This window comes from Sphaerodactylus townsendi, linkage group LG12, assembly GCF_021028975.2.
Source record: "Sphaerodactylus townsendi isolate TG3544 linkage group LG12, MPM_Stown_v2.3, whole genome shotgun sequence".
Classification (NCBI taxonomy): Eukaryota; Metazoa; Chordata; class Lepidosauria; order Squamata; family Sphaerodactylidae; genus Sphaerodactylus; species Sphaerodactylus townsendi.
The window spans coordinates 28408535-28465889 of NC_059436.1; the positions used below are offsets into that span (position 1 = coordinate 28408535).

General features: G+C 43.9%; 1 protein-coding gene across 1 annotated transcript; it reads left to right on the top strand.

The window, feature by feature from the left end:
* Nucleotides 1-48556: 48556 nt before the first annotated feature.
* On the top strand, nucleotides 48557-53960 carry DUSP2 (dual specificity phosphatase 2). The gene is made up of 4 exons (XM_048513530.1): nucleotides 48557-49064; nucleotides 50349-50476; nucleotides 51357-51576; nucleotides 52358-53960. The coding sequence occupies exons 1-4, from the start codon at nucleotides 48677-48679 to the stop codon at nucleotides 52570-52572; spliced, it is 951 nt and encodes a 316-aa protein (XP_048369487.1). The 5' UTR covers nucleotides 48557-48676; the 3' UTR covers nucleotides 52573-53960.
* Nucleotides 53961-57355: the final 3395 nt, after the last annotated feature.

Here is a 57355-nt window from a genome sequence, read left to right on the forward strand (position 1 = left end):
GTGTGTGAGTTAGGGGCTCAATGAAATTAATGGCTGTTCTTTCAAATGGGGTCTGAATTATTGGCAGAGGGATCAAGGGTGCCCTTAGGAGTCCCTGGACCTGAGCTCTCTGACAGATGGCGTAGGTTTTTCAAAACTCTCTTGTGACCATCAGCCAGGAGAACCAGTCCAGAGCTCATTTGAGGATGGTGTTTGGTCTTTAGCCTCATGGACCTTACTAAACACCTCTGGTTGGACCTTACTAAACACATCTTACTAAACACCTAAGGCAACAAGAATGGCTGTACTTCCTTGTCTGGGTCCTAAATATACCAAAAGGGTCTTACCCAGCACTCACTTCCACCACATCCTGGAGAACTTCGAAGGATTCATCTTCAGCTTGAGCTTTCTGAAATGGAGGGCTGCCTTTCCATTCTGCATGGCCTAAGAGTGAGTAGGTTTTGTATGGAAGAGGTTGGGCAGCCTGGGCTCTCTGACATGATCCAGAGCTGGCAGAGGAGGTCTGTGCCAGGATGGGAGAGACTGCAACAGGGCCACTGGACCTTTCAGTGCTGAGGCTGAGGTCTTTTGGTGCTGCCTGTTCCTGCAGCCCTGAGAAGGGGAAGCCAGCCGACAGGATGGCAGAAGGCCTGTCCCAGCTCCAGAGTCCAGAGCTCCTGCCTCTTTGGCTGCCAAGCCAAAGAATGACATTTGCTGTGTGGGTTATATTCTCTAAGTCTGAAGCTGGTGGGAAGCGGGGCCTTCTCCTGTTTCTCCACAGGATTCACTCGCCTCCTGGTTTTTCTCTGATCTTTCAGAAACCTACTTTGCTGCAGTTTTGGGAAAGATTGCTGCAAAACCTGGATCATTACAACACGTGTGTGTGTGCGCGCATGCGCTCGCATGCGCGTGTGTGTGTCAGCAGGAGAGTTCTGATTTCCCCAGCCCTGTTTTTATAGTAATCATTTTTCCTCCCCATCTCCCTACAACAACCATGTTCTCCTCAATGCTGGCTTCCTTAAAACTGACAGCTGAAAAATTGTTATATTCTTATGATGTTGTAACAACTGATGTATCACATTCTGTGAATTCCTAGCTTTCCCCTTTTTCCCCTTAAAGTAAGTTTCTAGCCCCTTTTGTTACAGAGATGCAAGGGAAAAGGCATATTTTTGCAACATAAGGGGCTAGAGACTTCTTTTTTTTAAATGAAAGATAAATTAAAGTTTTAAATGAAAGAATTCAGAGAACCTCATAGCTTGTTATGAAGAAGACTTTATTGGCATAAACATATTACTAAAATACAATCCATAAAATACAAAAGGGCTAAAAACACACGTTGCTTCAGCTGTAAAAAACTCTAATAACACATGAAACATCAAATAAATAGTGTTATAATATTACAAGCCAATTAATGAATTAATGTCTATCTAGAGATAAGTCTAATATTTAATAGGAAATTAGCTACGTTTGCGCAAATGCTGGGGTCAGCGTTATCTGAAATTAGAGGAACCTCGAGACCGCATTACCCCATATATCCCTGCACTGCCTCTCCGTTCGGTGGAGGCCAATTTACTGGTGGCCCCTGGCCCCTCAATGATGCGGCTGGCCTCCACGCGGGACAGGGCCTTTATGGCTCTGGCCCCGGCCTGGTGGAACACTCTTCCTCCAGCTGTCCGGGCCCTGCGGGATCTTGGCAAGTTCTGCAGGGCCTGTAAGACGGAGTTGTTCTGCCGGGCCTTTGGAGGGACCAGCCACTGAATGAGTGCCCCTTTTTGCTCCTTACACCTGGGTCCCCTCTGTTTCAATGGGACCCACTGCCCTTCCCTCCTGGGGAGGATTTTAAATCTGGGTTTTGTTGGATGCCTCTTACTGTTTAATCGCTGTTTTTAAAAGGTGTGATCAAGTGTCTCAATTTGGCCTGAGTTATATGGGCATAGTCTTCTTTGCTTGTCTACTTGTTGGAATCTGCCATTGAGAAGCATAGAGGGCATTATGTTAAATCGGGCAAGAGACATAGCTCTTCTTTGTTTTGGATTTAAAAGACAAAAAAGATAGTTAGCTATGTGCCCTTATTCTAAGGGGATGAGCAAAGTTAAGGGGGGACATGTTTTCCTCACGTCAACTATCATATCACGATACTCTTGCTCTAGAAGCTTGGTTTTCAAACAACTATATGCCTCAGATGAAGTGAGAGGATATAGCGATTCTAATGATAAGCCAATTTTTTTCCTCCACTAGCTTCATCCCTCTAGATACCACAGAGTCAGAGAACATTAAAAAACATAGCTTGTTATAAAGTTTAATATTCAATTGCCAATTTTAAACAAAAAGCGTTAAAATCCCTGTCGATAAGGAGCACAGTGGCCGAGGAGTCTGGGTCAGGAAAACTGCAGGGAAATATGTCTAAGGCCCCTTCCACACATGCAGAATAATGCACTTTCAATCTACTTTCACAATTGTTTGCAAGTGGATTTCGCTATTCCGCACAGTAAAATCCAGCTGCAAAGTGGATTGAAAATGCATTATTCTGCGTGTGCGGAAAGGGCCTAAGTCCTGTTTTCTTTGCCCTGTATTGGCAACTGCCGCGGCAATGCGGAAATGCACAAATCTGTCCGCATATGGAAAACACCTTTGCTGCAGAAAGGCTTCCTCTGAGGGAGAAAAATCTTTCTGGTTGAAAGAAGTATCTGTTTTGGAAGGAGTGTTGGTGGAAAGGAATCGTAGGATCCAGTTCTTAGAACTCACAAGTCAAGAAGTCTCGTTTGAGTGGGGGCAGCGTGCATAGCACATACCATACTTTGGCCACTTCAGGCATATGGGACTAATTGATGGGATTATGAATGGCAGCTTGTGGGCATGTCCTGCAGAGCATACCTCTGAATCCCAATAGCTGATAGCCTATTAAACAGTTGAATGTGTTATTTCAATAGAAGATATGCAAGAAAAACAATAAGAGCAGAGGAGGTAATTGTAGAAGAAGACAACACAGGATATAAAGGATAGTGTGTACGGAGGTGTGTGAATCAGGCCGTGATCCCTGGATTGTGAATATGGGTATTACACAAGAGTGTTCCTATTTTGATCTGTGGGATGCTGGAGGGTGTGGGGCTGCCGCCTTCTGTTTGGATCTGCTCCTGTACAACAGTATGATCAATCAGTCAGTCTTCCCTTTATCGTTTTATCTCCAAGCCAGGAAAAGCTTCACTTGCTCATTTCGGGATCTCAGCTGGTTGCAAGAAACAATGGAACTGGGACACTTAAAAAAAAGACTGGAAACTTGAGCACTTTGGCCCACTTTGCCTGCTCCCATGCAGGTGTTTTGCCATGCCTTGCCTCCCAAACGGAGCCTTTTGTCCCTTGGAGATCTGCATACTGTCCATCTTCAGGTTTCCCCCTGCTTCACTATGATCTTTCCCAGTCATGCTTTGGTACGATCTTTCCAGAAAGACCATATTCAAAGTGGGTTTGCCTACCAGATGGATGGGAGGGTGTCGATTTTCAGACTCCCCTCTCCCCGACCATGACAGTGCCATTTTCCCCATGAGCAGAATTTTGGCTAGCTTTTTAAAACAACATATGAAAGCTCTGCTGTATCAGACCAGTGGTTCATCTAGTCCAGCATCCTGTTTTACACTGGCCAACGTGTGACCCCAAAAGGCTAGTAAACATGGCATAGAGGCCAAGGCTTTCCTTTGATAATCCCTCCGGGGTTTCAAAACTTTACTACCTCTGAATAAGGAGATTCCCTTTATTCTTCTTGGTTAATAACTGTTGAGAGGTCTACACTCCATGAATCTGTCTAAATGTCTTTTAAAGCCATGTATGCTTGGGGTATCACTACATGCTTTGGCAGTAAATTCTACAATTTCATTACTCAGACCAACCTGATCTTGCCAGATCTCAAAAGTTAAGCAAGGTTGGTTCTGGCTATGACTTGGGAGACCATCAAAGAATACTAGGGTTGCTAGGCAGAAGAAGGCAATGGCAAACCACCTTTGTTAGTCTCTTGCCTTCAAAACTCTACTGGGTTGACATGTCACCTGTGACTTGACAGCACTTTACACCCAAAGAAGTATTTCCTTTTGCCTGTACTGTACATATAACTATTGCCCATCAACTTCATTTTTTGGCTCTGGTCTAAGGTTATGGAAGAGGTGTAAAGAATCTCTTTTCTCCACCTACTGCATATAAACCTCTATCATGTTTCACTTTAGTTATCTTTATCCAAAGGAAAAGGTCCCATAGGAAAGATGCTTCAGCTCCTTAATCATCTTGGTTGCCCATCTTTGTATTTTTTTTCCAGCTCCACAAGAGCCTTTTTGAGAACTGTGCATAATATTCCAAATACAGGCACACCATTGCCTTATATAAGGATCAATATTTTCATTGAACTTTCCCTTGCAGCCCTGAGATCTCTTTTAGTCTTTAGTCTCGGCCAATTCAGACCGCATGTTTATATTTAAGCTGAATTTTTTTTGCTTCAATATGGATCACCTTACAATTACCTGCCCTGCCTGGGATAGTCCCAGGCTAGTCTGATCTTGTCAGATCTCAGAAGCTAAGCAAGTTCAGCCCTGGTTAGTGTTTGGATGGGCAACATCCAAGAAATACCAGAGTTATGATGCAGAGGCAGGCAAACTACTTCTGAAAGACTCCTGCCTTGAAAATCCCTCAGGGTCTCCATAAGTCTGCTGTGATGTGACAGCACCCACCCACCCACCCCCAACTTACTGATGTTGAACTTTAATTGCCATATTGTTGGCAATTTAGAGAGATTCTCTTATATCTCTGCACAATTTGCTGTGGTTTTCACTAATAATTTGGTGTCATCTGCAAACTTCTACATTGCTTTTATACTGCACACTCCCAGTTTCAAATAATTTATGAACACATAACTCTGAATGCTGATCCTTATGAAACCTTAATGCTCACTTTCCTCCTTTGGAAGAACTGTCCATTTATTCCTACTCTCTGCCACTAATCTTTCTGCCACTAAACCAGCTTTTAATCCATAAGAGAAAACATCTTCTTATGCCATGACTGCTAAACTTACTAAGGAGCCTTTGGTAAGAGACCATTTCGAAAACTTTTTAAAAATCCAGGTATAAAATGTTCTACCGGATCACCCTTTGCTACATGCTTGTTAACCTGATCAAAGACTGCCAAAAAAACCTGGTGAAGCAGGACTTCCCTTTAGAACCGATGCTGATTCTCCCTGAACAGGCTTTGTTGTATGGTGTGCTTAGTAAGTCAATCTTTAATGGCCGTTTCTACTGATATACTCGGAACAGATGCTAAGCTAACTGGCCAGTAATTCCCTGGATCTCATTTTCTAAAAATTGGAGTGAATTTTCCACTTTCCAGTCCTTCAGGACAGGGGCTGATTTTGGTGGCAAGTTATATATACAGGATGATAGATCAACAATGTAATGTTAGCGTTCCTTAACATCCCTCAGGTATGTACCATCTGGACTTTGATTTATTAGTTTTCATTTTGCCTAATAGTCCTAGAATTTCATCTCCTGTTACCCCCATTTGATTCAGTTCTTCAAACACCCTTCGGTTGTGGTATGGGTGTGGGTACATATAGTGTCATAGCAGTACAGTGACAAAAAACTCTCTGGCAGTGGGTATGAGAGGATACCCAAAAAAGCACAAATACTTTTATAAAATTTTGTAAAAGGGGCCACTGACAAAGGCACTAATGTCAAAATACATATGGTCTTTTAGGGTTTATAATAGGAATATACTGCATGTTAATGAGTATTTTGCTCATTTATTAAAGGTTCTTTAATTTGTTCAGATTTTATTTGTTCCAAAGGGGAGATTTAATTTTTATTCATATCTTTGCTCCTCAGGCTTTTTGGGTTCAGTTTGAGCTGGGTTGCAGGTTAACTTTCCCTTTTTCCTGTACTTTTTTCTGCAGTATGATCTCTGCCAAAATTATAAAGTTCTGTGGCTGGAATAAAACAGGGAGTTTTACGCAGGATGTCTGCAGACTTGTTCTGCTTATTCTGTGTAGAGATTGCAGAATTTAGAGGGGGTCTCCATCTATGGTAGTGCTGCAGTTTATTTGGATGTACCACAGCTGCATTATCCCTTATAAATCACTTTCTATTATGGATGGTACAGGAAGATGTTAATTGGAGATGATGACGATCGCAGCAATGCCCTTGAGGCATGATCAGCCAATGAGAGTTTGACTGTACCTCTTTCCTACCACAGAGGGCGGAGGTCCAGAGAGCAACATCTGCTCCAAGTCATCTTTCAGCAGCCTTGCCATGCAGTCAAATTAATCATCTCCTGCTCACGGATAACCTAATAATTCTCTAGTTATTGGTTTAGCTGAACACTCTCCCTCTCGCTCTCCTGTCCCCTGGAAACTGGGTCAAACCTTTAATCAATTAATGCTTCAGAAGACTCCAAGGGGGGCATATTTAAATGTATGCCAATTTAAAATTACCCATTGGTTAGTGTTGCGGCAAGCAAAATAAAACCACATAAGGAAGAATTAAAGGAGAACACACACCCCTTGTGTTTCAGACTTAATGCAATAATTCTGCAAGAGTGCCCATATTTCTGGCCAGACCCTGAATTCTATGCTCTAATTCATAGATGTCAAACTCGTGGCCTTCCAGATGTTATGGACTTCAGTTCCCACCATCCCCTGCCAGCATCATGCTGGCAGGGGATGATGGGAACTGTAGTCCATAACATCTGGAGGGCCACGAGTTTGACACCTGTATTACAAACATCTGGTTGGATCCAAACAGCTTTTCTCCTGGTTCCACCAAAAAGACTATGCTGGAGATCATAGGAACAGGGGGCGGGGAGCTGTAATGAGGAGGGGGACTGAGGTTAATTCAAAGAAGTTGGCAGGATCCAACCCATGAAATGGGTCTATGTGTGAGATTTATATGCCAAAAGCAAAAATCAATTTGATTTTTTAAAAAATAAATGTGAATCCTGAATACATTCAAGAACAGGCATTTCATTGCTACATGTCTTCTCCACATACAAGCCCAGCTAGAATCGTTTTGTTCCTTTGCTTGTTGAAACTAAGCAGCCATTCACATTGGGTTCAGATTAAGTTGCTTCAGATTCAGAGGGCCCTCAAGGGTTGCTAATTCCATATTGGAAGATTCCTGGAGAGTTGGGAGGGGACGGTTTGAGGACGGGAGGGACCTCAGCGGGTCATGTTGCCATTTTCTCCTGGCTCACTGGTCTCTGGAAATTGAACCTTAAGAACATAAGAACATAAGAACAAGTCAGCTGGATCAGACCAGAGTCCATCTAGTCCAGCTCTCTGCTACTCGCAGTGGCCCACCAGGTGCCTTTGGGAGATCACATGCAGGATGTGAAAGCAATGGCCTTCTGCGGCTGTTGCTCCGGAGCACCTGGACTGTTAAGGCATTTGCAATATCAGATCAAGGAGGATCAAGATTGGTAGCCATAAATCGACTTCTCCTCCATAAATCTATCCAAGCCCCTTTTAAAGCTAACCAGGTTAGTGGCCATCACCACCTCCTGTGGCAGCATATTCCAAACACCAATCACACGTTGCGTGAAGAAGTGTTTTCTTTTATTAGTCCTAATTCTTCCCCCCAGCATTTTCAATGTATGCCCCCTTAGCAAGACCGCATTAGGTTTACTCCAGAGTCACCCTTTACAAAAGGGCTGTTTGTGCAACTTGTATAGCATTACAAATGGTGATTTCAGGAAAATCTGCATCCACATTGGAACTTGTGCTTACCCCTGGGTTTATGGGCACTGGGCAGGCAACCAGTTTGGGAACACAGACTGGATCTCCACACTGCATTGCGATTTCCCATTTTCACATGTCTGAGAACTCTCTCAGCTCCACCTGCCTCACAAGGTATCTGTTGTGGGGAGAGGAAGGGAAGGAGTTTGTAAGCCACTTTGAGTCTCCTTACAATTGAGAAAAGAGGGAATAAATCCAAACTCTTCTTCTTCCCAAATGTGCAGCAATTGATCTACTGATTTGCTCTGACGTTAGCAGGGAATATCCCATATCCAGCCAACAAACATTTTTGTATCTGATTATACAGTCTAAATAACACTACCCCTCTTATCAACAATCATGGGGAAAACCTCACTTAGAAAAATCTCTTGCATAAGCCTTATAGTAATGAACCAGGACTTGAGCAACATGCTACCATTTTTGTCGGTGTGTGGTCAACCATTTTAAGGGCTTTTCCTCATGCTCGACTTACTTCTTGGCAGTTTATCCACAAGCATTGGCTCTTCTGCACATCTGCCTTCCCTTCTCGTGGAGTCAGTTGTTCTTTGTCTGCATGTGTCTTAAATAATGACGATTTTCAAAGGAGGGGGCTGTCATCAATGGCATTGTCACAGCAATCTCTCCTTTATACTTTTTGCATATGCTTGCAGCAATCTTGAGCTGGCAACCCTAGTAACAGCAGGCCCCAAAGAGGACTGTTTTGGCTTTTGAGGCCCTCCCCCCACTTTTTCTTATAGAAACCCAGCCTGGAACAGCCACTCCCTCGTTTAAAGCTACAGGTGCTCCTTCTATCATTTTTAGGCTTTAAAACCCAAAATGTAATTTTTTTTAAAGATTTCACATTTTTCTGTAAACTTTGGGTTCTTTTCAGGTTTGTAGAGAGATTTGCCCTGCCCATTCACAGCTCTAGCTCGAGCATCCTCAGTTTTGACAAAAGAAATATCTTCAGTTTTCATCCTATATTCCTGTATTTCCATTTATAGATGTATATTTTATAACTGGGTGCTTCTAACTCAAGAGGGGTGGAGTCTGAATTGGCCTTTCAGATTTACTAATTTTGGCAGTCCTAAAAGAATTTGGGACTCTGGTCTAGAAGATGTAGGTCAGTAGGAGAAGGGAATGACTCTTAAAAAAATTAATTTATTAAAGTTTTCCTCAGTGAAAAGTGACTACTTTTCCCACCAGAGCTAAGAAGTGAAAATCATAGGCCAGACCTATAATTAGCCCAACCCTACCATTTACTTGCAAGAGCCAACTGCCAAGTAGAGCTACAATCACTGGCTCAAAATCTTTAGTTTCCTCTTCTGGTTGCCTTCAGGCTTTGAGCACGTTGGCAGCTGATGATTAACTTTGGGGTCTCAGGAGTATAGTCTGTCAGTCCTCGGATGGGATTCCAACTTCTAGGTGTGGCCTGGAGTTCTCCTGGAATTACAACTGATCTCCAGATTATAGAGATCAGCTCTCCAGAAGAAAGTGGCAGCTTCAGAGGGCAAAGTTTGTGGTATGTCATTGATTTTAGGGAAATTCACACAGAAACTTGGGAAATGAGGAATCTGGCCAGAATGGAATGGTGGTTCCTTTGCTCCTCTTTCTCATAGACCATCTTGCTCTCCTCCAGGTGCCTTGGCAACCGCTCTCCTCCCCTCTCTCTTGCCGGAACTGCTGTGCCTCACCATCCCCTCACTCCAGATACACAAGGGCTGAGGTTCAACTGTGGTGGGCAGAGACCATCCTGCATCTGCAGAAGTCCTTTAGCAATTTTAAATGGCTATAATGATATATTTAATAGCAATAGGCCATTTCTGCATGGTCCAAATATCCTGGGTTGAGCAAGGGAAATATCACAGTCTGGCCAAGAAGTTAGCATGGTTCCCAGTCCTAAAGCGGGTTTGTCCCATGATATTTCCCTCATCCCGGATTTTCAAAAATCCCGCTCCGAACCTGCTACCGTGCAAACACCACAAGACCAGAATCAGTTTATTTTTCCCACCCAGCTGCCTGATCTCCCAGCCCTGCTGCCTACCCCCTGATCTCTGCACCTGATGTCATGTCAGTTTGAGCTACCAACCGTTGCAGCCCACCCTTCCCAAAACATTCCCCCAAGCACATTTTCTGCTCATGATATTGACTGGGTGCCATTTTGCTCATGTGAAACAAACTTGAGTGTTTCCTCCTGGTCTTCACTTGATTCCTTCACAGAAATGGGCAGACATGCGAAGGGAGAAACCTGGGCCCCTTCCTCACATGCAGAATAATGCACTTTCAATCCACTTTCAATGCATTTTGCAGCTGGATTTTACTGTGCGGAATAGCAAAATCCACTTGCAAACATTATTCTGCATGTGGGGAAGGGCCCTGAATAAAATAGACCCTGATTGTAAGATACCTATTGTAACCCGGTATAATTGTGCCATGTGGAAATGGCCATAGTCTTGTCTTCTATTACCCTGTTTCCCTAAAAATAAGCCCTACCCTGAAAATAAGCCCTAGCATGATTTTTCAGGATTTTTGGAAGATGCTTGAAATATAAGCCCTACTCCAAAAATAAGCCCTAGTTATAGATTCCCCGGCTCAGCTAATCTGGTCACGGCCGGAGGGGGGGGGGGGGGAATCATGGGAAAAAAGAACATAAGAACATAAGAACATAAGAACAAGCCAGCTGGATCAGACCAAAGTCCATCTAGTCCAGCTCTCTGCTACTCGCAGTGGCCCACCAGGTGCCTTTGGGAGCTCACATGCAGGATGTGAACGCAATGGCCTTCTGCGGCTGTTGCTCCCGATCACCTGGTCTGTTAAGGCATTTGCAATCTCAGATCAAAGAGGATCAAGATTGGTAGCCATAAATCGACTTCTCCTCCATAAATCTGTCCAACCCCCTTTTAAAGCTATCCAGGTTAGTGGCCATCACCACCTCCCGTGGCAGCATATTCCAAACACCAATCACACGTTGCGTGAAGAAGTGTTTCCTTTTATTAGTCCTAATTCTTTCCCCCAGCATTTTCAATGAATGCCCCCTGGTTCTAGTATTGTGAGAAAGAGAGAAAAATTTCTCTCTGTCAACATTTTCTACCCCATGCATAATTTTGTAGACTTCAATCATATCCCCCCTCAGCCGCCTCCTCTCCAAACTAAAGAGTCCCAAACGCTGCAGCCTCTCCTCATAGGGAAGGTGCTCCAGTCCCTCAATCATCCTTGTTGCCCTTCTCTGCACTTTTTCTATCTCCTCAATATCCTTTTTGAGATGCGGACATTTTATGCTGCCAATGAAGGGCTTCACCTGGTATGGCCTCTGAAGCCTTGTAAGCTGGTTACAAGTATTATATGCCACAGAAAAGAGTTGCATTTCCAGACATGGATCTAATATAATCCCCAAGTTTGAAACCTGCTTCTTCAATGGAAGTGTAACCCCATCTATGGGTGTGTAACCCCCTATAAGAAAGCTAGCTACTGTTTCAGGAGCAAGCTTGTTTCCTGAAACAGTAGCTAGCTTCCTTATAGGCCAACTTCTAAACAATATGCTCTTACAGTACTAACAAGTCTATGTACATTTGCAAGTCTATGCACACTTTCTTGGACTGGCTTCTGAGTCCATACATTTGGGTTGTTCATTCCATTGATTTCATTGGGACAAATCTCTCTCTCTCTCTCTCTCTCTCTGTGTGTGTGTGTGTGTGTGTGTGTGTGTAAAGTGCCATCAAGTCACAGTTGATTTATGGCAACCCAGTAGGGTTTTCAAGGCAAGAGACTTAACAGAGGTAGGTTGCCATTGCCTGCCTCTGCATATTTATCCTGGTATTTCTTGGTGGTCTCCCCTCCAAGTATTAACCAGGACCAACCCTGCTTAGCTTCTGAGAACTGACAAGATCAGGCTAGCCTGGCCAACCAGGTCAAAGCAATACTTAACTATTTCTCACTTAAATTATTGGGAATAAAAATGTTAAATTTGGCTGGATTTTTTTTAACAATAATGGAAAGATATTTATTTCACCAACAGTACAATCCAAAGCAAAGTTATGTCGTTCTGTGAACACTGCAGTAATTGGGCTTAGAAGTATGCACCTCCATCTAAGATTGCAATGCAAACACCCTATAAAACATCATATCGGAAATTAATACTTTTCAGGACTTCACATGTCAGCAGTGTTTTCCCATTAATAGAGCTGATAGCTCTGGTAGATTTTGAGAATGTGCTGGTAGGAGTTTCCAGTTCAGTTCGGTTAAACAAGAAACTGGTGCATACTTTGAAGTGAAACACAGAAGTTGCTACCACAAGTTTCTGTCTCCGCACACATATATAAACTGATTCAGTACATACTCGTGACATGATTGAATCTGGTACCAGGCCAGTAATAACAGCAATCAGACATTTTATAAGCTAAATGACATGTTTTAATAATAGGCACAAATTAGGTGCCATCAACTACCACACAGAATGGGAAATTAAGGAGGTATTAAGGAGGTTCTCCACAAGGGCATGCCAAGAGTCCTGCTGTCTCAATGAGAGCAGCTCTAGGACAGAAGGATTTGCTCTAGTGTGGTGTGGAGAGCCAGCATGGTGCTGATTAAGAGCAGTGGATTCTAATCTGGTGAACTGGATTTGTTTCCCCACTCCTCCACAAGATGCCTGTTGGGTGACCATGGACTAGTCACAGTTCTTCAGAACTCTCTCAGCCCCACTTACCTCACAAGGTGTCTGTTGTGGGGAGAGGAAGAGAAGGTGTTTGTAAGCCCCTTTGAGTCTCCTTACAGGAGAGAAAGAGGTGGGGTATAAATCCAAACTCCTCCTCCTCCTCCTCCAGCTCTAAACTATTCTGTTTTTCTTACCCACAAATCCATTTTTAGTATTGCCAGATTGCAAACTGGATGTTCAGTCTTACCTTGAAATCGGCTGTTGTATGTGGATAGATGAGGCAGCTGCATCCTCTTATTGCATAGATTCATTTAGTTGTTCATGGCAACTGTCAACTGATTGTGTAGCACCAGTGAGCTCCCCCCCCCCCAAAAGTGCTCCCAAAGAAATTGCTTGGGATCACTTTTCTAATATGTCAAATAAAATAGAAACAAAGAGGCAAGATGGCAAAGCAGTGGTAGTTGTGGCAATGTGTATGTGTGTGAAGAAAGGGGTTGCACACGTAATATGAACACATGGTCTTGCAATATGGGACCTTGCCTTGTGCCCCCCCCCCCCCATGTCTCCTCCTTCCCGCCTGTCTTCTCCTCATTAGTCTGTCGTTTGATTACTTATTTCCTTATTAACACAAACTGTAGTTTGTCAATACTGGAAACTGATAAGCTTCATGTGGTTTCCAACCCAGGGCTGCAAACCTGCCTCTCCAGAATATCGCAGCCTCCAAAACCCTAGTAAAGAACCTCCTGGATTCGATCTGCCGCTGAACATCTAAATAGGGGCTGCACAGGCTGCAGAAGATTCACACATTTTCTGCACAAATGGCGTGTTCTCCAGTCCCCAGAATGTGATTGCAGCATCGACAGACAGTCAGTCACATCCTCTTGGTTCCTATAAGGGCAAAGTTTGGGAATTATTAAATGTACCAATAAAACTGATCGAGAGGATAATTAATCTAGATGCGAGACTGTAAAACATCTCTCTCCATCCTGTTTTATAGATCATGGTCTGGCAATGTTGGCTGCGTAATGTTTTTAGCTATTGTATTTTATTGAATCTGTCTACATAATATTGTGTCATGGTTTTTAGGAATTGGTTTTAAGATTCATTGTAGAAATCCTTTTAAAACATCTGTATATGAGAAGTGCAAGCCATATGATAAACAAATAAATAATACTGGTTGTGATGGGTTTTCCACACTGTGAAACAAACTTTTCTCTGTGATACACCTCTGAAGATGCCAGCCACAGATGCAGGCGAAACGTGAGGGACAAGATCTACCAGACCAAGGCCACACAAGGCTGGAAAACCCATCACAACCAGTGGAATCTGGCCATGAAAGCTTTTGACAATACAAATAAATAATAAATGCAAACCAGTTGGTTTCCATGTAATACCAAATGCTGGATTATGCTGCAAAGGAAGTAACTAGTTGAATCTGGGAGTAGAGAGAACAGAAACACAAGCCTTAATTTCCTGTAGCACCAAATCAAGGTCTGCCATTATACGTGAACTGATCAGAACTGCCTCTTTTTTTTAAAGTGAATATATTTAAGAGCCTTTAAACGTTGCTGAAATGTTCCCCATCCTGACAAAACACTTCATATCCCATCCCATCCCATCCCATCCACCCGCAGACTGAAACAACACACCTGCATATTTGTGGTCAGGCCAACTGTGAACTGGAATTCTGCTGTGTAACCTTTCGGAAGGCATCAACACTGACTAGGCTAGAAAAAGAACTGAACTATTCTCTATGGAGTGGGTGTGATGTTAGGTGAAACACCTTGCTGAAATCCTGCACAGCTGTAGTTATTAGTGAGCACAGGGCTTTTTTTACAAGATGTTGGGGTGTCGACCATAGAGTCCTGACTGGATCCTCACCAGAATTAATGATCGTGTGCCCTCAATTTCCATAGGTGACTACGCTCTTCACTTCCTCTGTTAAAAAGCCACAAGAGTGTGATCCTTCTTCCATAATATGCTAGCCTCACATCACTTGGCATTCTGGAGAATAGTAAAATCCCCAGCATTACATGCGTCAAAGCAAATGACCCATAAGCAAATAGTACCTTGATTAGATTCATGACGAGATCTGCCAATGTGTGATTTGACTGCAAAGAGCAGCCATGAGGGCAGGGGAAGGGCAAATGTTATGGCCACACTATTGGGAAAGGGATCTTTAAAGCATTTCTGTCCATATTTTCTCTTTGAGAAGAATGTATCTGACTCATCCCACCTAGAGTTTCCATATCTTCCAAGTGGGGCCTGGAGTTCTGGAACTACAAGTGATCTCCACACAAAGATCAGTTCCCCCTGAGAAAATTGCAGACATGTGAGATACACTGTATGGTAGACATTTCTGCTGAGATTCCTCCCCTCCCCAAACTTGACTCTTTCCAGGCTCCACCCCCAAATCTCCATGAATTTCCCAACCTGAAGTTGGCAACCCAACGGGGGAGGGAAAGTCATGGCAATAACTGGGGAGAAATAGTTAAACCCTCTCTTTCCTCAGCGTTGCAATCAATATTATCCCACTAATTTTTCTTTGAGGTAAAAAGTATGGGTCAGTCATGAACCCTTAAGTTTGTGCAGTTTTGGTCTAATATGCTACTATTGCTACTGTTGCTTTTGATTTTCCCCCCTAAAAAACCAACATGGCTGCCTTCAATTTATGTCTACTTTTTGAGAAATGAAAGAGGGTTCATCTATGCTAGCATGCACACACTCACATTGAGTGCCAAGAAAAATTTTTGATTAAAAATGGGGATAAAATTAACTTCTTGTCTTATCTCAAAGAGTGCTATCAACCAGAATGTAAGGGGCTAGTCAGCACCTATAGCAAATTACTTGTCACAAAGAAACATGAATCAAAGAGATTATGAACACATAGTTTGAATAACAATGATTAGGTGTTTCATAATGTTGATAACAGCTCTTCATTTTTTGTATGTCTAGAGTAATATTAAAACTGGCTCTTGTATTTAATATAGATTAAATTTAAAGGGGATGGGTTTTACAGTCAAGCAAAAAAGGTACAATATACATGTATTTTTGCCTATATAATCTCTTTGAGTTTTTTTTGTATAAAGGAGGAATGTGCCCAAAAGGTGAGCAGAAGTCTATTGGTGATGGAGGCACAAGTTTGGAGATCATTAGCATGGAACAGATAGCTATGCAGAGTAGAAAAGAATGGTTTCTTGAACAGTTAAAACAGGCTTGCAGGTACCTTTGCTCAGCAAACACTAATGTCCTTGAATGTACCAGGTATATAAATAAGAGCTAAACTTGTACCATTACACACTGGCATTTATATGTGCCAGGGGAGTGATACAAATTCAACCCAGATCAACAGAAGAGCAGAACAGAAGATTTTGTCTGCAAAACTCTTTTTCCTCTTTTCAAGAAAGGCATTTGTGTACAATGAATCCTAGTAACGAAATGCAAAAGGCAAGAGGGAGTGGTGTGAATGGTGTACAAACGTCAGTGTTGATCCAATCCAAAAGACATCACAAGAGGGCAGAATGTTCAGGAAAACAAATGAATGGTTCCATTACCTCTGTCCCAGACTCTTGGGATGGTGTAGCTTGAGATCTGAGAGTAAATGCCCCCACCGTAACAGTTTTCCTGATTACAAAACTAGCTTTTTACCTCAGGCAGCAAAATAGCAGAACTGAATCACCTTGTGTAATTATAACCAGCAGATTGCTCAAGGGGATGCTTGCGTGCATGTTTAGCGCCTTACTAACTGGGTCCTGGACTATTCTACTCTTAGAAGCAGACGTCACCCCATTGTCAAATCCAGAAACAGAAGCAATGTAACCCCACTCCTTTGTATTATGCAATGTATTGTGTTGTTTTGGTCTTAATAGAAGCATTGTGTTTCCTCTGTTTTCGGCATGGACTTCTGTAGTAGTTGCTGAAACTGTTACTACATTCTGCTGGGTAGCCTTGAACTTTTTGCATTGTTGTGAATGAACAAGTTCTCCCTTTACAACCTTGTAATGACTTTGGCTTCTCTGTGATCAAAGTGGATGGACAAACATAGTTTTGTTGTCTAATGAGTGTTTATTGCTACAGCCTGTGGGGTGTAAATCACTTGGCACTCCTCAGTCAGTTCTTCTCCCACTTATATATATTGTGTCTGCAGAAGGGATTTTATTTTGCACATCTCCATGAATTTTGTACAAGAGCTGGTGTGGAACAATGGCAGTTCATTCCTCATGAGAAGGAAGGGGGCGGGGGGGGGGCATAGAGAGGCAGCTTCTGAAAGTTGAAGGGCTAGCACACACTTCCTGATCCTGGATGTTTTTAGAACTAGTGGGTCTATAAACAAACTCCAATTAATTCATCTGTCAAATTGAAAGTCCCCATAACTCCTGGAGAGGCTAGAGCCAGACCATATCTGCTCTTATGCTGGCAAATCACCTCTTTCTGTAATGTGTGGCAGGGAACTCGTAAGAGCTCAAACCAGCAGAAGCGCCATCTTCTCCGACCTTTGGCCAGTCAAAATATCATAGCAGACCACTCTTCCTAAATGGTGGGGAATCAGCATGTGCAAGTCTACAGTATATGCCCAGCTATTTTACTAGCCTGTCTAGTCCCGACATAGCCACAGTGATCCATGTAATGGACTCCTCCAGACTAGACTACTGTAACTTGCTCTATGCAGGGTTACCCTTGGGTCAGATCCAGAAACTCCAGCTGGTTCAAAATGTGGCTGCACAGTTTCTCATCGGGGTGCCGTGGCGAGCACGTATCCACCCAGTGCTCTATCAGAAGCATTGCCTTCCATTGGAGTGCCAAATCAGATTCAAAGTTTTGGTTTTAACTTTTAAAGCCCTAAATGGTCTGGGGCCTGCATATCTATGGGACTGCCTCTCCAGATTATACCCTCCAGAGAGTATTACTTTCTGCAAATAACAACTTGTTAGTGGTCCCTGGCCCTAAAGATATCTAGCTGTCCCCAGCCAAGGCCTTTTTGCCTCTGCCCCCAGCCTGGTGGAACACTCCATCCACTGAGACTTGAGCCCTGCAGGATTTAACTAAGCCCCTTTTCACATGGGCCAATAAGAGCTGGAGAAAGGCGGGTTACATCAACCTACCCTTGCCCCAGCCTGTTCTCATGACTGGCTGTCCCATGGACAGCCAGCACATTGGCCAGGGCATGCACCTTCACACAAAGGTGCATTTTTTCTTCCCCGGCCATGATCGGCCCATTTTCCCTGCACGGCTCCGCAGATGGGAGCCAGGGAAGGGTTTTTCAAAAATCGCGATTTTCTTGTTTGAACACGCCTCGCAGCCACGGCTGTTTGCTCGGCCACGGCTGCAAGGCATGTTAAAACAAAAGAATCACGAAAATTGCGATTCTTGAAAAACCTGGGTTGGGGTGGAAATGTGGGGCAGACCTAGTTTAGGGGCTGGAACCATATGAAGTTCCCCCCATACCGGGTTTAACCTATTGTTGTCCCAGGTTTATTGGCCCGTGTGGAAAGGGCCTAAGTCCCACAGGGCCTGTAAGACATTGAGGACAGAAATGGCATTAAACCAGTTGGCCTCCCTTTCCCCTTTCCCTTCCCAGTATTGTGCTTTCCTGTTTCATTTCCCTTGTTATTAATTTAATGCCCACCTTCTAAGAGTTTACTTGACACCATGAATTTATAGAGCTGATCTTTATTGATTGTACTGTCGTTTAATTGTTGATTTATTGTTAGAATCCACCCTGAGTCCTTATGAAAAAGGGCAGTGTAGAAACCAAACAATAAAATAAATAAAAACCCTGAAGTTTGATTTAAACCATGATCTCTTAGCTTCAACTTTCCACCTGTAATATGGCCTACTTTACAGGATTATTATGACTACTGAGGTAATACACGTGAAGTGATCTCAGCAGCACTATATAAATGTGAAGTATATTATTACATTATTTTCGGTTTTAAATGTTATGATGATGGCTGCGGTTTTGGCAGTTGAAGATGTGCAATGTTATTGAGACACTGGTACAGTTAATGGGTTGTTTTTTCCTTGAGAACACAGCTTATAATTGATATCTATTTTTTTCTTATTGCTTGTGTAGGTTTTGACACATATACCGCTTTGGGTGCCATTTACAGAATGTGATTTGAAATTAGCAAGTGTTTCTCTGGCATTAGAATTGTTATACATCTGTAACTGATTTTGCCGTCCTAAGATGGCTGTTCGATGGTGGAATTCACTGCCTTGGAGAGTGGTAGAGTCTCCTTCTTTGGAGGTTTTTAAACAGAGGCTGGATGAACATACGTCAGGAGTGCTTTGATTGTATGTTTCTATGTGGCAGGGGGTTGGACTTGATGGCCCGTGTGGTCTCTTCCAGCTCTATGATTCTAAGGGGCTTTCCCCACTGACAGAGTTGAACTGGTTTCTACCTAGGTTCGCCTCAGTGAATCCCCCCTGCCACCGAGCTCAACATTGTTTTATCTCAGCCCCCCCCCCCCCCCAGAACTGCGACATCCTTGTCACAGTTATGAACTACACTTTTCTGCCGGAACAAGGTCGATACCGCTTCGAAGCTTCGAAGTGGGGAAGCATCGAAATGACACCTCATCCGTTCAACCAATCATGAGCCGCTTTTGTGGCATATGCAGAACGGGAGAGTCGTGGCGGGCAGAAAGCGCATGTAACTGTAAACTGTAAACTGTAAAAACTGTAAAAAAAAGAACGCTCCCGTTTCCCGCCGTAACACAAGCGCCAATCACGATCAAGGAGCAAAACAGGCACGAAGATGATCCCGCCCACTTAGCTCGGTTCCAGGGGGCCAACTCAGTTGCTGTGGGGACAGCCTGGAATTGCCCTCCACTGAAGGGAACCGAGTTGACCTTAGCTCCCTTCTGTAGTGGGGAAAGCCCCTTAGAGGATCTGTGTGTTTGTGTGGGTGCATGAACACACACACACCATTATGTCCAGTGGAGGGATTCAAATAATTTAACAACTGGTTCCAGTGGTAGGATTCAAATAATTTAACAACTGATTGTTTACAAGCACCATTTTAACAACCAGTTCTGCCAAAGTGGTGTGAACCTGCTGAATCCCACCACTGATTATGTCACTGCTGACTTATGCTGCTGACCAACTCCACAGAGGTTTTCAGGCAAGAGATGGTTGGAGGTGGTTTGTCATTGCCTGGCTCTGTGTGGGCTAAGAGAGTTCTCAGAGAGTTCTCTGTGTGGGCTGAGAAAGAACTGTGCCTGGTCCAAGGTTACCCAGCAGGCTTCATGTGGAGGTGTGGGGAACTGAGCCCAGTTCTGTAGATTAGAATCTGCCATTCTGAACCACTTTGCCATGGTGGCTCTCAAGAACTGCTATACTCATCTAGCTTAATTGAAATCAATATGTTTGGAAGGGGTGCAGCTGTGCTTAGATGGATCGCTGTGAATGGATCGCTAAGCTCTTTTTGCCCTGGTTGTTCTACCATTATAAATAAAAATGTTTACAAACACTTTTTGCAGACTGTGCATTATAGATGTTCCTCTTTGTTTTCTGAAGTCCTGTTTTCACATAGCATGTTGCTTTATTAATTTGTAATTATACCACTAAAAAGGGAGGAGGAAAGGCAGGGGAAGGTCAGCCACATTAGTAGCCAGAGACTGCTGAGAGAAACTATTATTATCATTGAGAACCTTACCAGATGGTTTTTTTTTTTAATTGGGCAGTTATGACAGATTCGTTCTCGCTTTTCTCTTAGTGATACTTCTGATATGGAGTGATCCCATTTTTTCCCCCAGTAATGGAATGACAGTATTTTGTCACTAGGAAATTACTGTTAATTTGTAGTAAGGCAACGTATGTCATTATGTCATATCACCATTACATGTGGTCTGATAAGGTGAAAACTAGATGGTACTTAACGGCAGGGTGTGGATAGTGGAGAATTCAAGTTCTGGACTTGGAAATCCAGGGATTTGTGGTTTGATTCAGGAAGAGATTGTTATCACATATTTCCGACCCGTGGTCTGAATGAGTACGGCTCATTATTTACCAAGTGTTAATTTACAATTGGTGACTGAAGCTGGCATGGTACGGCCCATCTCGTCAGATCATGGTACAGCCCATCTCGTCAGATCTTGGAGGTCAAGTAGAGCTGATGCCTGGAAGGAAGACCTCCAAAGAAGACCATACAGATGAAGGCAACGGCAAACCACTACTGCTTTTCATTTGCCTTGAAAGCCCCTTGCTGGTGTCACCATAAGTCATCAGCAACTTGACAGAACTTTGCACACACGTACAACTCACAACGGTGTGCATGGTAACTCCTCGGCAAGTCTGCTGACTGTCATTTTGCCAAATGGTGAGACAGTTTTTATTATTCTGTCACACCTAGTCAGAAATCAGGTAAAAGAAAGGAATACTATTTTCACCTGAACAGAAACAATTGATATATTTTGTTGGGGTGGGGCATACGCAATGACAAACATGTGTTTTGAGTGTGGGTTCAGTGAATCCATTTAAAGTTTGGTATATGGAGAAGGAGAAGTAGGTTCCTCCTGGCCACCAGTGTGGGATGGGGGGTAGGGCTGCCAGGTCCTGGAGATTTAGGGATGGATGCTGGGGAGGACAAGGTCCTCAGTGGGATACAATGCCATACAGTCCACCCTCCAAAGCATCCGTTTTCTCCAGGGCAACTGATCTCTGCAATCTGGAGGCAAGTTAAAATTCTGGGGATCCCCAGATCCTGCATGGAGGCTGGCACCCAAGTTCCTCTTCCCTCTGTTTCGCCCCTCTGGGTTGGTGATAAAGTTGAAATGCCACATAAGGAGAACTGTGGTCCAGAGCTACATACTCTGGCATTGCTGAGTAGTTTTCAGGTATACATTGCATATCTCCCCTGCTGGGGGTGTAACCATGAGCTATGGGCCTTTGATAGCTGGTGTGAAGTTTCCAGTTCATTGCATGAGGAGTCTGAAGTGCCAGGCATCAGATCCTCTTTTGCCAAGTGATTTACATAGTGATTTGTATAGCAATGTCCCGTGTACTGGGTGTCAGGCCAGCATGGGATTTGTGGTATCACTGAGGAACACCTCTTTCTTGGAACCTCTATCTGCAGTATTCAAATGGGATTAATGATAGTGCCTTACTAGAGTTGCCAATCTCCAGGTAGAGCCTAGAGATCTCCTGCAATTGCATCTAACCCCCTGGAGAAAATGACTGCTTTGGAAAGGGAACTCTATTTTTAAATTTTATTTATTCAAATTGATATGTCACCCTATCCCCGCAGGGATCAAAGTTACAACACTGAACATTAAAACAATCAAATAAAGTTTAAAAACAACATACAATAAATAATTAGAACCAGTAGATAGCAATACTGGGAGCCAACATTAGTAGATTAGGTGGACTGTGGAGGCTCATCTGGGGAATTCAGATTAGCCTGAACACTCCAACACACACCAGCTTGGTGACCTTGGGCTAGTCACAGTTCTTCTGAACTCTCTCAGCCCCACCTATCTTACAGGGTGTTTGTTGTGAAGGGGGAAGGGAAAGGAGTTTGTAAACCCCTTTGAGTCTCCTATAGGAGAGAAAGGGGGCATATAAATCCAACTCTTCTTCTTCTTCTTTACCAGCCAGGAGGTGTACGGGTCGAAGAGGCAAGTGGTAGGACAAACTACAGCCAGAATTCTGTCAACATCGGTGGGGTTGAGCAGTCTGAAGTGGTCCAACATTGGACCAGAAGATGGCCAAGGGGCTTCAAATTCTACCGTATCAACTGTGGTGAAGAGATTGAAGTGGAGGGGCGAGTTTTGCCAGTATACCCCACTGAAGATCCTTCCCTTCCCCAAACCCAACTTTCTGCAGTATCCACCCCTAAATCTCCAGAAAATTCCAAGTCAGGGTTGGCTTTCCCTTCTTTTCACTGCAATCAGTCAGTTAGCCTGAGTTCTTAGTTTTGGAAGTCTTTAGTCCACATGGGTCTTTCTTGCTCTTAAGCCACGCTGACACTTGGGTCATATGTTTGTTCAAAGACATTATTTGGTTGTTATAAAAGAAATTATATCTATCCACTGCTAGAGCCTTCCCTATAATTCATTTTAAGTAGATGAAACTGATTGAAATTGCATCAGGCACTGAAAGGACACGTAGCTGCTAAGTGAGGAGACACGGGTGTGGCTGTCAAGTTACTATTAGCCTGGCCTCCGCCTGGGCTGAGACCAGTTCAGCCCTTTGAACTTTATCTGAAATGCTGCACGCTCACTAAACGTGACATGTCTGTACTCCAGAAAATTGTTTGTTATTTTATAAAGGATTTTCAGAGTGTTTTTTTTAAATTCAAATGGTGCGATTCAATTGATAATTTTGAAAATGCTTCTGAAGTGATTTTGATTATAAGAGCAAGATTGAAGCTGAGTTGCACTTTAAAGACCAACAAGATTGCCAAGGAATTTGCTTTTAAGGGACACAGCTAAAGGGAGATTTGTCAGATGGAGGGAGTTATGACTGAAACGCTTCTGCCCCCCAAATCTGGTTGGTCTTTAAGGGGGTAATCAACATGAACATTGCTCCAGTCTGTTACTCCAGTCAACAACAAGATTCAAGGAAGGTTCAAGAGCTTTACTGGTACTGTGTCAGCCCAACAGCCTGGGGCTTGGCTCTCTGACCCCTGGTATATACCTGACTCAACTCATAACCCCCCCCACCCTCTCATTCCCCCAAGTATCAGAGTGTGAAAGGGCAGTGGGAAAGAGACATTGTTTTTGGGACAGACAGTTTACTCCCTCAGGAAGGCAGATAAGGAGAAACAGTTAAGCACTATTGATCAAGTTACTTGCGAGCATCAGAAAGAAGCCTCATGGCCTTTGGCGATGATAATAGCTGGGCCATCTGCGCCAGAGCTGTGGACATGCGAGCTGCCAGGCCAAGTATGGTGCAGGCCTGACACCGACCACCTTAAATTGATTCTAATACTTTAACTCAACATTTCTCATTTTTTTCATCATTTCTCTCTAATCTATACTTCTGTAGATCTGTGCAGCCTCCTGGAGTCTTCTCCGTTTGAAATTCAGAATGGGCTAAAGAGAAAAACTGTAAAAGCCTGGGAGACAGCCAAAAGGAGAATTGCTCAGAAACCTCTGCATATACGAGTGACTGCAAAAACAATTGTTCAAATCCTCCTATGAACTCTACACAAATAGTTTTGGTCAGGCCCCTGGTTGAAAAATCTGCAATGGCTTGTGTTGAAAAAGAGACCCACTCGTCCTCAGTGAGACTAACTTCTGAGATGCTTGATTCATTCATCCTACTGGTTTCCTGACCAGAGAGGGAACGGCAGGAGGGATGGAAGGATGGATAAGACATAGTGAGGAATCTACTAAATGAACCCACCCAAACATTATTTCACCCTTGCTAGTTGCTTCGTGATACCAGCATTTGACACTGGCCATGGCTAACAACATTAAGGAGAAAGGAATAATACAAATCATGAGATGACATTGTTCCAGTGGTGGTGGCATCTATGTCTGATGGGCAAGATAAAGATAGAGTTATCAATATAAAAACCAATATGGTGTTGGAATCTGTAGTTCTTCCAGAATCACTTCCAATGCTACCCTGGGGGAAATACTAGCTTCAGAGGGTGGACAGTGGACTCTGTGACACTACGTCCTTGATGAGCTTTCTCCCACTTCAAAGTCTGCCTCTTCCAGGGTCTGCCCCCAAATTTCTTGGTCTTTCCCTTCCCAGAGTTGGCACCTCTAGTTAACAATCATGCCATGAATGATGGGTATTGGGTAGGGGAGAATCAGGTGGCTGTGAAAGAATATTAGAAAGAGGTAACCTGATCATAAGCACTTGTGGGCCTAGTTTACCAGTTACTTGGATCTCCCTGGTCTATATTTCTTAGAGTGCTGATGTTTCTGCTTTATGCCCCTGGCAGTCCTATCGCTATGGCAATCTTAAGGATGCACACCAGGTACCTGTCATTGTTCTGTGCATCTAAGGTTGTTATATCTATGTGACTGTGGTTTTGAATGTGTGCGCATCTGCCGTTTATGCATTTGTATCAATGACTCACTCTGGGCCTGTGTGGTCAACAGAAAAGGCATGTTAAATGCAGAGGAAGTTTCTTATCCGATTACAGTCGGATTTGCCGGTGCATTTATCTCTAATCCTCTCCCTTCTGCTTCCTTTTTTCACTCCCACACTTTCTCCTTTAGCTGAATCTGTCCATAAAATGCATCTCTCCCATCTTCCCCCTCTTCTTTTCTCTACTTCTTTTAAAACTATAGTATCTAGGATGACACAAGCACACCAGTGAACAGGAAGGTCAGGAAATCTGAGGCAAGACCTAGCCACATTGGAACAAAAATTAGCCCGTTTCCCAACTGCAGTCTCTTCTGTTAAGGTCAGTGAGTAAACAGCGTCAAAAATCAAACAGCACACATTTCATTAGCATGGACACTGAGAAGATCCCCTGCACCCCACTGAAATAAAGGGGGAAATAAATTTATCTTGGATTACTCAAACTTGTTTCAAATAAGTTTGTACAGAACTTTCTGAAGAGTACTGCACATTTGCCAGATATATATTATTGTCTTCCCTTAAAGGCACACCACATCCTAAAGTGCCCAACATCGTACCTTGTTTTTTTCCGCACTTCATTACCATGTAAGGATACCTGATAAGGATACCTGGAAAGAATACCCTAACCTCTGATGAAACAAGAAATTGTGTGTGTGTGTGTGGGGGGGGGGGACGACAACACTATTCCTCTGTAATCTACTATCAATTATGTATAATATAAATTATAAACCGTTCCCAGGCAGCTGCCATTAGAGAAGAGACTCTAATAGGCAGGCACCATGCCATGCGAGTAGGTGGGGGAGATTCTTGAGTTGGGGAATTTTCGTGTGAGGGGATTCTCAGCTGTGTGGCTCGCCCGAAAACACAGCATTTCCATGTGAACCATGCTGCCTTCTGCCTCCAGGATCCCAGTGATCCCAGCTGGCTCCTGCAGCTGCTGTGCAAACGGTGGCAGAGACAGCAGAAATGGGTTCCACGAACCCTTTGCTGCCTGTGCGGAATCAGCCATAGTGACTCAGAATACCTGAAAATAAAAGAAAGGGTTTGCTCTGTCCTGGTTTGCAAATTGGATTTGCTCTGTCCTGGTTTGCAAATTGGACACAAGTGGTTTTGTATGAAAAAGTTAACAAAAATTAATTAGCAGCCAGGAGTAAAAACAGATATGTTTGAAATGATTCAAACAATCCAGTAGAAACTCTCTGCTAAAACAAATTACAGCAACTATTTGAAAAGAGCTGAAAGCTCTCCATTCCAACTTCACATTCCTCTCATATTCTGAGGCTGCTTCAAGGGATGTACATGTGACAGCTGTAGCCTATAGGACAGACCTAAACTGCTGTTTCCCGGTGCTGTTGCCTTGGGAGACACTGTGTCTTCATTGCAGTGCATTTCCTTCATATGCAGAACATCCCAGGTTCAATCCCAGGTACCTCCAGGTAAAATTATCCAGTGATGAGAAAAAACTCTGCACCAGAGACCCCGGAGAGTCACTGCCAATAAAGACAGCTGTGAATCACCCACTGGCTGCAGTTGGCTCTTGGGGTGGGGGAGGTGGAGCCAAAGTGATGGCTTCCGCACAACTAAGGGCAGAGGCCAAAGCCTGAGCCATGTTTGGCCAGGGCTGTCATCACCCAGAGGAGAGGGCTGACTGACCCTTTAAAGAGATCAGCCCTCCTTTGTGCTGGCCATGTGCTACGGCCAGCCGACGATTTGCCCGCCCACCTCTCCCTGTCTTTCGTTATGATACTGTTGTATTTTTCTGTCATAGCCATCAGCGGGGGCGCATGGGTATTGATCTGGAAATGCCGACAGCGGCAAGAGGCAACCGCCCTGCCGAACCGGCAAACAGGGAACACCTCTTCCCAGGAGTGTCTGCCTGGCAGAGCCCCTCAGCAGAGCGAAGCCCAATACAGGGCATCCAACCCTGGGAGCTTCGCTAGGAAGCAGACAGGCCAGATCAAGACCCATGCTACGCTTCACGCTTCTGTTTTTTGTTTGGTTAATAAAATGGCTATGGCCAAAATGTTTATCCCAGCAGAGAGTTTCGTGTAGTTATTGGAGAGGATCCACCCATTTGGTTTCCACCCTCAGAAGGCAAGAGGAGGCCATCATTGCCATGATAGACAAAGTAATTGTCTCAGTCCATGCACTGGAGTGTTTGTTATGATGTCTGAGGTAATTTTAGATTATTTTATTATTATAAATCATCCCCTTGCATTTCTGCATGAAGTAGGGTACAGTTAGGAAAGGATATACTTGGGAAAACACAGGAAAGATCAAAAGACTGATGACGCCACCATCTAGTAAGACGTTCTAAATCATCTCATACTCCATATGAGTAAATTCTTGAGTTACGGAAACTCAGATATTGTAAAAACAATTTTTAAAAGTAAGTTTCTGACTGTAAATATGCAGGTTAAGTGGAAAGTATATGTCTAGAACATACAGTATTAGTATGTGGGTGAGGGAATATTTGCTTAGACAGAAAATAGTGATCTCTAAACAGTGTGAAAAAGTAACCAAAGCTTGGTAGGAGGGGATGAGGGGTGAAAAAACTTAGAATCAGCAAATTTAGCTCTGTAAAGTTGTCTCTCCTCACAACTGAAATGAGGTATGTTTTCCCTTGCCCACATTTTCCACTATGAGAACATGGGGTTTTTTTTCCTCAGTTGCATAACGTATAAGGAAATTCTGTACATGCCTCCTTGTCTGAATAGTTAAATGTTTGTTATATTGAATTATCGCACGAATGGAAAACACACCATCTTAAGCTTTTTTGTGGCACTGGGTAAATGCGTACCCATACAAGTGGACAGTATACCATGTATAATTCTGTGAGATACCACAGAGTTCTGATGTGTGCCCTCATTATGCAAGGGGAGCTGCCCATTCTAGAAATGACTCGAACCTACACTTATGGTACTTCAGTCACCTTGTAAATTGATCTACCACATTTGGCAAGAATGGTAGGTGGTTCAAATTGTGCAATAGAGTGATGTGTAGGAGGAGCTGGATAGTCCTGATTTTGGCAGGGGTTGTACTTGGAGGCATGCCTGTGAAGCCACATTTGGAGGTGGCTGTGCTATTGGTGGAGTGGCGTGACGGCTGCTAACCTTTGTGCATCCTGACAGCAGCTGCTCTTGCTACTGTGTGACCACCATTTCCTGTTACTCCAAACTCTTTTCATTCTTAATGAAAGCTCAAGTTAAACCCTGAAGCTTAGCTCCTGGAGCACCCAGTCTGCCATGGTACGGTAATCCCTTTGGAACACATTTTTGTATTCATTTTAGTATTTCATTAGTTTTCATCCCAAATCCCCTGTGTATTATTTCCCTCCAGGTTCCGCACAACTGGCAGGCTGAGCCCTGAGCCAGAAGGGCTAAAGCTAGAGAGTGTATTAGTGCATTTGGCATAACAGGCAGCTTCTAGTCATGAAGGTTTTTCTAGGTTTCATTTAATGAGCCTTTAAGCTGCAGGCACATGGGTGCAACGTGGGACTGGGCATCTGTAAATGCTTCACTTGACCTCTGGAGTTCTGTTATGTGGCTAGTGGAGAAAGGAAGGAGAACAAGAGAAAAGGACATCCCTCTGGGATTCAATCGATAAGGTCGCAATTCAAGGTTTCAAAATGGCAGTGTTCCTCACAAGAAGTGCTCCCTAATATTTCTGTCCCTTGTGCATATCTGAGCTCATTTCCCCTGTCAGCGTTCTCTCAAAAAGTGGGCCCGCACAAGTCACACATGACAAAGAAGCATTCAAAGCTATGCATTTCTAAGAGAGTCCCTTTCTGATGCAGTGGACATTGGCAGCATTCATGTTTCCCTTCAGTTTTTACGAATATTTTCGACCTTTAGTAAAGATAATTAGAAATATGTCTCTTTAATTTTCTGAGGGTTCACTTCAGAGGAGATTGAATTCTTCTGGTCCTTTTTCTATTTTGTCAGTTTTGGCGGGAAAACGAGTTTTTCACCTTGTATACCTTGTATGCTTTGCAAGAGGGTGAGGAACAGTAATTCCCCCTACTCTATCTTGTGCCATTTATGACGGAAGAGTGAGCAAATTTGCCATGTGTGGATGAGGCCAAGTGCTTCCTGTTCCTCATATCTGAAATTTATTTATTTAAAAATGTATAATTAAATGCCTCTGGATTGTTCTACTATGTTTTACTTATTCGTTAATTTATTTTTCTGTTCTTTTCCTTTTGGCGGGGGGTGGGGGTGGAATCTTAAATAAAAAGTTATTTTAAAAATAAGTGAACGTACAAAATATATATGCCACCTCTCCAGAGACCTGTGATTCTGACCTGGGTATATTGTTCTGCTTGCAGAGGGTTTCGGGTTTCATGAGTATAAATTTTCTCATCACCTGCAATAGGGAGGTAATAATGCTATCCTATATTACTAGTATTGTCAGGAAAATTATTTGAACAATTATGATGCATTACATGATAGTGTCTACAAACTGGTTTTATTGTGACCTGAACTGAGCACAACCGTGGCTGGAGAAAGAATATCCAGATGCTGTATAAATGCATGTATGTAAATGTACAACATTTTTAAATATTCCCATCTCACTTATCCATGCAACAACTTTTAATGCCTTTTCTGCATGCACAGCTTACCACAGATTTTCATAGTGGTTAAACCTGATCTCTTGGAAATATTTTCTGTGAAATCATTTGGCACAGTTCTGTTACCCCCCCCCCCCCCCTCATTTCTCCCCTTGTTTCTTCAGTTACATTTATTCTACACACTACTGGTGAAAATGTATCATTCCTAATGGCGGTGGAATGTCATTTGTGATGCAAAACGCTCCCATTTTTTTTCTTTTGTACAGGTGCTCTAGCATTACTGCGCAGTTACATTTAAGCGGAAATTCAAAAAAATGTCTCAGCTTCCATTTCTACTATTGAGAACTACCCACACAAAATGGAACCAAATAACCCCATATAGGAACAGGTGCCATTGCCTGAAGGAACAGAAACACATAGCCTACCCTCCACCCCAACCCCCAAACATATTTTTGGCAAACTGGCACTGCAGTAAAGCACAATTGTTACTACTATAGAATCTTGTCAATTTCACTTACTCCTAGCTGCAGATACACTATATCTTTGCCTTAATGTTACCTGGCTAGTCAGATATGAAATTGACAAAGCTCATCCAATCACCCCTGCTTCTTTATATTTGTGACTGAACCTTAATGTCACATGTGAAACTGACAAAGCTGATCCAATCACCCTTTTTGTATCTGAATCGCTATGTTAATAATGCAAGCGCTAGATGAAATTGACAAGCTGATCTAATCACCCCTGCTTCTTATCTCTGCCTCAGCATTACATCATTAATTTGATACATCAAAGAGAATTTTTTTTGAAAAAATCCTTTTGAAAATAGAGGAGAAGGAGGATTAAATGGCTGAAGGGGAGATTAGGTAACTACATGGTGGAATGGATAAGGGTCAGAAGCAGAGAAATAAAGACCATTTCAATGTGCATGCTCAAGGGAAGCTGGCTGGGAAATGGGAAAAAACAGTAAAAGTGCTTGGGAAAACAGTGGAGAAAAATTAAAGGGAAATGTTTCTTGAACCATATAAAGGGGAAAAAAGTGGAATTCAAAGAGAAAAGTGTAGCATTTCGTGGCTAGATTCATTGTAATCAACTAATGTGGAAAAGACCTTAATTTGGTTTATGTTGAAAAGGGGAGTGACTTGCTGAGGGCCACTCAGTTTAATGTATGAATAGAGGTTCAAAGCTGGATCTTCTATAGCTTGACCAACAGGCTATCCACTGTGCAGCCAATCATTTGTCATTTACCAAGTGGTAATTTTTCCATGGTCAGACAATTTTCAGTCATCCTGCCAAATGGGAAGGAGAGTTTCACCACTGAGGCTGCTATGTGGTGAAACAATTGTCTGTTTCCACCCTTCATGCACCCAATCAAAATTACAGTGAAACTGCAGAAGGTACTTGTAGTCGACCCACGCGGTCAGCGTAAGAACGAGACGAGACGCGGAGATAACATCTGGTGGAGATCGCCAGCAGCGGGAGACCGGAGGTCCGTGTTCCTAGCGAATCTCCCGTCTGCCGGTCCCTGGCACCTTTTATTGTTACTCTATCGGGGGCGTGTAGGAGGGAGGACTGGGGGGAGTTCCGGGAGAGCGGGAGGTCGGGAGATCATCATGTGATGCATGATCTCATCTGGCTACGTGCGGAGAAGAGCGTACGCGTCTGAGCCTAATCCTCACCTGGGGGCAAGACCATTGTCCCTGCGCCCGGTGATTGAGCCGGACAGTTCACGACCCGTGACTCATGGGGGGATGAGGAGTGGGGGTGCGATGCGACCGGCAAGGCCGCAGGTCCGTTGGCGTCCCAACGTTCTACTACGGCACTGCTGGGTCGGCAGTGCACTACTACAGGTACTGGTCTATCTTAAGCAAAAGTCACTCTATATCATAAATACGGACAATAGACTTAGTAGAATTACCATCCCCCTGTGTTTGCACTAGATTTCCATGTGCCTGGTCAGTCTGTTTGTCACCAGGTGATTTATTTCTATACTAGATTAGCCTGTTGGTCCCTCTCATATACACATTGAATGGAAACTGCGCAGAGCATGTAACTGCCCCTTCGGAGTGTGGAAAGCAAGTTAACAACAGGAAAGAAAACACATCAAATTCGTTGTAGCTAGTATCTGAACCAAATCTGAAGGACCCTCACCATGCCTGGCCATGTAAATTCCTACTCTGGACTTGGAAATTTGTTTCATCCTTTAAATACAGTCACTTACTGTCAGGTACCATGCTGATGTTTCTAAGGGCACAACCGCATTATTATTATTCCAGTTGTGAGTTGTTCCATGCTTCTGAACTTATTCATAGTTTCCCTCCACCTTCAAAGTCACTGGTGGGGTTTCTGCAGTTAACATAACCACTGTTTATATTTGAAATAAGACAACTGAGAGGTGACACAGAAGTCTACAAAAAGTGAATACAGAGAAACTTTTTGCCCTCTTTCATAAGAATACAACTTGGGATCACTCTATGACACGATTCCCAATGGATTTAAGACAAACTAAAGGAAGGACGGCTTCACTCAGTGGGTAGTTGATGCATGGAACGCGCTACCATGAGATGTGGTAGTGACTGATATCTGGCTTTGATGGATTTAAAAGGGATTTCGTCACATTTTTGTAGGACAGCTTTATTGCTAGCTATTAGCCATTGTAACTGAATGCAACCTCTGGTTTCAGAGGCAGAATGTCTCTGTCAGGTACCGCAGAGCAGACAGCATGTGGTAGATGTTGCCAGAGGGCTTCTGTGTGGCATCTGGATTGGCATTTTTTGGAAATGGCATGCAGGATAGATGGACCATTACTCTCTTCCAACATGGTTACTCTTATGTTCTTAAAAACTGCAGGAAGGTCCTGGGAAAGGGTACTTTTATTTTATTACAGCTCATGCTTTCAGTCAACCCAGGACTAGATATGCAAAATTATGGGTTTTCCATATGTAGGGAATGTTCTTACAGGACAAGCCTGACTTGAGGACTGATTTGGGTAGCAAGCTTTCCTTGGAAATATTAGTCTTATTTCAACTCCTTCAGCTTTTCCTGACATTCTTTTCTTGACAGTTTTAAATGTTTTGTCTGCAGAAGAACCTCACATTTGTTTTAGATTGAATATCAATGGTGCCTGTAATCCTGTTCGACAACTCTAGCTTCAAGCGATGAGTCTGAACGATAGGGAGGGAGTTTCTTGATGGCGTCTGCTCAGCTGTTCTTGTAGGAAGTTCATGATGGCTCTTTTTCCAGTGTCCTTTGTATACCCCCATCATGACCTTCTCCCCGTGGAAATAGCAGCATCATATCCTGTTTACGCGTGGCATCCACTGCTTTAGCAACTTTCGGAAACCTTGCATGCAAGGATGAGGCAATCTTGACTGAACAAAGCCCCACCAGAGTAGGGCCCTAGTTCCTCTGAAGGGCCAAAATAATGTTGTTTTTACGACCTCTCACAATGACGGCAACAGGGAACATTTGTATCACCAATAAGATAGGCAAGCAAGACGGAAGTGTTCTTCTCAGCGTCGGGTTGTTTTGAGAAATACTGCCACTACTCGTAATTGGCTGTTCCTACATTCTTCTGCTTTCTGCTGCATCATACCAAAAACCCAATGGAACCACTCAGTGGAGAAGTGGCTACAGCTGACAAATAAGAGCAGTTGTCTTATTTCTGTGGAGAACAGTAACAATGGGTGTGTTCTATTTCCAATTTCCATTCACAAGGTTCAGTTGCTTCTCTGAACATCCATGCATCTGCAATTAGGCCATCAAAGTGTGAGACCAAATCTGTTATTCCTGAAAGGGCATGAACAAAGGATGGCAAAAAAGAGTGTATAGAAGTATTTCAGTAGTTAATGTTTATCCTTGAGAAGGAAATAATGTGAACGCATCCTTAGGGTAAGCTAGGATTAACACAGTGTTCATCACTCATTGATGTATATTGCTGCACAGCAGATACACAATCACATTTTTTTTAAAAAAAGAACAAAAGCAAACTATAGGGAGTACTGACTCCATCATGCCTTTCTTGTGTACTTCCCAAGCAATCCAGCCGGCCTCTGTTGAGTGGATACAAGAAGGGCTGTACTGGATCAAAAGACTCGTACTTTCGGTTAAGACAGCCTTACAGATGTTACAGATGGCGATAATCTTCTTGTTATGTCATCAGGATATTTGAACAGCTAAAATGCAAACTGATAATACTAGGGAGTCTCCCGTTTAATACCACAGCTCAGGGAACAACTTCCTAATACTTCAGAAGAGGAAGGAAGGAATTTTTGGAGCCACAACCTGTTGTGCGAGAATAAGCAAAGTGGCACTTTGTGAAACCGCACTTCTACACAATCATTAATGCTACAAGTGCTCTGAGCATTCCGCTGATAATTTTAGCCCTAGCCGTTATAACAAGAAGGCCCCTAGAAACAGTGGGTTTCATTGTAAAACAATGAAGCTCTTTCTTGGCAATGGATCCCTGCCCAGTTGGTCATCCATTCACACCAGTTCTGCCCCTACTATATAAAAGACAAGGGAACCACCCGCTCCAGCATCTTATATGCAAAGCATTTTGTTAAGTGAGGCGTGAACAACAAATCCATTGAATGCTTGTTACCTATTTCCTTTGGTCTGCTATATACCTGCCCTGTGACTTCCGAGTCCCTCCCACAATAAAGAATTGTTGGTAGTCTCAGGGAGGAGGAGGAGGATAGTAGGAAGGAACCAGAGTTTCATGAACAAATGGCACTTCATCCCACAAAGGGCCCCTTCCTGACTAGTACAACAGGACATGGGGGGTGAGAGTACATTCCTAGAGATTGCAACACAGCTGGGAGTCTCGGAAATACTCACCATGACACACCTATTATGTTGTGGGAAATTAGGTAATTGCCTTCATAGAACCTGCTTTGTTCTGCCCAAATCAGCTAGGGCTATTTAGGTCTGATTTTCAGTAAAGACTACATAATATTGTACACCGCGACTGGTTTCTGGATTCCATACCATAAAGGGCTATCTTGTCTATGAAAACTGCCAGAAAGGTGGATTTCTCAAGCATGCTGAGGATTACCACTGCAGCACTGCGGTGGGAAAAGGTTGCCCTTCTCCACAATTCTTCCACCATTTGCATTAAGACAAGCAGACCAGCTCATGCACATATATCAAAGCTTTCATCTGTAAATATGCAATGTGTACAGCACACACACAAAGCAATGTCTATATATACCTCATAGTTCATTTTGTAGACATGCATACATACCAATAAACATTCATACAAATATATAATGCACGCACATTGCACATACATGTGTAAATATGCCTGCACAGACACGGAGGAACAATTACAAATGCCCACAAATGTGCACTTAAAAAATAAACATGTCCACATAAATGTCACAAGGCTTTCTCAAGAGCCCCTCGGGGATGGGGCGGTCTAGAAGCCCAAAGTATAAATAAATAAATAAATAAAATATCAAATTAAACCTGTGCAAGTACATGGATTTGCAAAGTATGCACATCTAGATTTGTTAATCCAAATGCACAGTGTAAACTTTGTATATGCATGCAAAAAAATGCAAGTACACAGGATCATAAATAACAAAATAAGCACACATGCACAAAAGTTCACACAGGTAAAATGCACACACACAAAAATGTGGGTTCAGCAACCATGCACCTCTAAGCATTCTAGCTTTTGAACATTTGTATGCAAAACATTGCTCACCACACACAAAAACACATGTGTGTATATGAAATGCAGATGAAAGCATGGAAGGTTAACTTGTACACATGCAAGTTCATAAAAATACACCCGTCTAAATGCATGCATGCACACATAAGGGTCTAAAAAAAGCATGCAAAAGATGCAGAAAAATATGCATGCTGAAATTTTCATACATCGACACTAATACGTACATGCATGTGTGCAAAAGCCAAATGGGAAAAGTTCTGTAATTTTGAAAATCCTGTGCTAATCTCTCTCTCTCTCCAGCCTCTTCTAACCTACCACACAAACCACCTCTTTAGCTAGAATATTTTCCTGTGCAGCTCCAGAGTGGTGGGTCTGCTGGGGCTTCCCAAGCGTTCTATGACAGAATTAATGCAATTGCTATAAATGCAATTAATAATAGCTTCCACACCAGCAACCACATGCACAACTACCACCTCACTGTGCCTGGGCGTATCAGAAACACATAAGCAACAGCACATTTTTGCACTGCTGGCTGGCTGCAGATCCCATGCTCATGGATATTCCAGGCATGCTAAGCTTTAGTTTTTTATTGCACCAGGAATCCTGGTATCTTGCACCAAATGTGCTCCTTCCACAGCCGTGAGTTTACCTGACCCTCCAGGTGACGCATCCATATTTCCCGAAGTGTCTGTTGTTAGCTCTCCAACATTGCCGGTTCTCAGATGGACTGACAGCATTCCACTTTTGATTACTGCACGCTGGGCTGTTCATTCCCTACAGAACACCTTCTCTCATTAGCTCACTCCAGTTTCTGCAATTACCTGCTGGATTGTTTGCTAATGTGAACATGGAAGGCAATTATATAACGACAACATTTTCACTGGCCCTGTAATAATAGTTTCTAAACTGGTGTTGTGCAATCTGAAATTCAAACCCATCAATGCCTCTGTGGTGGTGCTGGGATATTTGATATGAACTTCCTTGTTGCAGTGTTTCCTTCTAGCAATGAAAATGTTTGGGAGAGCAGACCTACTAGTCTCAGATGAAATTTTCCTGAAGCAGGAATACAATTGGTGTATTGACAATCATTTCACACATAAGGTGTGCATGGTGCAGGTTACAAAGACATGTATTCATTTATGGGATGAGGGTTTAAATAGAAGGCCACGTGTCTTGTTTCATCCATAAACCTTCAAACTGTATGCTCATTCATTGATGGAATGTTAGCTGTTCAGTTCTCGCACAAGCCCTTTTTAGGTGTTCTGTGCATGTGTATCGGGAGGCCAGCAATGACACCTATTAGAAGTATGCAGGGGCGTACCACCCAGGGGGACATATGTGGTCAAAAGTCCCTGGGCTGCGGCCATTTAGTCACATGGGGGCAGACAATCGCCCCCCCCCACACCCCTCCTCCTTCCCCCTGGGTCCATATACTGACTTTAAGACCTGGTGCAAAAAAAATGTTGTTTGGTCATGGTGGGGGAGGGTGGCTGCCCATATGGGCTGGGGGCTGGGGCGGAAAACTCAGATTTTGCACTGGGCTACATTTTCCATAGATACGCCTTTGGGAGTATGTTCCTCCTGATATCTAGGGTCTCCAGTCTTCAGGTGGTCCACCATAACAAAGCCAATTTGGTATGGATGCACCTCTCTTGCTATAACACAAGATTTGTTACTTAATAATATATGTTATCAACGATTCCAAAGATACATAAATAGTATACATAAATACAGATGCCTCCCCTTGAGGACGAATATGAGGCATGAGAAGACGCAGCCTTTTGCTGTCTCAGAAAGCAGAAGCAAATAACTGTTAGATATTGAGCACCTCTATACCGTATATACTCGTGTATAAGTTGACCTGCATATAAGTCGAGGCACCTAATTTTACCACAAAAAACTGGGAAAACTTATTGACTCGCGTATAAGTCGAGAGTGGGAAATGCAGCAGCTGCTGGTAAATTTCAAAAATAAAAATAGATGCCAATAAAATTACATCAATTGAGGCATCAGTAGGTTAAATGTTTTTGAATATTTATTTCAAAGAAAAACAGTAAACTGGCTCTGTAAGTGGAAAAGCGGGTCAACAAGAACAATATGGTATCAACAATAACTTTAAAAGTACAAAAACCTTAGCTCAACCAGCAACCAAGCTAAAACACAAGAGTTAAAATCCTTCAGAACTGGATTCTTCATCATCATCTGTATGTCCAAATGTAACCCAACTTAGATTTTAAGAGGGATATTATCAAAAATGGAAAATCTACTATTAGCTTCCATTGTAAACAATGGGGGATGGGGCATCCCCTTTGGGGGTCAATAACTTTGGATCCCCTGACCCAAACTTCACCAAACCTGGCTGGTAACATAAAGAGACTCCCCTGATGAGACCAGCCAGGTTTGGTGAAGTTTGGGTCAGAGGGTCCAAAGCTATGGACCCTCAAAAGGGTAGCCCCATCTACTAACAGTTCCCATTGAAAACAATGGGGAATGGGGGCACCTCCTTTGGGGGTCCATAACTTTGGACCCCCTGAACCAAACTTTACCAAACGTGGCTGGTATCATCAGGAGAGTTTTCTGAGGGTACCCTGAAATTTTGGTGCCGCTAGCATAAAAACTGCGCCCTCTGCTGGCCGGCAAAGTAAAAACACACAAAAAAATTAATGACCCGCATATAAGTCGAGGGGAGTTTTTTCAGCATTAAAAATGTGCTGAAAAATTCGACTTATACATGAGTATATACGGTAGTAATATTGACTTTGTTGCAAATATTTGGGCCAAACTAAAGGACTTCCGAAACCCAACGTTTGGCTAGCCTGAATGGAATAATCTGAGAAGAAACAAGCAGGGGTGTTGCTTCCTTCAGAATTTAAAGAGACAATATCACATTTTGTGGATTGTAAGCAGTTTTGCTATCTTTAAGTTTCACAGCTGGAGAGCTGATAGATGTATCATTTGAGATCAGAGAATCTGTATTTATGTATACTATTTATATATCTTTGGATTTGTTGACAATACATATTATTGAAGGAACCAATCTTGTTAGATTGTAAATCTTGCCGCTGAGTTCCTGCCGTAGAGTAGTTTGTTTGCTCAACAAGTTTCCAGGTGGTGTCTGGAGATCTCCCTGTATTACAATTGGTCTCAAGGTGATAGCACTTAGGCCCCTTCCATACATGCAGAATAATGCACTTTCAATCCACATTCAATGCACTTTGCAGCTGGATTTTACTGTGCTGAATAGCAAAATCCACTTGCAAACAATTGTGAAAGTGTATTGAAAGTGCATTATTCTGCTTGTGCGGTAGGGGCCTTAGTTATCTTGGAGAAAATGGCTGCTTTGGAAAGTGGACAATGGCCTTGTAACCCACTGAGGTCCCTCTACTCCCCAAACCATTCCCTCCCCAGGCTCCACCTCCAAAATCTCCAGATTTCCCAGCCCAGGGCTGACAATCTGTGATACACAAGGTCACTGTGTTGTCTGAACAGGGGTGCCACACATAATTTGCAGACACAAAGAGCTTCAATAGGGATGGATCCAGGGTTCTGTAAAGGAGATGTGGTTCATGCAAAATACATGCCTCATGCAAAAAAAGCGTGGTGCTCCTAGTCAGACAATGTGATGACCTCATATCGGGACCTCATATCAAGACCAATGCACCACAAGAGATACAGTTGTCAGCCACAAAGTACATGCAAACACAATATCTGAAAAGGGTGTCAGTTTCAGTATTTGCAGCTGGATTCCCTGCTCTGCTACCAGCGTTTTCAAGAAAAAGAGATGTACCCTGATGGCAGATGCTAGTGAAGGCATCATTCTTTCCACATTGGTTCCATGTGCAGTAACACACGTGCCGAGTGTTTTGAGGGAAGCCTGCAGAGCCCTCAAGCAAATTTGTATTTCAGGAAAGTAGGGGTTGGGCAGCAAAACAAAAGTTGTTTTGTGGATATGCATTTTCCATGCAAAATACCTTTTGAGTAGTGATTGGATGAGTTTGTTTCTAATCAAAGGGCTGAATCCAGAAACTAGGTTCCCAACCTCTAGGTGGGACCTTTGCATTCTCCATGAATTACATCTCCAGACTACAGAGATGAGTTCCCATGGAGAAAACTGCAGCTTCAGAGAATGGATTCTATGGTATATCCCCCACCCCCCGCTGAGCTCCTTCTCTTCCCCAAACTGCACCCTCCCCAGGCTTCACCCCCAAATCTCCAAGTTGTAGGTGGCAACCCTAGTAGGACTACTGACATCACTACATTAGTAATGTAGGGTAAGTCTAGGGCCCATTATCCATGGAACACTTACCTCAGGACTCTTCACTGTGCAGTGGGGTTGTAATGGGGTCTGCTCACGTTTCTCCATTTACATGTGAGGAGACACTTCACTGCCTACTGAGCAGCTTGCCTGCTGAACTCTCCCAGGTCTTTACTTTTCCTGGTTCTCTTAACTGCGCCCATCAACTCACACTTAAAGGCACACAGTCACAAGATTGCTGGCTCTGGTAAAGCCCTTTAAATTGCTGTTATATCAATATTGCTGTTATTGCATTTATATCTGTAGTGTAGCCACTTTCCAAAAATACTCCCCCCCCCCTGAAATGAAAGAGGCAAAGCAATTCCTTGGACCACACTCTGCTAAAGAAGGGGGCCATATCCTAGAACTGATTTTTCCCTTCCCCCCGCCCCACGCACATACTTCCTGCTGCTGCTGCCACAGGAGGAGAGAGAGGATTGTTATTTAGATAATCTTTGGTAGTTTGATATTTATGTATCAGATTTATCATTTTTGATAGATCTAATATGGTACAAATGTTGAAATAACATTTTAAAAAGTCCTCCCGATCAACGAGGAGGGTAGAAGTTAAGCAAGGGAGGTGGGGTGGAGCCAAAAAAGCTCGAAGCAAAGAATAATGCAGGGCCATTTCTTTTGTCTTCCCTGAAAAACAGGAGAAAAAGTCGCTCTTTGCCCACTATCATAAATAGCAGAGATTATGGGATCTGCTGCATGGTGAGTTTGCATGTGTGTGTAGGGGGTGGGGAGGCGCCCATAACAGAAGCTCTGCCCCAAAAAGAATCTCTCTTCAGCATAGGGCACAGCACAAGTGTATAATTAGGAAATTCTGGAAACTCCAGATTTCTGACAGTTCCATTTGTCTCAGAAGTGATATAGTGCCACTGCTGGGATATACCTCCACCTCCTCACCCCAAACTAGCCTGCTGGTGCCACTGGGGTGTAGTTCTATATATTACCCCTTTATTGTGGAGGAAGGAACAGTGGCCATAGGACAGTCACTCTTTCTTGGCCTAATCCACGTTTTAGGGTTACTGTGAGGATAAAATGGGGATTGTACACTTCCTGACCTCTTCAGAGGAAGGGTAGCATATAAAAAAGAAAAGAAAAAAAAGGGGGGGACCCAACAGCTCAGCAGGAAAATATTTAGAAGATTGTATTCTGAATTCTATTGGTCAAACAACCCAAGTGGTTGCTAGCACCGGTTACATTTTAGGGGTCCCAGTGACCCAAGATATACACTCCAGTTTCCCTGGCTGTGCTATAGTGAAAGATTAAGTATTGTACTCCTAGGTCTGTGCTGTATTTTGGAAGATCAAATTCACAGATGCCACTAATAGCACTTTTCAGTGAAAGATGGGAAAGCACTTTTAAAGGCACCTGCATTCCATTTCAAACTTGTGTGTGTGTGTGTGTTTCCATAGGGTTTTCAAGGTAAAAGACGTTTGGAGGTGGTTTGCCATTGCCTGTCTCCACGTCATGACCCTGGTAGTCCTTGGAGGTCACCTATCAAATTCTAATGGAGCTAATCCTGCTTGTCTTCTGAGATCTGACAAGATCAGACTAGTCTGGAGCTATCCAGGTCAGGATGTTAAATCTTCTCAACATAAATACTTCAAACAGTAGCTTGGGAAAGAGTGTGAATGGGCGCTTGTATGAATGAACAGACACCATTAATACTTGACTGTCAAAAGACTCACATGTGATTCTGGAGTCACAAAAGGATTTTTTATATTCACTTCCTGCATATGCAAAAGCAGACTATGGGTCTGAATGGACCCTGTTTTAAAATTTCAACCAGCTATCTGGTGTCATTGAAAAACATGTGAATAATGGCCTGCCAATTGATTAATAAGAAACTGAATTTTCTGGGGTGGTTCTTCTCTTGATGACGTCTGTATTCACTGGAATATTTATAGATTGTAATATGTAAGTTCTGTGCTTTATTCGGGAAAAAAGCAACTGTTTGATACTTTTTGTTGACATAATATTTTTTATTAGCAAAAACTTGATTCAAACTTCAGCCAACACAATGGAGACGTTGATGTCATTAGTTTTGAAAATCAGTATCAGTTCTTGAACACCTCACAGTTCTCTGATCTTTCTGATAGAAAATGGTGTGGAATGAAACCCTGTATCTGGGTTCATAAAGATCAGACCACACTCCTGTTTCTAAGGGTGCAGTCCTAAACAGACTAAAATAATTGTGAGCCCAATGATTTAAATGGGCTTAAGTATAACACTCTCTTTAGGAGTGCACTGAAAGTGTAGTCAGATGCTTCCATGAAGCTCACAGCATGAAAGCAGACCCCCCCCCCCACTCCCCCATTGTTTCCCCCAGTATCTGGTATTTAGAGGTATGGCACTTATAAATGTGGAATGCTCAATTTGACTATCATGGCTAATAACTGACAGGCCTCTCCTCCATTAATCAGTCTAGTCTTAGTCATCTTCAAAGGTACTGTTGATACACTCCAGGGAGATCTGAAGAAAGTCTTGGCATTCTTAACCCTTTCAGTTCCCTGTAGCTACACATTTTCCTTTCTACACGCTCAGTGAAGTGGTATGCAGTAAAGCAGGCACGCCTCAAGAGAAGCTGCACCGCCCAGGCCAGGGAGTTGCTTCCCAGTTTAATTGACTTTGGAATGCTTTGCTCCTTGGCCTGGGAAGCAAGATGCAAAGGTAGAAGAAAGCCGCCTATCTGGCACCATTCTTGCCACAAGTGCCTATTAGTTTACGGGCTGGAGCTTGCCTCCCTGGAGCATCCATCTGTCACGTGCAACTCGTCATGGGCTGGTAGGCTTGGCCAAGAGCAGCGACTTCTTTGCTCACAGTAGGGTAGCGCTGCTCGGATTGTGGAGGAGATGATGTAAAATAAAAGAAGCGGAGAAGCAGAACACCACAGCATCTCTCCCAGCACGTGCCTCAGGGAGAAGACAGGGGCAGAAGTGGAATATTTATTAATATTGTCAATTCTGCAGGGCCTGCAAGACATGGCTATTCTACTATGCCTTTTCGAACTAGCCAGCTGGGTTATCTGAATGCATATAACATCTTTTGGTTTCCGGGGCAAGGGAGAGGAGAGAAGCAAGGAAGCAAGGAAGCAAGGATGGATGGATGGATGGATGGCATAGCATGGCATGGCATGGCATGGCATGGCATGGCATGGCATGGCATGGCATGGATTCAAACCTGGGCTCCCCAGATCCTAGTTTGACACCTTAACCACTACACCACACTGGCTTTCCGGGGGACTGAGAGGGGGAGGAGGGGGGGACATTGAAACTGGCGCCCGGGGACAGTATTACTGTCATTGCCTCAACCATATACCTGGTGTAGCAGAGTCTTTCTCTACCGGTAGTGATCTTAGATCGCATAGCAGAATTTTAAAGAGGTGTAAACAAATTCAAGACTATAGAACAGCAGATAGACTGATGACTCTCGTTAACAAGAAATGTCTTGACTCCTATTACAAAGTATGGGACCCCATGCTGAGATACTTATATTGTCATGACCCTCAAAACAGAGCAGTAATAATAGAAATGTAGAATTTACTTAACAGTACACAGATATATTTTGTTTTTCTTGTTTTTTGTTTTTCTTCTTTTTTCTGTGTTTTTGTTTAAACCACATACCACATGATACTAATGTTATCTCACATATAGAATATTATCAACATTGTAAAACCTACAAAGCACTTTTTTCAGACTTACAGTATATGTATTTATTATTTTTCTCCTTCATTCTACTCAAGTATTATAATGAATTATTTCTCCATGCTTGACTATGTATATTGCTGTAGTTAAAAAACCCCAATCAAAATATAATATCTTTAAAAATAAAGAGGTGTAAGCAAACTTTTCTCAGCCAACCTTGTCAGATGTTGGAAATTAAGCAGGGTCAGGATATGGAGGGAAGACCACCAAGGAAGACTGCAGAGGCAATGACAAACCACCAGGCGGTGGGGGGGAAACAACCCCCCCAGGCGCAGGTGTGGGGGGCAGAGAATCGCTCCCCCTACTGCTCCTCTCAGACCGCCTTCGCGGCCTGGAGCAGCATCCGCGGCCCAGAGCAGCCTCTGCAGAATGGAGCAGGCTGCTCCTTTAACTTTAAAGTAAGTGGAAGGGGGGGGGGGGCAGAGACATGAGAGGTGGGGGGAACCATTTTGCCCCGGACGCCAGTTTCCCTCCCTATGGCACTGCAAACCACCTCTGTTTCTCACTTGTCTTGAAAGCCCATTGCTTGGGCCTCTGTTAAGTCAGCTGTGACTTGACGGCACTATGCCCATACAACAGACTGCAACCTTTGGGTGTCAAAAGAAATCCAAATTTTGTGGTGACTATGTTTATTCAATTTAAGCATGTACCATCAGTATCCTTTCTGAGAAATGAAACATAGTTCAAGAAAAGGGGGAACTAAAAATGACAGAAGGTGCCTTTTTAAACTAACTATAGTAATTCTAAGCAGAGAAGTTTCCTCTGAGAGTTGAAACTGGGGGTGGGGAACACAGTAGATCACTACTGTGCAGGGAAGGAAGTGGAAACTCTGAGCTGCTGGGGTTAGAAATACACATTTCAGCCTCTGTGGGACATTGCATCACTGGTGGGCAGCAGCAGGGCCAACCCAGGATATTTTTCTTTCCCAAGTCAGCTGTTTTGCATGATCTGAGAGTTGCCCCTCTGCCTTATGCCGCAGCTGAGCTCCACATGGTATCTGTCAACTCTTAGAGGCAGAGTGCATTAGGTTTAACAGATCTAGGAAAGTCCATATGTCTGTGCAGAGGACGCAGCCTTTGGCCACACACAGCTTCACTGACACCCAGAGTTCCCAATTTCTTCCTGGGCCTAGGGATCTTCCAAACCTGGGAAATGACATCTTATATTGCAAGTCCAATAATAGTCTGCTTAAATGGTTTGTATAAGGCCTGGTCTACATATGAGGTGATAGAAGGGCAGCCCTTTATCATCTGACACACATGGCCCAGGCTAACTAGATCTCAGCTGATATTAGAAACTTAGCTGGGTCAGCCAGGATTAGTACTCGGAAGAGAAGGCCAAGCCCAAGGTTGCTATGCAATTGCAGAGACAGGCAATAGCAAACCACCTCTGTTCATCTCTTGCTCTTTCTCAGCCTAAAATGCTTCACGGTATTGTGAGGATAAAATAAAGAAGGTAACCATGATGGGCCCAGGGAATTTTGGTACTCTTGGCTAGGAAGGAAAATACTTCCACCCCAAACAGGGAAGTCACAGCCTTCCTTCCTCATCACCCACACTATAGTGAGGAAGAAGCCACGATTTGCCCTCCTTGCCCCTTTCCCCATCCAAATGTCCTTGAGCTGGCCCTACTTCCTCCCTCTATTTTATCTACGGGCAGGTGGTGCAGTGACAGGGCTGGTTGGCACCCCTGCACCTCTGACTCCTTTGGGGGTTTCCTCGGAGTACCCAGTGGACAGGTTGGCTGGCCATGTATTTCTGTGAGTTTAGTGTTGGCCTACTATGAATGAGTCTGTTCTGTGGACTTGGACTAAAGTTGCATCCTTGGAGGAACCTGGAACCCAGGACGAAAGAAATATCCCAGGAAGAGGGAAAATATGCTTGTGTGAGATGGAATTGCACTGTAGATTCTGGAAGCTCTCTCTCTCTCTCTCTCTCTCTCTCTCTCTCTCTCTCTCTCTCTGGCTCTCTGGCTCTCTCTCTCTCTCTGGAATCCAGTGAGGGATGGTGTATCCGCTGCCCAGTAGTAGCCAAAAAACCAAACAAACCCCCAAAACCACACCCAAAATTAAAACCAAAACTGTTATCAGCTCCCATTCTAAAAATAATGGAGGTTCTAATGTTGGATGTGTTTTTGCTTCCTTGTGTTCTCAGTGAAAAAGGGGCAAGCAGTGCCTCTTTTGAGTTTTAGAGTTTTTTCTCCAAAATCACAAATGCTGCAGTGGAACTCGGTAACAGCAGAGGTTGCTTGCTAAATGGTGCCCAATATGGACCTTTATGAGTCTTGTAAAAGTCAATATAACATATTGTTTTATTGCTCCTGGTTTCCTGTGTGCAAGATTTGACAGCTCAGCATTCTAGCTACCAATTTCTCCCTTTCTGAAAGGACCAGGTAGTTCTCCTGTGTGTTCATCTTGAATCATTTTTCCACCTGCTGTTCTTCTCTACTACCCTTCTTGTCTCATGGGCACTAAAATTGGAGAGAGGGTCAGCTAAATTACTCAAGAAGACATTTTTATAGAGCACTGAGGTCATAAGAACATGGGAAGAGTCCTGCTGGATCAGACCTGTGGTCCTTCTAGTTCAGCATCCTATTTCAGATAGTGGCCAGCCAGTCGCCTACTTCTGCTGTTGTCTTCTAGCACTAAAATTCAAAGAGCCATCCAGGACCTAAGAGAGACCTCACTACAAGTCTTTCCTCAGGAAAAAGTTTAGATAAGGGGAAGGCAGCATAGAAAGTTCTTGGCAAGAGATGAAATGAGCCAGTGTTCAGCCAAAACTGAGCTCCAAAAGAGCTGTGAGGCTAATTCGGCACAGGCTCAGAAAGGAAAGGTTTGAAACAGAAACATTTCAACCTCCTTTAAGAGAGATATGAAACGTAAACATTTCAACCCCCCTTTTTATTCCTCCCATTATTCCTTTGTCCCTTATTCCTCCATCTTGTTGCCCCATGTGTGTTGATGACCTTATAGAAAGACTAATTAGTCTATGAAATAGATTTTTAAAATTGTATATCAGAAGTCATAGCATAATGAGTAATAGAATTCTCACGACCCAGATCACCCCTTATACATGGGGCTTTCCCCACTGACAGAGTTGAACTGGTTTCTACCTAGGTTCGCCTCAGTGAATCCCCACTGCCACTGAGCTCAACATTGTTTTGTCTCAGCCCCCCCCCCCCCCTCAGAACTGCTACATCCTTGTCGCAGTTATGAACTACACTTTCCTGCCGGAACAAGGTCGATACTGCTTTGAAGCTTCGAAGTAGGGAAGCATCAAAACGACACCCCATCCGTTCAACCAATCACGAGCCGCTTTTGTGGCATGCGCAGAACGGGAGAGTCGTGGCGCGCAGAAAGCGCATGTAACTGTAAACTGTAAACTGTAAAAATTGTAAAAAAAAAGAACGCTCCCGTTTCCTGCCATAACACAAGCACCAATCACGATCAAGGAGCGAAACAGGCACCAAGATGATCCCGCCCATTTAGCTCGGTTCCAGGGGGCCAACTCAGTTGCTGTGGGGACAGCCTGGAATCGCCCTCCACTGAAGGGAACCGAATCTACCTTAGCTCCCTTCTGTAGTGGGGAAAGCCCCCATGTTAACCTGGCCCCTTCTCAAAGGAAGGGGTTTTTTGACCTGTTTGGGTGATTTCTCCAATGGGCACAATTATGAAATGTCTCTGATATCCATCCTAAACCTCTGTTCCTTCAGCCTGAAACCACTGCACCTTCTCCTCACATATGTCTCTTTTTAAAACAAGAAATGTAGTATTATAATCTTTGTTTTAATGTTCATTTCAGCTAATTTTTCCTTTATCTGCCCTTCATGTACCATCAGTTTAAAATCTTAATTACTGGAATCATGCTCAGAATTTGCTTCAGCTGGTGACTACAGCCAAGCTGGCAATCCAAGATTCAGCTATGCCAAGGAGAGTAGAATGGAGATCAAAACCTGGCACATGATATTCTTCCTAATGGAGCCCATAGCATGGCACAGAATCAGAAAATAGGAAGGAATACACACCCCAAAGGAAGCAACAAGAACCATACTGCACCAACTATGTCCTCAGTCCAGACTTCTTGGAAGGCTTTTAAATTAGCATCAAAGTGTTGGTGTGTCTTAGTTATTGTAGTGCCACCTGCTGGGTGCAGGAGTTCACTCATTTGCCTTAATGATGTGTACATACAACTTGATGTGTACATACAACTAATGTTTTCTTTCCATGGGACCTGCACGTGTTGGCTTGCTACATGATGTGTGAAAAAAGCAAACAACTGGTATATGGGACATACCAGCCTCATGGTGTAATAGTTATATGATCCTGATATGGTGGGATACAAACCTCATCGTGATGGATCGTAAGCAACTTCCTTTGGCCTGAACAGCCTGTTTTAGTAGATTAAAAAAGGACAGGACTCTATCGCCAGATTCGCTTGCTAACAAGGAAAATGATTAAATGAAGAAGTGGTTCATGTATGTACATAACTTGAATTCTCGTGACTTGGAACGCTAGTGAGTGACACCTGAACCAGCTCTATTGAAAAGTACTGCTTTGAGGTCATAGGAGGAGATATGGAATTCTTTATGTGGCATGGTCCATTCACACTCATCAAACTTGGCATAAGAAAGCATAATTTGACCCTGTAGACACGAAAAAACAGTTTGGGCAGAATATTTGTCCACTTTATGGGAAATGTCAGATTTCAGAAAAAAACCCACCCCAAAACAGTTAAAACTAAATAAAGTTACAGTTAAAAGAACATTATTACAAGGCATGCAAAACATGTATTAAGAATGTGGCTACAGCTTCGGATATTTCTACCTCAGGATTATTCAGTAACTTAATCGTTTTTATTTTGTCTGGAAGAGACGCAAATCCTGTAGGAAATAATGCAACCAGATCAGATCTAAGGTTATTATGTTTAGGAGGGCAGTGAAGCAAGACATGAGCGAGTCTGGTATATGGAGACAGAACAGGCAGTGTCGCTCAAGAGGAGCAATATTAGAATAACGACCTTGGAGTAAAGCTGAGGGAAAGGAGTTACATCTTGCTGTGGTCATAACCCATCTAAGTCGGGGAAATGTACAGTTTGATCCTAAGCAGAATCACACCCTTCTAAACAAATTGACTTTAATGGATTTAGCATTCATAATTCTATTTAGGATTCAGCTCTGTGAATATTTTGAGCAGTGGCACATCTGGAGGAAATACATCTGTGGGCACAATCGCCCTATCTAGTTGGCCTGTGCTTTGCAACACTGGATCCAGCATCCAAAAGAAATGCCCTTCTCTGCAGGACATCTCCCCCAATCCTTGCATTGCTAGGGGACCGCATTGCTTCATCTAGGACTGATAATGAGCGGGGCCAACAGCTGAAAACAAAATTCCCCTGATCACAAGAATGTACAAACTGTATATTGCTCGATGTGGGGGAAGCCGGGAGAGAATGATGAACTCATTGGCCTTTTTCTCCTTTCCAACCCTGTCGTTCCCTGATGCACACACAGGAACGTGGATGCTCAAGTACCCAGAATTCCCCCCCAAAAAAACAAAACACAAAACCCTCATGCACACACACAGGAAGATCCCGAGACATATATTTATAGGTGTGGGCCGCCGCTCCGAACGAGAATGTAAACATTCCCACCCAGATGGGCGCCTCCCGAGAAGTTGGCCCGTCGCCTCCTTCTCCCAGCCGGACGCGCACAGCCCTTCAGCGGCCGGAGATCGGCCCGGCTCCCCACACGTGAGTGGGCCGTGCCCAAACAAGGGAGTTCCTTGGTGACGCAGCCCTCCATATCTGGGCTGCCGGGGCGGGCCTCCAAGCGGTTTGGGCTCGGCGGCGTATTTAAGCGCCCGCGCCGACCTTGGCAGCAACCCGACGTGGCGGAGCGCTTGCAGAGGGGACTGGTGTGATTGCGCAAAGACGGGCGCCTCTCCCCTTCCCTCTGCGCCACCTTTGCGCCGCGTCTTCGCTGATTCGGATTGCCTGTTGCCCCGCTCCAGCCATGGTGATCGAGGAAGTGCTGCCCCTGGAAAGCGCCAGCCTGGCCCGTCTGCTGCGCGACCCCCATGAAAACGGGCGCACGCTGGTGCTGGACTGCCGGCCCTTCCTGGCTTTTTGCCAGGCGCACCTGGTCGACTCCCGGCCCGTGCATTGGAACGGGCTGCTCCGGCGCAGGTCCCGCGGCAGGACCGGGGTTAGCCTGGATTGGCTGGTACCGGACAGGTCGCTGTTGGGGCGGCTGCGCAAGGGCGAGCTGACCCACTTGGTGGTGCTGGACGAGGCCAGCGGCTCGGTGGCGACGCTGCGGCCGGACAGCCTGGCCAGGTTGCTCCTGAACGCGCTTCTGTTGGAGGACAGATCTGGGACCTCGCGCGTTTACCTTCTCAAAGGTAAAAAAAGATGCTCTCTGCTCCCCGGCAGCAACATAGGCATCCAGTAATGCACACTGGGCTTTACTTAACAGCATCAGAACCCTGCCCCTAGGAGCATACAGTTGGAGTGCTGGCTGTGCTTTGAGCTTGATTTGGACCGAGTGTAAGAATAAAAGTGTTTCAGCTCCGTGGCTTTGAGTTGGGGCTTGTAGGAAGAAAGCAGCAGACAGATCCTTCTCAGAGAACGGGGCCAGTTACATTGGGGTATGGTTACATAGTAAAATCCCCAGCTCCGTTCTGCAAAGGGGTATGGTGTGTCCTTGGACAGTAGTTGCCCCTTCACCTTGGTACAGTCAATTACCCAGCAGACCATTGGGTGAACACTTTCAACACTTCCCATGCTGGCCTGTACTTAGTCCAAGTGTTTTTCAAAAAGTGTTCATTTTGCAAGTGAAAGAAGATAATCAGATTTGACTTTGGCATTTGGGGGAATAATTTTAATTATTTTTCTTTTTCTTTTTTACTTTCTTTAAAAATCTTAGATTTATGCTATTCAAATAAACGACGTTAAGTATTTAAGTCTTGCTCTCCCAGCCCCTTTAAATTTAGCAACATCTGAAATTAGTAGAATGGAAGAAAAATAGGAAGGGAGGTAACATGCAGCCACAGTAGCAGTGGATCACAGCTGCTGTCTGGCTGTTAATTTGCACCTGTACTTCTACTGACTTCTTATCACTGATTTTCTGGGATGCTTAAACTTAATTGTGAGCATTGTAACAATAACTGAATTTGATTTAATATGAAATCACTGCTGGGAAAAGTACAGATCCCCTTCTCTGGGGCACTTTAAGGTGCTGTTCCAACCGTAAAATTGCTCATGTGAAGTAAGCTGTCTCCCAAATGTCTGCCTTGGCAATAATGGATTCATAAATTCACAGTATCTCTCCCCGCAATAGCATATTTATTAGACTGAACACCCTGCCTCATGAAAGGCATGCAAACATTGGCATCCTAAAACCTCATCCTTGGCTACCCTCCAGATAACATAGCTCTATTTCCTACCACAAATATTGTTATTACTAGATATGGATTATCTTACGATATTGAGCTAGTAGCAACTGTGAAATATATTCTATGGCTGGAAAACATCATAAGTTCACCAACTTTGGATGGATTTCAAAATGTTTCCTTGCTCTTGCTATATAGCCACATACAAATGTTGGCATTACCCTGTGATGCAGCTTGTAACATTCCCCCCAGTGAGATGTGCTAACAGACCGTCTTCTAACTTGTGTCTTCTAGGTGGCTTTGAGAATTTTCAAGCCAATTTCCCAGAACTCTGCTCTGAGACTCCTATGTCGACTCCTTCTCCAGCTCTAAGAAGCCCTGAAGACAACGGCAACGAAGCAATCACTCCCCTGTATGACCAGGTGAGTTCTCAGGATGTGACCTGTGCCTGAATTTGAGGGGCCGAAAAGATGGGGGTTTATGGACACTCCCCCATTCCTACAGTTCCCAGAACAGCTGCTTAAAACAACGAATATTCCAAGCTGTTTAACTGAACAGCCCAGTCTTTGTTCCATGAGTAACTTAGTAAAATTGCTGCTTGTGAGACAAAATACAGCTGAGATGGTATAAAGCTGTATTATAGGATTGTCCTCTCTGTCTCAGAGGTTTAGAGCAAGTAACAACAATTATCAACTCTTACAAATTTGCCATTTCAATATAGGTGATGTCTCCATCTTTTGGAGATGCCTAAAGAAGAACATAAACTTATAATTTAACCAATTCATTCCCATTGAAGTGACGTACCAGAATTAGAATAGTCTCAAAATAAGCAGGAGAGTTCTTAATTCCAGGCCCCAACAATTAATCAGTGAATATTTTAATTAGCTGAGTGATCTCCTAATTAAGTCAATAGTGATAATTCTTTATTCATCCTTGCAGCATCTTCCTTCATCGGTCTTTGAGGGTAGATTTGAAACCAGGGGATTTAATCTTTCTCTCTTATTTCTAAATTCACCTATTGACTCTTATGGGAAGCTAGGCAGAGAAGAAAGGATGTATCGTAGTGTATCTACTTTGTGAGGGAAGGTCTGTTCCTTTTGTAACTCTTATAACTGTCTTTAGATGGGAAGGGATGGGGTGTAAATCCAATAATAAGTGAATTAAGTGTTACTACATGGAAGGGCATATGCACACCTGGCCCTTGAATGCTCCATTAACCTTACCCCTGTGAATCATTTTGTTGAACAGACCTGCATTATCAGTGCAAAGATGTCTAATGGGTCCTCTCTTTTTCTCCTGCAGGGTGGGCCTGTAGAGATTCTTCCGTTTCTATATCTGGGCAGCTGCTATCACTCCTCCAACAGGGAGGTTCTGGAGTCCCTGGGGATCACTGCTGTGCTCAATGTGTCCTCCAGCTGCCCCAACCACTTTGAAGGACAATTTCTCTATAAGAGCATCCCGGTGGAGGACAACCACATGGCTGAAATCAGCGTTTGGTTCCAGGAAGCCATCAGCTTCATTGGTAGGTACTTATTTTCTGCACACCCTTTTTAGAGTGAAGGTGCATGAGGCCTGCATAAGCCTCTGCCAACAACCAGACCATTCTAGTGGGTACCAAGCAGATGTAAAAGTGTGATAAAACAGTCATTCGTATTTCATGTTGCCTCAGATAGCTCTTTCGCTAGTGGGAAAAGCTTGCAAAACTTGGAAAGCTTGCTGATTTTTATAGCAGACTCTTAATTTGAATTTCAAATATCGTTAATGCTGTGGCATCGGTGATGCTGAGAAAGCCAAACATGTATTCCTGGTCAAGTCATCCACTATGTGGATGGACAAGGATTTGAACAGAGTACCACACAACACTGCTTTGTGGGCTAAAACATCTTCACAAAGTAACTTGGTTTGTGACCTCTTTTGGAACTACATTGCTCCTAGATTGCATGCAGTATACTTTTGGGTCCAAAGAAGCGACTGCCTACAAGTATTGCTAGATCGTTTCTTAGGGACAGTTGGCTGCTTGTAATAAAATATTGGGCCAGATAGATGCTAAGTCCAGATGTGGGACACCATTCCTGAGGGGTAAAGGATAAATGTGGCATAGTAAAATGCCTGATACCCCACAGTTGCTGTATGATCATCCCCTGTCCATTCTTCTAGACCCATAAGCATATCCCTGCCATGTAGTCATATCTTTGTTTGGAAGGAGATAGAAATACCTAGAGCGCATTCCAGTATTGATCACTGCTAGCAATAGAGCCTCTTGGAAACTTGAACTGACTGTTCTTCCTTTTCCCTCTTTGCAGATTCAGTCAAAAACAGTGGTGGGCGCGTGCTGGTCCATTGCCAAGCTGGCATCTCCCGCTCCGCCACCATCTGCCTTGCCTACTTGATCCAGAGCCGCCGGGTGCGCCTGGAGGAGGCCTTTGACTTTGTCAAGCAGCGGCGTGGGGTCATCTCACCCAATTTTGGCTTCATGGGGCAGCTCTTGCAGTTCGAGACCGAGGTGCTGTGCCATTAGCTCAGCGGCTCCTTATTGCCTGTAAAGCCAATTGGTAGGAAGAGAGCAGAAACTCTTCTTCCAAGGACAGAGAGACTGATACGCGTGTTTCTGTTTACATCCCTATGGGGGCGCAGTAACCTGGGACAATACCACTTCTTGATTGCACTAAATTATGCTGGAGGATCCCTTTGGGGCGGGGAACCCCTTCTGCAGCCAGACAAGACTTTCTCCCTTGGCTGTTTTAAACTACCCTGCTCTTCACCTGCTTACTGCACAATAAATATCGTGGATAAGAGCAGTCCAGGGTGGGCTAAACAGTGTGGAGGGGGAGCTGTCCCAGTTCTTCCATTGGTGAATCATTGTAAGGCCAGAACTCTCTCACTGAAGTTGTAAAAGAAATCCAAATATATATATTTTGTCATGTCAATCAATGTTGTCCCCAAATTAATTTTACAGCTGCCCCGTTGGGGTTACTCCAGGTAACCAAGGCAGGTACCTTTCTCCCTTCTTCCAACACCCTTGTAAAGTAGGCTAAGCTGAGACAATGGCACTAGCAGAAGGTGATCCAGTAAACTCCTTGGCTAATAGGGGAAATAGCTCAGTCTATTTCTCTAAGTGGCCAGTGGAGAGGATGGCCTGGTAAACCTCTAGCTGAGGTATACCACTTTTTTCTGCTGATCTTTCCAGCTTGTGGGTTTTAGTTACTGGAAGTGATTTTTCTTCCTGCCTCTTTGGGTAATCCTCTTTCTTTGACCATCCAACACCAGCATCAGGCTCAAGAAATTCTATTCTACACTGCATCATTCATGTCCCACCCGAGAGCACATGGTGCAATCCACTTGCTTCTCTGATCACCAGCCTTACATAAGTCAACCAATGACTTAACAAGCATTCTCTGTTACTAATTTTAGTTGTTCATATATGCTGTGAAAAAGGGAGACATGCAGGGCAACAGTCCCCCACCCCAGAACTGCAGGAAAAGAGTATTTGCTGCCACAATGCTGCGCAGCCTTCCTTGCAGGTCAAATGAACCTGGGGAGAACCAGCCGGCCTCCTGTTCTGCAGGGACGGATCTCCTGCTCTGAGTGCACTGAGAACAGACAACACCTTTTGCAGCCAAAGAAAACTTTATTTTCCTTCCTCCAAGGTGTTGTCTTGGACCACAGTGGGCACAAACCACTGGGAAGCCCCGCTCCTAGGCCTTTTGATAAGGCTAGTGCAGGAGAACTTCCTGGTGGGTTGTGGCCAGAATCATTCCCTCCCCCCTTCCCCCACATCGAGCAATATACAGTTTGTACATTCTTGTGATTAGGAGAATTTTGTTATCAACTGACATTGATTTTAAATGTCTCTTGCACTTTATATTTATTATCAGCTGTTGCAATAAAAGAACCGTTTTTATAATGTGTGTTGAGTCCCTGAAATTATTCCCTGTCATTTTATGTATCTTTCAGTTCTGCAAACGTAGTTTCCTGCTGGTATTGCTTGCATTGCCCCATTTTAAGGATTTACTCTTTGCTGCCCCTGTATAGTCCCCTTCTCCAGCCTGAGGCCAAGTGTTTTAGCCACTCGTCCCTCCCTTCTCAGCTGTAGCTTGTATCTGAAATGTTAATGTCAGAAGCTTTCTGCTCTAGGTGTTCAAGAGAGAGATGTGATTCCTGGTGTTCGGGGTATACTCGCTCAGGTGCATCAAACTTTGGCTTTAGGCTGTCGAAGGCTTTCATGGCTGGATTCAACTGGTTGTGGTGGGTTTTCCGGGCTGTGTGGCCGTGGTCTGGTGGATCTTGTTCCTAATGTTCTGCCTGCATCTGTGGCTGGCATCTTCAGAGGCGTATCACATACTGGACACAGTGTGTAACAGACTCCCCTCTGTGATACACCTCTGAAGATGCCAGCCACAGATGCATAGAGGCAGAACGTTAGGAACAAGATCCACCAGACCACGGCCACACAGCCTGGAAAACCCACCACATTCAGCTTCAGAAAATACTTCCACAACGTTGATGCCCCAACACTGATTGGTCGATGGGTCCAGCACCCTTACAGAACTCGGAGGCAAGCAGGAGGGCCTTTCCCAAGAAGGCTTAATCATCAACCAGTATGTGACGGGTTGTTAATCATTTTTATGCTATACGTCTAGATAGAGGTTTTCAAGGGGGAAGTTGAACTTTCTTTATCCTTTCACTGTGATGGCACTGAACAGGCTATCAAAGGAATATTTCTTTTCAATTAAAAGTTTCAAAACCCTTGAATAGTAGGCTCCTCACTGTTTCCTAGGACAGCCAGCATGGCATGGGGACTAAGAACTGGCAGACTACTCTGGAGGACTGGGTTCAATTCCCCACTCCTCCACATGAAGCCTACTGCGTGACCTTGGGCTAGTCACAGTTTTCTCAGAACATTCTCAGCTCATGGAGAAGAAGCCCTTGGCAAACCACCTCTGAATGTCTCTTCTCTTGAAAACCCTACGGGGTTGCCGTAAGTTAGCAGTGAATTGGTGACACACACAGCTTCCTGGCAAGCCCTGTGCCTTTAAGAACTGCAAAGCAGGAAGGAATTCCCAGATTAGGCTTTTTGCCATTTTCCCCTTTCTGCACTGACAATCATTTCCATTCTGCTACTGAAGTTCTACTTTAAAATGAGTTTTGCAGCTGGGACCAGAAACAGCTTTGGAGAGCTGCAAAGGATGTGCTCGCTACTATATTTTCTCACAGGAGAACTCGAGAATATGAAAAACGGTTCTACTTACTGGGCAGTCTAGGTTAGAAGTTCATTACCCAGATACAGCCATTTCAGAAAGAGAAGGATCAGGAAAGAAAACTTTTGTTGGATATGTGATGATTTAGCATTGGCTTCAGATAAAAACTACGAGCCCAATCTACGTACGAGCAAAATAGACTTGGTGCGGTTGCCCTTCGCATTTCCTGCCCTTAGAGAGAAAGCTGATGTGAAGGAATGCTGAAAGGGTCAATGTTTCAAAAAGTGGTGTACAAACTGAAGCGGTAAGTTCTTGTTTTTGAGTATCTGCGTGCAGGTGCATTTGGAAAGGACACCACATGCTCTGAAAACTGCATTTCTGCAGCATTTTTCAGGCGCTGAAAGGTCTTCACATAAGATTATCTCAGGCCAATTACGCGTGGCAAGCTTCCCATGACCCCAAAGAGAATTCGCTGTGGAGTCTTTGTTTCAGGGCATGTTCAGTCTTATTACCCACTCCCCTATTTGCAGTGGGACAGACATTGCCCATTGGTTGGCTTCTTGCATCGTGTCCAGAGGGGAGGGGGCCCAGATCTCTATTTGCTTTGCGGGTTCCGTATCATATATGTGTGCTTTAATTTTATAATTTAATTTTAACATTCTCATATCAATATATGGAACTATCAATATAAAAAGGCGAACGATTACAGAAAAGACTTGAATACGGCATCTGCAAACTTTGCCAGATCACGGATTGTCTTTCATGACAGGCAGTGATGGGGGGAGGTGGGTCACAGTGGAGCACGAACCACAAAGGGACCAAGTGTGCTGCCTTTTGCTAAACTCCCCAGGTTCCCGATCGTTCCTCTCCCGATGTGCTATAAACGCCGAGCATCAAGACCAACAGCCTTTTCCTAGCGTGGTCTCAAATAACTGATTGCTTCTTGGGTAAAACTAGGAGGGCTGGGGATGTCCCAGTCTGTTGATCAATGAGAAGGAATAGGGACAACGGGGTGGGGTGGGGGGCACAATGCATGGGCAAATCAGATGTCTGGAAGAATTGACTAGTGCTATTATGTTTACATTGAGATAGTGATTGATCAATATATCGATATAGAAATTACATTTTTAAAAAAGATCTCAAGATATACAGCTTCTACGATACAGTGAACTCAGGCTAAACTGGGCCATCAAGGTCAGGGTGAGATGAGTGTACACCCTATGAGCCATGATCCTTTTTTCAAATTCCTTTCAACTCTCTGATCAAACTAGCATCTCTGTACGCCCTCAGTGAGTTCATGGGTGTGGAAAGATTGGAACCCGGGAATCTTTTGTCCTTTGCCATTGCTTGGTCTAAACCAGGTTTGATCTAAAGGACAGCAGAATATGCTATGGCTGGAAGGAGAAAACAGCCTGAGCCCAGCTCTGTTGCCTTTACGCTGACTTAGCCAGCTGAGGAAGCTGCTAGAAAATAATTGATGTCCTCCCCTTCCAAGCCAGGAACCTCAGCAGGCCTTTAGCATCACCCATCAGCCCATCTCTGGATGTTATCTGGTTGCTGTCCATCTACCAGTGCCGTTCCTTCTGACCAGGATCCAAAGCAGGGGGTGTTTGGCAGGAGGACTGAGCCGTGAGTGACAGATGGGGTCTTGGTGTGGAGGGAAGAGAGATACATTCTGTAATCTTTTTTCTCTCCAGGTCAAACAGGGCCACACAAAGAGAGCTGCATCCACCCGCCAGCCACCTGCCACTAGCTGATGATCTGCAGAGCCCAGCACTTAAGCTCTGCCGCTTTGGAAACCCATCAACATCCTGCCTTGCGTAGATGCAAAGCTACACCTGCCGTCTCTGTGTCTGTCTCTGGCGTGATTAAGATCTTCCAGCTTCCCCCTTCTTCTCTGGCAGCCTGAATTAGCTAAGGCCCCTTAAGCACTTCCTGTGACCCAGCGCTGAGCTGGTTTGGATTGCTGCTTTTGTCAGATTCAGACCTTGGAAGTGGCGCCACGCCTTCATAACTTCCACTCTGCTGAACCCTGCGCAAGGAGGCCCGGATGTGGAGAATGTATGGCACTGCCTCATGTAGAGTTACCCCTTTTCTTTGGGC

Bases quoted from the DNA above. Each gene is read 5' to 3' on its own strand.
- DUSP2 (XM_048513530.1), top strand. From the start codon at position 48,677: ATGGTGATCGAGGAAGTGCTGCCCCTGGAAAGCGCCAGCCTGGCCCGT. The intron at 49,065-50,348 runs GTAAAAAAAGAT...TGTGTCTTCTAG, and splicing joins GCGCGTTTACCTTCTCAAAG to GTGGCTTTGAGAATTTTCAA. The intron at 51,577-52,357 runs GTAGGTACTTAT...CCCTCTTTGCAG, and splicing joins GGAAGCCATCAGCTTCATTG to ATTCAGTCAAAAACAGTGGT.